Below are 56,718 nucleotides of genomic sequence, written 5' to 3' on the forward strand. Positions count from 1 at the left end.
CCCCACTCCTGGGAACACCATCCCCCACTGAGCCCCCAGACTATCCCATAATGTCCCCAGCCTGTCCCCTGCTGTGTCTCCACCCATCCCCCACCCTGCCCCTACCAAGGGCCACCTACACATGGGGGGGGAGGTGTGACCTTTCTTCCTTCCTCTTCATCCGAAGAGCCGCCACAGCAGCGAGTGACAGCCAGTGCACATGGCCGGGGACACGGGGATGGCCGGGAAGGTGGCGCTGCTCCTGTGGGGTGAGTGCCCCGGGCACGGGCCTGACACCCCGGGGATGGGCCCTGGTGGGGCAGAGACCGGTGGGGAGGGGGCACAGGGGGGCTGGGGTGTCCCCTGAGGTCCCCATGGCCCACAGAGCCAGTGTGTGGGCATGGACCCCAGTGTGAGCAGAGGAGTGGTGTGGCTGTGGGGACATGAACAGGGGGACAGGGATGCAGGAACAGGGACAAGGGCCGTGTACCATGCTGATGGGGCATGAAGACAGGCGCCATTGCAATGGGATGACGGGCACTGGGCCATGGAGATGTTGCTGATGGGACCAGGGCTGTGAGGATGGTGGTGGTGACCTGTAGGAGAATGGGGTGTCCACAGTGTCCCCATGTCCTGCCTCAGCCCAGGGTGACTGAGGTGTCCCTGTCCTCAAGATCTCTGTGCTACACCAGTGTTCCCGCTGCAGACAGTCTGGGGACAGACACCACACCATGTCCCCCAGGTGCTGCTGTCCCCACCCAGCCCTGTCCCTTCTCCCTTCCAGCCCAGACCCTCGGCCTCGCTGGTGAGTCCTCAGGGGATGCCATGTCCCCACCCCACTGTCCCCAGCCCCGCGCTGACCCTGGCAGGCTGGTGTCCCCTGTCACCTGCAGGTGCCCAGACCACCCAGCTCCTGGTGGAGCCCCCCTGGAGGCCGGCGGTGCCGTGGGACCAGGTGACACTGACCTGCCAGGGCTCGGGGACAGCCGGTGCCACCACCTGGTACAAGGACGGGCAGCGCTGGTGGCTGGAGGCGCCCGACCACTTCACTGTCACTGAGAGTGGCACCTACACGTGTGACAGACCTGGCAGCGGGCACAGCGCCTCTGTGAGAATCTTAGATGGTGAGGGGAGTTTGGGTGTCCCCAGCCTGCCCTCTGCAGGGACCCCGAGGGCTTTGGGTGGACTCCGCTCCATTGGTGTGACCAGAGCTTGTCCCCTGCACACGGGGACATCCCAGACAATCCCAGTTTGGGGGGACCCTATTTCTGGAATTGGGGACCCCTGGTATATTGTGTGCCCCAATGAGGGGTCCCCGTGAAAACGGGATCCCTCTGGTGTGACAGGACCCCCGCGTCCCCCAGACCAGCTGGTGCTGCAGGTGCCGACCCAGCCACTGCTGGAGGGGGACACGGTGACACTGCGCTGCCGGGGCTTTCGGGACATGTTGGTCACTGGGATGCGATTCTACCATGAATTCAAGGAGGTCAGGAGGTCCCTCCGTGGGATCGAGCTGTCCCTGTCCCCTCTGCATCTGAACCACGGTGGCCGCTACCGCTGCGGGGGCCGGGTGAACTCTGAGCTGTCACCGTGGGTGCAGTCGGTACCGGTGACAGTGACAGTGCACGGTGAGCACCCCACAACTGCCACCCCAGAACGCCCACAGCCCCTCCGCAGGGGCTCAGGGTCACAAATCCCCCTCCCCTCTCCTTCCCAGAGCTCTTCACGGTGCCGGTGCTGGAGGGTCCCCCCGAGCCCATCGAGGGGTCCCCCCTCAATCTCAGCTGCCTCAGCACCCCCAGCCCCCTGCGGCCCCCAACCCACCTCCTGCACCTCTTCTACCGGGACGGGCAGTTGGTTGGGGGCCCGCAGGTGTCCCCGCAGCTCCAGGTGCCTGCCGTGGGGGTCTCCAACTCGGGGAATTACAGCTGCCAGGTGCGCTCCGAGGGGGGGGCCGTGCAGAAGAGCAGCGGCCGGCTCCGCGTCACGGTGCGCAGTGAGTGCGGGGATGGGCACGGGGAGCCCCCACAGCCTCCACGGGTCCCCTACCCATCCTGGGGACCTCCATCCCTCTTTGGCATCTCACATCCCTTCTCAGGTTCCTGCTCCATCCTTTGATCTTCTTTTGTTACCTGGGTCCTTCAAACCCCATTCTCCCATGTAACCCTAATCCCTCTCTGGGGTCCCTGCACTCCTCCTTGGGTGCCCTTCTTGCTCCCTGAAGATCTCTCCATCCTCCTCCTAAGCCCCCTCTTTCCCCTCCCCATGTCCCCTACCCTTCCTTTGTCCCCAGTCCCTCCTGTGTCCCCCAGCAAGGGTCTCACTCTCGGGAGTGTCCCTGTGCGTTCAGCCGCCCCGGGGGACAGGTGGCACTGGGGGACCGCCTGGTGCTGAGCTGCAAAGTAGCCACAGGGACAGGTCCTCTGTCCTTCACCTGGCACCAGGGGGGCTCAGGAGCACTGCTTGGCACCGGCGCCCACCTGCAGCTGTGGCACATTGGGAACAATGACAGCGGCTACTACCAGTGCCGGGTCAGCGATGGGGACAGTGCAGCTGAGAGCCCCCATTGCACACCACCATCCTGGGGAACAGAACTACTTAGCTTGTGACGACCCCACCTGTGGAAACCCCCACCCCACCCATGCCAACCTCATCCAACCCTCATGTTCCCCACACCATCCCTGTCCCATCCCAGGCCACAGCCCCCGCCACTGCAAATCATGGTCCCATGTGACTGGAACCTCGGGCTCCACGTCCCCCACCCAGGACATCCCACCCGTGGCTCTCTCCTCCCACCTGTAACATCCATCCCCCACACCAGGTCACCATCACTGCCACTCCATGTCACCGTCACAGGTTAGCGGGACCCTCGTGATTGGGGTGATTCCACCCACAGCCTGCCCCAGCCTGCCCCATCCCCCTCCCACTCCATCCTCATTGCACCCATGGCATCCCTGCCTCCCACATCCACTGTTGGCCACAACCACTGCCACATTGGGACCCTCTGTCTGTTGGTGTCCCCAGGCACAACAGCCCCCATGTGACCCTCACATTCTACAAGGCAAAATTCATCCCACCCTCATCCACCCTGTCCCAGCCGCCCAACACTGGCTGCCAGCCCCTCCCCCCATCATCAGCCCTGTCTCTGTCCACACAGTTCCCGTGGCCAATGCCACCATCACCCCAGGTCTCCCGTCACACCAGGTGCACACAGGTGACCCCGTGACCCTGCGCTGCTCAGTGCAGGTGGGCTCAGCCCGTGTCACCTTCACCTGGCTGCACAACGGGCAGGAGGTGGCCGAGGGTCCTGTCCTGGAGCTCGGGAACGTCGATGTGGGACATTCAGGCACCTACCAGTGCATGGCCACCAACCAGCTGGGACAGGACGGGCACCGCGTGTTCCGGGCACTCAGCCCTGAGCTGGCCCTGGAGGTGACATCGTGGGGACATGGAGGCACAGGTGGGCTCACAGGGGGTCACCCTGGTGGTCTGACACCCCCGGCTTGTCGGTGACCTCAGTTTTCTCCCACTCTCTCTCTGGCAGTGACAGAAAGGGAACAGGAAACAGGAGGGGTCACCTAACGTCACAATGGTTGCAGGACCCCTGGGGTGATGGATGACCCCTCTGTGTTCCCCTTTGTCCCCAGCAGTGGCTGCAGGGGTCAGTGGTTCCCTGTTGTTCCTGGTCCTGCTCCTGGGTGTCATCATGGCCTGGCACTGGTGGCACCGCGTTGGTGGGTGACCATGGGGGGGACGGGGTTCCCCGAGAGGGGTGGGAAGCCCCCAGACTGAAGGGGTGATAGGGTGGTACCCACAGCTCCTGACTTGGGTTGTGCTGAGCCCCCAGTGTCCTTGGCTGAGTGTCCTGGGCGATTTGGGCAGGTGTGGGAGGGTCACACAGCAATGTTGGGTTTTCTTTTGGGGTCCTGGGGAATTTTTGAGGGTCTCCCTCCCTGCTGCGCTTGGGGTTCTGGGTGCTCAGGGCACTGGTTCAGGGGTTCTGAGGGGCTCTAGAGATGCTGAGAGGTCCTGGGGGAATTGAGGGTCTGGTGGTGATTCAGGATTCCCATGGGTGGTCAGGGCCCTGGGGATCCCACAGTCACCCCTTCCCTCTCCTTTGCAGCCACCAGGAAGAAGCAGGAAAGGTGAGTGGGGGGCTCCATTCACAACCCCTCTTCTACTCTCACACCCTGAACCCTCCATGTGCTCCCAAAACCCCTCCATCCCCACAGGGCACATCCACAGCCCCTGGCCCCCCCAGAGGAGGAGGAGGTTCTGTACACCCATGTTGTGAAAACCGAGCGGGCAGGGGGTGAGTACGAGGACAGGGAAATACAGGGACACGTCACCCGCTGGGGTCACCCCCAGCCGGGTCCCCCCAGCCAGTGTCTCTCACAGGGCTCCCCAGTGCTGCCCTCCCCAAGGACACCGCGGTGACCTATGCAGAGCTGCCAGGACCCCATGGACGACCACAGGATACCAGCAACATCTACGAGAGTGTGCCGTGACACTGAGGAAACTGGGGGGCACTGGGGGACACCGGGGATCCCCTCACCCTGGGCTTCTGTGGTTGCCATCCAGCCTGAGGTGGTGGTCAGGAGAAGGGGCTGGTGCACAGAGCACCCAGTGCTCCCCATTCCATCTCCCAGTACCACCACGGCTTCCCCATTCCCCCTCCCATTGTTCCCAGTACACCCAGGAGCTCCCCCTTTCCCTTCCCAGTACTCCCATAGTCCCAGTGGCGGCACATTCCCCCTCCCAGTGCAAGGAGGGCACACGGTCGGTTTCGATACACTTCAGCCCAAAATGCAGCTTTTTGGTTAAACTGGCACAAGTGGTGTTTGTTCAGCCTTGTTGGGCTTTAGGAATGGAATTCTCCAGTTCTGGCTTCCACTAAACAACCAGGGGCCTGGGGAGCCCCGAGGGTGGAGGGCCCGAAACGGCCGAGGGGAGACCCCGGCAGGGCGGGGGAGCAGAGACCCTGGGCTGGGCTCTGCGGAAAGGAGGGACCGGCACGGTGCTCCCAGAGCACGGGGAAGGGGCCCAGCTGCCATGGCGCTGCGAGTGCCGGGACTGTCACGGCGCGCATGAACCGACTGTGAGAGCGTGTCCCAAGCCACTGTCGCCATGTGTCGGGACAGCCCATGGCCAGGGTGACGCCCCCACAGCTTTGGGCACTCGGAATGGGCGGAGCAGGGGCGGGGCAGAGCCCTGTCCATTCCCCGTGCCCTGTGCAGGTGAGGAGGGCAGGGATGGAGCAGCTTTGGGGACACCTGGGATCGATACAAGGTCATTCCCCAGAGCCACACCATGACTGTGGGCAGAGCCCCGGCTCAACATTTCCACACTTTTCCCTCTGGTCTGGTGGCTGCAGCCAGAACCCAAATATTCTTTCCAAGAGGTTCCAAAGGGCTGCAGGTTTGAGACAGAAGGAGGAGGGTCCAGGTCAGGTTGTTGAGCAGATGGGTGTGGGATCTGCAGAACTTCTGGGGCTCTCTCAGCCCCTTGCTGAGAGGGACAAAATGATCAATTGCTGCATTTCCGGACTGCTTCCCTCACAGCTGCCCCTGCAGGGAGGTTTGCAGCCAGCCCTGCTCTGAAAACCATCCAAGGCCCTCGCAGAGCCACTGCTTGGGCTCCCATTGGCTTTTGTGCTTCTTGCAGGGCCCAGCAAACCACAGCCAGGCCTTTTCCTGCCACAGAATTGTCACCTTTGCAGCCGCTCTCAAGCTGCCAGAATCAAAGCCAAGGGGGCGGGGGGAGCCTCAGGTCGTGGCTGCCACCTGGGGCTGGCCAGAGCAGGGCTGGCCAACGCCCATCCCTGTGCACTGGGGCTGGGCCATGGCTGGGCCCCGCACTTGGATGGGCACTGGCTTCAAGGAGGAGGAGTTGGGGAGCTCCTTCCTGCCTCGGGCTCCATTCCCAAGCTGCTATTGCTGGCTGACATCCTGCAGGGGATGAGCAGGAATAGAGAAGTCCGGACCCCGCCTGGAGCTGCCATCCCCCAGGACAGGACCCCCTTGGCCAGCATGTGTCCCCCCCAGGACAGGATCCCCCCAGGACAGGACCCCCCTTGCTGTTCCCCCCAGGACAGAACGCCCCCCACCCCCCGCGTGTGACACTCAGCACGCACAGCCTCTTCCTTCTGCTGCAGGAGAGAGAAAGTGAAAGTGTTGAGGGACACAGCCCGACACCCCCATCCCCCACAGCCTCCCACCCCTCCCTGCAGACCCCTCACCCCTGCTTCCCCCACCCTGGAGTTCCCCCAACCCGTTCCATGTTCAGATGCTCCCCAGGATCATCACAGTACTAACTCAGGGGTTGTGAAATTGAGGGATAAAAGGAAGGAAATGGAAATGAAGAGAGCAAAAAGCCCCTGGATGTGGAGGGGACACAGATCCAGAGCACCTTGGAATCTGCCTGTGGTGATCACCACGCCACGAGGTCCTCACGGGGCAGCGCTGGGCTCTAGGTCACCTTAAAATCTAAGGGAAGGAGCTGTGACACCCGCGCCTGCCCATCCAGTGACTCCCCATCTCTGGAACCCCCATGCCTTATGTTTCACCTACCTGGGCTCCCAGGACTGCAATTCCCTAGAATCTGCATGGCCCAGGAGCCCCATTCCCAGGGGATCCTCTCCCAATCAATCCATCCCCTGAAATCCCCCTTTCCCCAGGGCCTTCACTCTCCCAGGACCCCCCATTCCCCTGGCACCATCATCCCTGGCACACCCATCCCATCACCCAAATCCCTGGAGCCAACGTTCCTCTGGGACTCTCATCCATGAGTCCCCTGAGGCCTGGGACCCCCATTCCCATGGGACCCCCATATCCAGTGACTCCCCCTCCTCAGGACCCCCATTCCCCAGAGACTCCATCACTGGCAACCTCCATTCCTCTGGACACCCATCCCTGGCTCCCCAAACCCCCTGAGCCCCTCACTCCTGAGAACCCCCTGGCCCACCTTGTGCCACCCAGCCTTGTCCCCAGCCTGTCCCCAGCTTGTGGCCACCCAGCCCCCACCAGGTGCCACCTACGCATGAGGGTGAGACCTCACCTCGCTTCCTGCCCCTTCCGCTGAAGATCCACCACCCAGGGGACCGGTGGCCACAGCAGCGAGTGACAGCCAGCCTGGATGGCCGGGGACACGGGGATGGCCGGGAAGGTGACGCTGCTCCTGTGGGGTGAGTGCCCCGGGCACGGGCCTGACACCCCGGGGATGGGCCCTGGTGGGGCAGAGATCAGTGGGGAGGGGGCACAGGGCGGCTGTGGGGTCCCCTGAGGTTCCCAAGGTCAGTAGAGCCAGTCTATGTGCATGGACCCCAGTGTGAGCAGAGGAGTGGGGTGGCTGTGGGGACAGGAAAAGGGGGACAAGAAGAGGGGAGCTGGGGCATGGGGAAAAGAATCCAGGAAAAGGAATCTTGGGGCTTGGGCAGCAGCGGGGACAGGGATAGGGCATGCAGGGACAGGGACAAGGGCCACGTACCATGCAGTTGGGCTATGGGGACAGATGCCATTGGAATGGGATCACGGGCACAGGGTCATGGGGATGTGGCTGTGAGGACAGGTGCTATGCAGATGGTGGAGGTGACCTGTAGGATATTGGGGTGTCCAGACTGTCCTCATGTCCTGCCTCAGCCGAGAGGTGACCGAGGTGTCCCTGTCCTCAAGATCTCAGGGCTACACCAGTGTTCCTTTGGGGGCAGTCTGGGGACAGACACCACACCTCATCCCCCAGGTGCTGTTGTCCCTGCAGTGCCACCCCCACCCAGCCCTGTCCCTTCTCCCTTCCAGCCCAGACCCTCGGCTTCGCTGGTGAGTCCTCAGGGGATGCCATGTCCCCACCCCGCTGTCCCCAGCCCCGTGGTGGCCCTGGCAGGCTGGTGTCCCCTGTCACCTGCAGGTGCCCAGACCACCCAGCTCCTGGTGAAACCCCCCTGGAGGCCGGCAGTGCTGTGGGACCGGGTGACACTGACCTGCCAGGGCTCAGGGACCGCCAGTGACACCACCTGGTACAAGGACGGGCAGCGCTGGTGGCAGAACAGGGGCGACAGCTTCACTGTCACTGAGAGTGGCAACTACACCTGTGGCACACCTGGCAGTGGTCTCAGCCCCCCCGTCACAGTCTTAAATGGTGAGGGGGGATCTTAAATCCTTATGATGGCCCCCTGATAGGTCTGGGTGGGTTCCACTCTGTGACTGGCCTCACACCCTGCCTGTGGCCGGAGCCTTTTCCCTGCACTCAGGGAAATCCCATTGCATCCCAGTGCAACCCAGAGTGATGGGACAACTGTGTTGACACCTGTGCCACATGATTGCTCCTGTGGTCCCTGGGATCCCCCTGCGCAATGGAGCCTCCACCCAGATGTCCCCGGTGCCATGGGCACGCACCTTGGAGCAATCTCGAGCCCCTTGGTGTGATGGGACCCTCCTGTCCCACAGACCGGCTGGTGCTGCAGATGCAGCCAGGGACACTGCTGGAGGGGGACACGGTGATACTGCGCTGCCGGGTCATGCAGGACATGTCGGTCCTCAGCGTGCGAGTTTATCACAACGAGAGGGATCTAGGGGGGTTCCTCAGTGGGACTGAGCTGTCCCTGTCCCCGCTGCAGCTGAACCACAGCGGCCGCTACAGCTGCGGGGGCTTGGTGAGCTTGTGGTCGTCATTGTCAGCACCAGTGACAGTGACAGTGCACGGTGAGCACCCCCACTGCTGGAACTCCAATATCCTGACACCCCCAAAGTCACTTCCCAGGGGACTCAGAGTCACAGCCCTCACCTCTCCTCTCCTTCCCAGAACTCTTCACGGTGCCGGTGCTGGAGGGTCCCCCGGAGCTCATCGAGGGGTCCCCCCTCAATCTCAGCTGCCTCAGCACCCCCAGCCCCCTGCGGCCCCGAACCCGCCTCCTGCACCTCTTCTACCGGGACGGGCAGTTGGTGGGGGGCCCGCAGGTGTCCCCGCAGCTCCTGGTGCCCGCCGTGGGGGTCTCCAACTCGGGGAATTACAGCTGCCAGGTGCGCTCCAAGGGGGGGACCGTGCGGAAGAGCAGCGCCCGACTCCGCGTCACGGTGCACAGTGAGTGCGGGGATGGGCACGGGGAGCCCCCACAGCCATCCCAGGTCTCCCATCCTTGCTCAACTCTCTGTGTGCCACCTTGCCTTCCCTGGGCTCTCCCTAGGTCCTCCCATCACCTTTCCTGCTGTCTGCATCCCTCACCAGGTCCCCTGACCCGCCCCAGATGCACCTCTCCCTCTCTGAGGTCCCTCCATTGTCCACAGGTCCCACCATCCCTGTCTGGGTCCCCAAAACCTTCCCTGTGGCTCCCTTCAACCCTCTCTATGTGTCTCCTGGCTGAATCTCTCACCCTGCCCTGGGGTCCCTTCCAGCCTTTTCCAAGCCTCTCTCCCATCTCTGGGCCCCCTTCTTCCTCACAGGGATCCCCCCATCCCTCTCTGATCCTCCCCCTCCCTACGTCCTTCACTGCTCCCTGGTGTTCCCCACTCCTCATCCCATGTCCCCAATCCCTCGTGTGTCCACCCGCAGGTGTCCCACTCTCGGGGGGAGTGCAGCCCCCTGGGGGACAGGTGGCACTGGGTGACTGCCTGGTGCTGAGCTGTGCAGTGGCCACAGGGACAGGTCCTCTGTCCTTCACCTGGCACCGGAGGGGCTCAGAGGCACTGCTGGGTGCCAGCCCCCACCTGGAGCTGTGGCACTTTGGGGACTAGGAAAACAGCCACACTGGTGCTGGGCCAGTGATGGGGACAGTGTGGCCAAGAGCCCCACATGGAACCTCACTGTCCTTGGGCTGAGGGTGATCCCACCCAGAGCATCCCCAATTCCACACATTCCCATTCCACCGCAACTCCCCACACCATCCCCAACCCACCCCAGGTCACAGCCCCCACCCCTGGCTGTCACAGCCCAGGGGAACTGGGACCGTCTGGCTCCAGGTGTCCCCACCCAGGACATCCAGGCCATGGATCCCTAATGCCACCTGTCACATGTCCCACTCCCCATCAGGTCACATTCACCCTACTGAGCGTGACTCTCCAGGGGAGTGAGTCGCTTGGCATTGGGGTGATGCCCCCGTTGATTTGCCTCATCAGACCCATCACATCCCACCCACGCCATTCCGTGCCCCCCACGAGGTGACAGCCATTACCACACTTGGACACAGCCGCCCTCATCCCGTCCTCACCTCAGCCTCATCCCATCCTCATCCCTCACCCCTCATCCATCACATGCCCTCATCCCACAGCACATGATGGCTCCACCCCATGGGGTCACTGTCCTGGCTGAAGGAGACCCTCTGTCTCCAGGTGCCACCACACAGACTCCCTCATTCCCCCAGGCCGGGTGCAGCCCCTCCTCCTGGCCTCAGCCCTGTCTGTGTCCCCACAGTGCCTGTGGCCAATGCCACCATCACCCCCGGTCCCCTGTCACACCAGGTGCAAGCAGGTGACCCCGTGACCCTGTGCTGCTCGGTGCAGGTGGGCTCAGCCCCTGTCACCTTCACCTGGCTGCGTGATGGGCAGGAGGTGGCCCAGGGTCCCATCCTGGATCTTGGGAATGTCAGTGTGGGCCATTCGGGCACCTACCAGTGCGTGGCCACCAACCAGCTGGGACAGGACGGGCACCGTGTGTTCCGGGCACTCAGCCCTGAGCTGGCCCTGGAGGTGACCCCTGGCTCACCCTGGGTCACAGGTGAGGTCACATGGGGTCACCGGGGTGTTCAGGATCGCCGAGGTTTAATGTGACCCCAATGTGTCCCCCTCTGTCCCCAGCAGTGGCTGTGAATGTCGGCAGGACCCTCCTGTTCCTGCTCCTGCTCCTGGCTGTCATTGGGGGCTGTCACTGCTGGCACCACTGGGGTGGGTGACAATGGGGGGGATGGGGGTCCTGGAGTGAGGGGAAGCCCCCAGAGTGGGGGCAGAGACAGGGCAGCACCCAGGGCCCCTGAGCTGGGGGAAACGGAGCCCACAGTGATGTCGGCTGGAGGTCCTGGGGGGTCTGGGGGGAATTTCCATGGTCTTGGTTGGGCTCCAGGGCCATCCCTGGGTAGGCTTTGAGGAACATTGGGGTGGCATTGGGAGCTCCTGGAGGGTTTGGGCAGCTCTTGGAGGGCTGTGCAGGGATTTAGGGAAATCTTTCTGGGGTCCTGTGGGAGTTTGGGGGTACTGTGGCTGGTTGGACCTGCTGGGGTCCCAGGAAGGTTCAGGGGTCTCGGGGTCTCCATGGTCACCCCCTCTCCTTTTCCTTGCAGCAACCACGAAGCCCCAGGAAAGGTGAGTGGGGGTCTCCAGCAAGGACTCCCCTTTCCCCCTTCCACAGACACCCCTCAGACCTTCCTTATCCCCACAGGACCCCCCCAGAAGAGGGGGAAGTGCTGGGACCCCACATTGATGGCACCGAGTGGGCAGGGAGTGAGTACAGGGGGGGGACAGGGACACGTCACCCACCAGTGTCACCGCTCACCCAGGCCCTCACAACCAGTGTCACTTTCAGGGCCTCCCCATGTGACCCCAGGCCCTGCCCCTCCTCGGGATCCACAAGTGACCAACATGGAGCTGCCGAGACCCTACAAGCGACAGCAGGACCCTGATGACACCTTTGAGGGTGTGCTGTGACACTGGGGACACCGGCAGCACTGGGAGGCATCGATTCCCCTCAGCAGTCCCTTCTTCCTCTTCACTGCACCCCACAGGACTCCTCGTTCCCTCGCCCAGTGCCGGGCTGGCACGCGACCCTTTTCCCTCTTATTGTACCCAAAATTCAGCTTTCTGATTAAACTGCGAGAAACAAGGCTCCTGGCTTCAGGCGGCAGCTGTTTTGCTGGAGCACGGCTGTGGCTGCCCAGCTCCGCTGTTTTCTGTGGCTGCTTTGGCTTTTCCTACACTTGAACCCAACAACCCATGTCCCACCTGAGCCTTGTAGCTCATGCTAGAGCTTGGGAGGTTTTGATAAACTTCCTTTGCCACCCTGGGTGTGCCTCCTCCCACCGTTCCAGCCGCCACTCCGAGGGTTCCTGCAGCAGCCCATTTTGCCGTCCAGAGTGGCACTGTTAACAGCTGCCCCCCAGCCCCGTCAGTGAGGGAAGGACGCTTCTCTCTCTCTCCCGCCCGCTGAGTCTCCATTAACCATGGAGAGAGAGACAGCCGAGCTGGCGTCACAGCGCCCCCTGCAGCCGCGGGGGAATCATCGCACCCGCCCTGCCCGGCCGGGAGCCACCAGCGCCCCTGCCGGCTGTGCCCGGAACTGCACCGCAGGGGAAGTGCCTGCAGCCCCGAGAGGGCTGGGACTGGGTTTGTGCTTTTGTTTGTTGTTGGTGGCGGTGTTGTTGTTTGTCTTGTTATAGATATTCTAGTGAAGAACTGTTATTCCTCTTCCCATGTCTTTGCCTGGAAGCCCCTTAACTTCAAAATGATAATACTTTGGAGGGAAGGTGGTCAAATTTTCCATTCCAAGGCAGGTTCCAGCCTGCCTTGGCAGACACCTTTACAGCAGGATACATCTTTTTGGCAGCAGAGGGCAGGTCACAGTTTGCCTTGAGCTGGAGGGATGTCCAGAGCTCTGGAACCGACTGGAAACTCAGACCCACCCTGTGCCATGGACTCACACATTCTGACAGGCTTGGAAAAGGGGGAGGCTCGGGAACACCCACAGGGCCTTTGAGACATCATCGTGTGCGGAACACAGCAGAGGACGTGTTTGGGACAGGGGAGAAGAGAATCCAGAGCCTCCTGAAAGCTGCTTTGGCCATCAGAGCAATGAAGGTCCAGGGCCCTGCCAGGTTCCTCTGGTGGAAGAAACTGTCTGGGGGAAGGATCCCGAGTTTTCCCCTTTCAGGGGCTTTCCCTGGAAATTGTTCCTTTTTTGACCCTCAGGGATTCTAAACCTTGTTGCTGTTGGTTTTGTTCTCTCATTGCTGTTTGCAGGAAATTGTTTTCTGTCAGCCCTTTGGGACATTTGCCTTTTGTGCCTCCACTGGCAGGGGGAGGGGCAGCAGCCCCTGGTTCTAGTGTCAGCCCAGAACTGGAGAATCCCATTCCTAAAGCCTGACAGAGCTCAACAAAGAAACACCATTTCTGCCAGTTGAACCAAAAGCTGCAATTTGGGCCAAATAACAGGGAAACGAGTCCATGGGTGTTCTCAGAGTGCTGAGAGGGGGATTGCAGAGCCAGTGGGAGCACAGGGGTACTGGGAGACAGAATGGAAAACACCTGGATCTACTGGGAGCAATGGAGAGGCACTGGGAGGGGAAATAGGGAGCCCCTGAGGGTACTGGGAGCACAGTGAGGAGAGAATGGGGAAGTCACTGAGGGCGCTGGGAGCACTTGGATGTGGAATGGGAAGCCAGTTGTGGTAGTGGAAGGAGGGTGGGGAAGCCCTTGGAGATTCTGGGGGCATGGGGAGTTCTGGGTGCCCTGTGCAGCCTCACACGTGACCCCCCCCCTTGTGCTCATCTACCCGTGAATGTTGAGCACCCATGGGAGCAGGAGGGGGGACACATGTGTGACTGCCCATGGGTGGGGTCCCCCACTGCCCCCCAGTTCCCCCAGAGCCCCCCAGTGCCCACTGGAGCCCCGAGTGTCACAGCACATTCCCGTAGGTGTCACTGAGTTCCCGCTGTCGCCCATGGGGTCCCCGCAGCTCCGCGTAGGTCACCTGGGGATCCTGGAGCGCGGTGGCACGGGGGGACGCTGCGAGAGACACTGGCTGTGGGATCTGGGTGGGGGTGACACTCTTGGGTGACGTGTCCCTGTGTGTGTGTCCCACCCTGTACTCACCCCCCATCTGCCTGGTGCTCACGACGTGGGTGTACAGCACCTCCCCCTCCTCTGGGGGGGCCGGGGGATCCGGGGGGGCCCTGTGGGGATAAAGGGGATGTGTGGGGGGGAATGGGAGGTCTTGGGGTTGGGGTAAAAGGGGACAGTGTGGTTTGAGCCCCCACTCACCTTTCCTGCTGCTTCCTGGAGGCTAGAAAGGAAAGAGGGGAAAGGTAACTGTGGGATCCCCAAGGCCCCCTCAGAAATCCTGGCACCCTACTGGGCCCTCAGATTCTCCCAGAACCCCTGAGCATCCCTGATGGCCCCCAGAACCCCTGAACCACCCAAGTGCTCTGGACCTCGTGAGTGCCAAGAAGCCAATGCTGGCAAGGAGGGGGATCCTCCAAATTCCCCCAGGATCCCTGAAAGAAGCCCCAACATCCCTGCAAGACCCTCCAACAACACCCAAAATCCTTGAGGACCCTGAGCACTCAGCACTGCCCAAACCAGGAGCTGTGGGTGTCACCCATCACCCCCACATTCCAGGTGGCCTCCCACCTCCCCAGGGCCCCCGTTGCCCCCATTGTCACCCACCCATGTTGTTCCACCGGTGCCAGCCCACAGCTACACCCACGAGCAGGACCAGGAACAGGAGGGACACGCCAACCCCTATGGCCACTGCTGGGGACAGAAGGGACACAGTGGGGTCACCTGTCGTTTTGGGGGTCATGCAATCCCAATGACCCTATGTGACCCCACCTCTGCTCCAGTGTCCACGTCGTGTCACCTCCAGGGCCAGCTCAGGGCTGAGTGCCCGGAACACGCGGTGCCCGTCCTGTCCCAGCTGGTTGGTGGCCACACACTGGTAGGTGCCCAAATGTCCCACACTGATGTTCCCAAGCTCCAGGATGGGACCCCGGGCCACCTCCTGCCCGTTGTGCAGCCAGGTGAAGTTGACAGGAGCTGAGCCCACCTGCACCGAGCAGCGCAGGGTCACGGGGTCACCTGCGTGCACCGGGTGTGACAGGGGACCGAGGGTGATGGTGGCATTGGCCACGGGCACTGTGGGGACACAGAGATGGGTCTGAGGATGGGGGAATGGCTGGCAGCCAGCAAGAGGGACAGGGACACGGGGATGAGAGTTTTCTGTTGGGTGCTGAGGGTGAGGCCACCCCCAACCTGAGGGTCATGCTCACCCTGGACGGTGACATTCAGGGGAACACTCTCAGCCACACTGTCTCCATCACTGACCCGGCACTGGTATTGGCCACTGACATTGTCCTCAACATGCTGCAGCTCCAGGCAGGGGCCGGTGCCCAGCGGTGTCCCCAAGTCCCCCCGGTGCCACGTGAAGGACAGGGGACCTGTCCCTGCAGCTACGGCACAGCTCAGCACCAGGCGGTCACCCAGTGCCACCTGTCCCCCGGGGGGCTGTGCTGACACGAACACTCCCGAGAGCGGGACCCCTGTGGGAGGGTGTGAAACCAGGGGACAGTGAGGGACATGGGTGGATTTTTCGAGGGGCAGGGGGACCCCAGTGAGGAAGAGAGGGCCCAGAGCTGATGGGGGGCTTGGAAAAAAAACCCAAGAAATGGTGGGGAGTTCAGGGAGGGGACAGCTGGAACGGGCTGAGGGGGCACCACAGGGAGGGTATGGTGGGACCTGGGGACCATGAGGGGAGATCAGAGGGGAGTGGGGATGAACCAGAAATGGGTGAAGGGACCCAGAGAGGGATGGAGGGACATGGAGGGGGACCTGAGCAGTGATGCAAGGACGTGGAAAAATTTCATCAGAAAGATGGGGGTACCCAGGAAGGGCTGGCGCACTTGGCGAGGGAGTTGGGAAAGGATGCATGTCCTCCGACAAGCATGGGGGGTCCAAGCAGGAATGGGGGTCCCGAGGCATGGCAGGGGACACGAAGAGGCTGTGGGGGCTCCCCGTGTCCATCCCCGCACTCACTGCGCACCATGATGCAGAGCCGGGCGCTGCTCTTCTGCACGGCCCCCCCCTCGGAGCGCACCTGGCAGCTGTAATTCCCCGAGTTGGAGACCCCCACGGCGGGCACCAGGAGCTGCGGGGACACCTGTGGGCCCCCCACCAACTGCCCGTCCCGGTAGAAGAGGTGCAGGAGGGGGGCTGGGGGCCGCAGGGGACTGGGGCTGCTGAGGCAGCTGAGATTGACGGGGGACCCCTCGATGAGCTCGGGGGGACCCTCCAGCACCGGCACCGTGAAGAGCTCTGGGAAGGAGATGAGGTAAGGACTGATTCTGAGTCCCCTGGGATGTGGCTTTGGAGGTTTCAGGATACTGGAATTCCAGCCGTGGGTGCGCTCACCGTGTACTGCCACTGTCACTGGAGATGACGATAATGGCCACAAGCTCACCAAACCCTCACAGTGGTAGCGGCCACTGTGGTTCTGCTGCAGAGGGGACAGGGACAGCTCGGTCCCCCTGAGGAACATCCCCAAATCCTTCTTGTCCTTGTAAAACTGCACCCTGCTGACCGATGTGTCTGGCCTGACCCGGCAGCGCAGTGTCACCGTGTCCCCCTCCAGCAGTGTCTGTGTTGGCACCTGCAGCACCAGCTGGTCTGTGGGACAGGAGAGTCCCATTGAACTGAGATGCACCAGACAGGTCCAAGGTGGGCACCCATGGCACCGGGGACATCTGGGAGGAGTCTCCATGGCATGGGAGGATCTCAGGGGCACCAGGAGCAACCCCACGGCACACGTGTAACCATGGGTGTCCCATCACCCTGGGATACAATGGGATGTCCCTGAGTGCAGGGGACAGGCTCTTGCCACATGACAGGTGTGAGGCAATCCTTGTAAGTGAGCCCCCCAGACCTCTCAGGGAAGAACCCATATCATTTAAGATCCCCCCTCACCATTTAAGACCATCATGGGGGAGCTGAGCCCACTGCCGGGTCTGTCACATGTGTAGGTGCCACTCTCAGTGACAACGAAGTTCTCCCAGACCTCCTGCCCCCAGCGCTGCCTGTCCTCGTACCAGGTGGTGGCACCAGCAGTCCCCGAGCCCTCGCAGGTCAGTGTCACCCGGTCCCACAGCAGCGCCGGCCTCCAGGGGGCTCCACCCGGAGCTGGGTGGTCTGGGCACCTGCAGGTGACAGGGGACACCAGCCTGCCAGGGCCACCACGGGGCTAGGGACAGCGGGGTGGGGACATGGCATCTGCCAAGGACTCACCAGCGAGGCCGAAGGTCTGGGCTGGAAGGGAGAAGGGACAGGGGCTGGGTGGTGGTGGCACTGGAGGGACAGCACCATTTGGGAGGACATGGTGTGATGTCTGTCCCCAAACTCTTCCCAAGGGTAACACTGAGGTTTTGCTGAGAGGGACACCTCAGTCACCATGGGCTGAGGCAGGACATGGGGACACTATGGACCCCCCATGCTTGCACAGCTCACCACCGCAATCCTCACAGCACCTGTCCCGACAGCCACACCCCCATGGCCCCACGTCTGTGACCCCTTTCCCCCGGCACCAGTCCCGCTGGCCCATCTGCATGGTACGTGCGTGACTCTTGTCCCTGTCCCTGCATCCTGGTTCCTTTGTCCCGGCCTTGAGGAGCTCAGGGGAGCCCACAGCCCCCCTGTGCCCCCTCCCCATCGGTCTCTGCCTCACCAGGGCCCATCCCCGGGGTGTCAGGCCCGTGCCCGGGGCACTCACCCCACAGGAGCAGCGCCACCTTCCCGGCCATCCCCGTGTCCCCGGCCATGTGCACTGGCTGTCACTCGCTGCTGTGGCCACCGGTCCCCTGGGTGGCGGCTCTTCGGATGAGGAGGAAGGAAGAAAGGTCACACCTCGTCCCCATGAGTAGGTGGCCCTTGGTGGGGGCAGGGTGGGGGATGGGTGGAGACACAGCAGGGACAGGCTGGGGACATTATGGGATGGTCTGGGGGCTCAGTGGGGGATGGTGTTCCCAGGAGTGGGGGGCTCAGGGGATGTGGGAAATTAAGGCAGAGTGTCGAAGATAATGGGGTCCAGGGGAATTGGGGTCTCCATTCCAGGGGGGATTCAGGGATGGGGGTCATCCAAAACATGGTCCCCAGAGATTTCCAGTAATGGGATGTAGGTCCCAGAGTTGGGGGTGCAGAGGGGAGAAACAGGGGACCCTCGGAAAGAGTGGTTATGGAAGAAGAAGCAGCCCATGGGATGGGATAAAGGCAATGGTGGTCCTGGGCAAAGGGAGTCCTGGGATGGGGGTCCCAGGGAGAAGAGACCAAGGGAATGGGGGTCCCATGGTTGGGTTCCCAGGGGAATGGGGGTCCCAGGGATGGGCAGTGGCTGGGTGGGCACGGGGGTCTCCGGTCCTGCCCTGGGTGCCTCAGATTTTGGGGTGACTCAGAGCCCAGCACAGCCCCCACAGTGTGCTCATGGCCAGGGGGGCACCCCAGGGTGGAGGCTCTGGGTCTGTGCCCCACACACCCCTGGGCTTTTTCCATCCCCCTATTTCCTGGCTCAATTTCCTTATTTCTTGGATGTATAGTTTCATCTCAATCAATTTGGCATCAGGGAATTGAATCAAATTTAACCTGGCATTTACCATTCTCAGGGCATAGTTGTAACACATGCCCTGTAAATTTGAGCACCCCAGAAGTCACAAGGTCCCACTGGGGACAGACGTAATGCTGACGGGCCCGCCAGGACCGAGGTGCCCAGGATATGCCACCTCTGGGACAGAAATTCCAAAGGACGTGGCACCCCCAGAACGAGGAACCCCTCGGGACAAGGGCCTGGGACAAGACCCAGGTGTCACCACAGCTTGGGAATGGAGCCCCAGGCAGGAAGGAGCTCCCCAACTCCTCCTCCTTGAAGCCAGTGGCCATCCAAGTGTGGGGCCCAGCCATGGCCCAGCCCCAGTGCACAGGGATGGGCATTGGCCAGCCCTGCTCTGGCCAGCCCCAGGTGGCAGCCACGACCTGAGACTCCCCCCGCCCCCTTGGCTTTGATTCTGGCAGCTTGAGAGCGGCTGCAAAGGTGACAATTCTGTGGCAGGAAAAGGCCTGGCTGTGGTTTGCTGGGCCCTGCAAGAAGCACAAAAGCCAATGGGAGCCCAAGCAGTGGCTCTGCGAGGGCCTTGGATGGTTTTCAGAGCAGGGCTGGCTGCAAACCCCCCTGCAGGGGCAGCTGTGAGGGAAGCAGTCCGGAAATGCAGCAATTGATCATTTTGTCCCTCTCAGCAAGGGGCTGAGAGAGCCCCAGAAGTTCTGCAGATCCCACACCCATCTGCTCAACAACGTGACCAGGACCCTCCTTCCTGAACAAAACCTCAAGCCCTTTGGAACCTCATGGAAAGAATATTTGGGTTCTGGCTGCAGCCACCAGACCGGAGGGAAAAGTGTGGAAATGTTGAGCCGGGGCTCTGCCCACAGTCATGGTGTGGCTCTGGGGAATGACCTTGTATCGATTCCAGGTGTCCCCAAAGCTGCTCCATCCCTGCCCTCCTCACCTGCACAGGGCACGGGGAATGGACAGGGCTCTGCCCCGCCCCTGCCCCGCCCATTCCGGGTGCCCAAAGCTGTGGGGGCGTCACCCTGGCCACGGGCAGTCCCGACACATGGCGACAGTGGCTTGGGACACGCTCTCACAGTCGGTTCAGACACGCCGTGACAGTCCCGGCACTCGCAGCGCCATGGCAGCTGGGCCCCTTCCCCGTGCTCTGGGAGCACCGTGCCGGTCCCTCCTTTCCGCAGAGCCCAGCCCAGGGTCTCTGCTCCCCCGCCCTGCCGGGGTCTCCCCTCGGCCGTTTCGGGCCCTCCACCCTCGGGGCTCCCCAGGTCCCTGGTTGTTTAGTGGAAGCCAGAACTGGAGAATTCCATTCCCAAAGCCCAACAGGGCTGAACAAACACCACTTGTGCCAGTTTAACCAAAAAGCTGCATTTTGGGCTGAAGTGTATCGAAACCGACCGTGTGCCCTCCTTGCACTGGGAGGGGGAATGTGCCGCCACTGGGACTATGGGAGTACTGGGAAGGGAAAGGGGGAGCTCCTGGGTGTACTGGGAACAATGGGAGGGGGAATGGGGAAGCCGTGGTGGTACTGGGAGATGGAATGGGGAGCACTGGGTGCTCTGTGCACCAGCCCCTTCTCCTGACCACCACCTCAGGCTGGATGGCAACCACAGAAGCCCAGGGTGAGGGGATCCCCGGTGTCCCCCAGTGCCCCCCAGTTTCCTCAGTGTCACGGCACACTCTCGTAGATGTTGCTGGTATCCTGTGGTCGTCCATGGGGTCCTGGCAGCTCTGCATAGGTCACCGCGGTGTCCTTGGGGAGGGCAGCACTGGGGAGCCCTGTGAGAGACACTGGCTGGGGGGACCCGGCTGGGGGTGACCCCAGCGGGTGACGTGTCCCTGTATTTCCCTGTCCCCGTACTCACCCCCTGCCCGCTCGGTTTTCACAACATGGGTGTACAGAACCTCCTCCTCCTCTGGGGGGGCCAGGGGCTGTGGATGTGCCCTGTGGGGATGGAGGGGTTTTGGGAGCACATGGAGGGTTCAGGGTGTGAGAGTAGAAGAGGGACTGTGAATGGAGCCCCCCACTCACCTTTCCTGCTTCTTCCTGGTGGCTGCAAAGGAGAGGGAAGGGGTGACTGTGGGATCCCCAGGGCCCTGACCACCCGTGGGAATCCTGAACCACCACCAGACCCTCAATTCCCACAGGACCCCTGAGCATCTCTAGAGCCCCCCAGAACCCCTGAACCGGTGCCCTGAGCACCCAGAACCCCAAGCGCAGCAGGGCGGGAGACCCTCAAAAATCCCCCAGGACCCCAAAAGAAAACCCAACATCGCTGTGTGATCCTCCCACACCTGCCCAAATCGCCCAGGACACTCAGCCAAGGACACTGGGGGCTCAGCACAACCCGAGTCAGGAGCTGTGGGTACCACCCTATCACCCCTTCAGTCTGGGGGCTTCCCACCCCTCTCGGGGAACCCCGTCCCCCCCATGGTCACCCACCAATTCGGTGCCACCAGTGCCAGGCCATGATGACACCCAGGAGCAGGAGCAAGAACAGGGAACCACTGACCCCTGCAGTCACTGTTGGGGACAAAGGGGAACACAGAGGGGTCATCCATCACCCCAGGGGTCCTGCAACCATTGTGACCTCAGGTGACCCATCCTGTTTCCTGTTCCCTGTTCCCTCTCTGTCACTGCCAGAGAGAGTGGGGGAAAACTGAGGTCACCAACAACCCGGGAGTGTCAGACCACCAGGGTGATGCCATGTGAGCCCACCTGTGACCCAGGGTGTGCCAGGGGTCACCTCCAGGGCCAGCTCAGGGCTGAGTGCCCGGAACACGCGGTGCCCGTCCTGTCCCAGCTGGTTGGTGGCCTCGCACTGGTAGGTGCCCGAATGTCCCACATTGACTTCCTCAATCACCAGGACGGGACCCTGGGCCACCTCCTGGCCATTGTGCAGCCAGGTGAAGTTGACAGGGGCTGAGCCCACCTGCACCGCGCAGCGCAGGGTCACGGAGTCACCTGCTTGCACCTGGTGTGACAGGGGACCGAGGGTGATGGTGGCATTGGCCACGGGCACTGTGGGGACACAGACAGGGTGAGGGTGGGGGGAGGGCTGGCAGCCAACAAGAGGGACAGGGACACGGGGATGAGAGTTCCCTGCAGCATGCTGTGGGTGAGGCCACCCCCAGCCTGAGGGTCACACTCACCAAGGACGGTGACATTCAGGGGGACACTCTCGGCCGTGCTGTCGCCATCACTGACCCGGCACTGGTATTGGCCGCTGTCATTGTCCCCAACATGGCGCAGCTCCAGGCGGGGGCCAATGCCCAGCTGTGTCCCAGAGCCCCCCCGGTGCCAGGTGAAGGACCGGGGACCTGTCCCCATGGCCACTGCACAGCTCAGCACCAGGCGGTCCCCCAGTGCCACCTGTCCCCCGGGGGGCCGCACTGACACGAACACCCCCGAGACGGGGACCCCTGCGGGGAGACACAGGTAAGATGATCTTGCCATGATGGGTGGAGGACACAAGACGGGAAAAAGGGGGGATTGGAGGGGAGCACAGAGGACCCCAGGGAGAAGTGGACCCTGGGAGGTGCGTTGGGATCTGGTGACCATGGAGTGACCCCATGGAAAGGTGGAGAGAGTCAGGCAGGGATGGGGGACTACACAAGAGACTGAGGAGACTCAGGGAATGATGTGGGGTTTGGAGAGGGGTGGGTGGACCCAGGGACGGAAGTGCAACCAGAGGGTTGAGCGGGGACCTTGGAAGGGGTGTGAGATGCCAGGGAGGGGTGGGGGGACAGAGAGAGAGATGAGGGATGCGGAGAGGGAACCGGGCAGTCATGGGGTAACAAGGAGGTACTTGGGAAATTTTGGGTGACGCAGGGAGGAGTGAAGGGAGGGATAAAGGATGCAGGTAGAGGGGGGAAGCCGTCGGAGGATGTCAGGGTTGCCTGTCCCCATCCCTGCACTCACTGCGCACTGTCACTGTCACCAGCTGTGACTCCATCCACTCTGGCACTACAGCCCCCACCCTGCCCCTGCAGCGGTAGCGGCCGCTGTGGTGCAGGTGCAGGGGGGACAGGGACAGCTCGGTCCTGTCATGGGGCCCTCCCAAATCCTTCCCTTCACGGAAGAAGTGCACGTTGGTGAGCGATTTGTCCTGGTAGCTCCGGCAGCGCAGTGTAACTGTGTCTCCCTCCAGCAGCGGCCGCGCCGGCACCTGCAGCACCAGCCAGTCTGGGGGACAGAGGGGTCCTGTCACACCAGGGGCATCTGAAGAGTCCAGATGACACTGGGGGGCATCAGGGGCCACCCATTGCAAGGGAAGAGTCCCCTCAGACTGGGACGCTCTGCGATGTCCCCATGTGAAGGGGACAGACTCTGGTCACACCAGGAGGTGACCCATAGAGCAGAGACCACCCAGAGCCCTCGGGGACCCTGCAGGTGCCAGGCTGGAGACCCTGAAACCCCCCTCACCATTTAAGACTCTAACGGGGAGGCTGCGCCCACTGCCGGGTCTGTCACACTCGTAGCTGCCACTGCTCGTGACAGTGAAGTGGTCAGGTCCCCTCTGCCACCAGCGCTGCCCATCCTTGTACCAGGTGGTGGCACCGGTAGTCCCTGAGCCCTGGCACGTCAGTGTCACCTGGTCCCACAGCACTGCTGGTGTCCAGGGAGGCTCCACCAGGATCTCAGTGGTCTGGGCACCTGTGGGTGACAGGGGACACCAGCCTGCCAGGGTCACCACGGGGCTGGGGACAGTGGGGTGGGGACATGGCATCTGCCGAGGACTCACCAGCGAGGCCGAGGGTCTGGGCTGGAAGGGAGAAGGGACAAGGGCTGGATGGGGGGGGCCCTGCAGGGACAGCAGCATCTGGGGAATCCGGTGCGGTGTCTCGCTGCAGACTGTCCCCAAAGGAACACTGGTGTAGCACAGAGGTGTTGAGGTAAGACACACCTCAGTCACCCTGGGCTGAGGCAGGACATGGGGACACTGTGGACACCCCATGCTCATCCAGGACACCACCACCATCCTCACAGCTCCTGTCCCGACAGCCACATCGTCATTGCCCTGTGCCCATCATCCCATTCTAATGGCACCTGTCTTCATGCCCCATCCCCATGGTATGTGACCCTTGTCCCTGTCCCTGCAACCCTGTTCCCCTGTCCCTGCCTTGGGGACCTCAGAAGACCCCGAAGCCTCCCTGTGCCCCCTCCCCACCGGTCTCTGCCCCACCAGGGCCCATCCCCGGGGTGTCAGGCCTGTGCCCGGGGCACTCACCCCACAGGAGCAGCGCCACCTTCCCGGCCATCCCCGTGTTCCCTGCCATCCAGGCTGGCTGTCACTCGCTGCTGTGGCCACCGGTCCCCTGGGTGGTGGCTCTTTGGACAAAGGGGAAGGAAACGAGTTCACATCTCGTCCCCACGTGTAGGTGGCCCTTGGTGGGGGCAGGGTGGGGGAACAGGCTGTGGGCAGGCTGGGGACACTGAGGGTCATGTGGGTGATGGTGGGACGTGGTGGGGACACGGTGGGGACCCGGTAGGGCCACGGTGTTGCCAAAATTTGAAGGATGGGAGCTGTAGGAAGCCAAGTATAGGTCTCCTGGGGGAATCAAGGTCCCCAGGCTGTGGGGTCCTCTGAGGTCCCCAGTGGAGGTCCCAGGGGCTGGAATTCCCAGGATGGGGGTCCTTGGGAATGGAGGTCCTGAGGAATGGCACTCCCGGGATGGGGGACCCAGGGAGGGGGGGCAGAAGGAATGGGGGCTCCCATGATTGGGTTGGCAGGGAAATGGGGCTCCCAGGGATGGGCAGTGGCTGGCTGGGCCTGTGGGTTGCAGCTCCTTCCCTGGCTGCCTCAAATTTTGGGGTGACCCACGGCCCAGAGCTGCCCCCCTGGTGTGCTCGTGGTTTGCTGGGGGTCACCGCAGGTGGATTCTGAGGGGCTCTGGGTCTGTGTTCCCCTGCCCCCAAGGAGCATTTTTCCTCTCCTCATTTCCATATTCTTCCTTTTATCCCTCAATTTCACAGCCCCCCAGTTCATGCCTTGATAAACCCTGGGGAGCTCCTGAGCCGGTACCAGGTGCAGGGGAACCCGTGGAGGGGAAAAGGAGGTGTGTGGGCTGGAGGGGAGGTGGGGGGTTTGGGGGCTGGGAGTGTCCGGCCGTGTCCCCCCACACTTTCACTTTCTCTCTCCCGCAGCAGAAGGAAGAGGCCGTTTGTGCAGAGTCAGGGAGGGGCGGGTTCTGTCCTCGTGGGACACATCCAGGGGGTCCTGTCCCTGTTCAGGGATGTCCCTGTTCTGTGGGTGACACATCCTGGGGGTGGCACATCCCAGCCGGTGGCGTCCTGTCCTGGGAGAAGGGCAGGGAGGGCTCAGTCCGCGAGCTCCGGCACGGCCGAAACGGACTCGACTTGGGGAAATGAATTGAATTTATCATTCCTCAGTTCAGAGCTGAAAAAGGAGAAGTGAAACACCTTCCCCTCTCGGGAACTGCTCCAGCGGGGGCTTCCCGGCCCTGGCAGCGCGATGGCAGCCGCGACGTGCGACAGTGACCCGAGGCCGGGACTCGGCTCCCGCCGTGCCGGGGGCTCCTCCCCGGGCTCCCGGGTCCCCTCGGCCCTCCCGGCACCTCCGTCCCGGCGCCCCCCGCCCGCCCCGGGGCCGCGCCCGGCGGAGGCTCCGCGGCAGCTCCGGGGCTCAGACGCCGCTCGGGGAGCGCCGGGTGCGGGGCTCTGGGCACCGGGGGGCTCCGGGGGGCACCGGGCAGGGCTGGGGCTGGGGCGGGCTTTGGGGTTGGATTTGGGGACACCTCCGGCTGCCCTCAGCTCTGTCCCGGGGCTCCAGCTCGGCCCGAGGGGTTCGGCAGCTGCGGGATCGGTGCCCGTGGCCACGGGGCGGCACCGCCGCAGGACCCCGAGCCCTTGGCCGGTGTCACCGAGAGGGGACAAACAGGGAGCGGCAGCTCCTTCCCCTGAGCGGGGCAGCTGCGAGGGAACCAGTCCGGAAATGCCCCAATTGATCATTTTGTCCCTGTCCCCAAGGGACTGAGGGAGTCCCAAAAATCCTGCAAATCCCACACGGATCTGCTCAACAACCTGACCGGGACCCTCCTCCGTCCGAGCTGACCGGGCACAGCTGAACAAACAAAAACCATTTCTCCCGGTTTAATCAAAATGCTGCGTTTTGGGTGCAATGGGAGGGACAAGGGTCCTGTGCCCGCCCGGCACTGGGGGAGGGAGTGGGGAGTCCCTGGGGGTACTGGGAGCACTGGGAGCACTGGGACGGGGAGCTCTGGGCAGCTCCACATGGGACCCCCCACTCGTGGCCCCCACCCAGGCACGGTGGGCACCCATGGGAGCCGGGTGTGGGAGGGGGCGACACACTGGGGGTGCCCTTGTGCAGGGACCGGCAATGCCCCCAGTGCCCCCAGTGTCACAGCACGTTCTCATAGATGTCACTGGGGTCCTGCTGTCCTGTGTGGGTTCCCAGCAGCTCCACATTGGTCACTGGTGGATCCAGAGGTGGGGCGGAGCGCAGGGATACCTGTGGGGGCCCTGAGAGTGACACTGCTTGTGTGAGGACCTGGGTGGAGGGTGACACCCGTGGGTGACGTTTCCTTGTGTCCCCCTGTACTCACCCCCTGCCCTCTCGGTGCTCACGATGTGGGGGTCCAGCACTGCCACCTCCACTGGGTGGGGTCCTGTGGGGATAAGGGGGATCTGAGGGGTGTCTGGGGAGGGGGAAAGGGGAGTCCTGGCTGGAGCCCTCCACTCACCTGTCCTGGGGCTTCCTGGCGGCTGCAAGGAAAAAAGGAGGGGGTGACCGTGGGGAGCTTGGGACCCCTGAACCTTCCTGGGACCTCGGCAGCCCCAACCACGCATAGGACACCCAAATCCCCACTGGAGCCCTGATTCCCACTAGCCCCCTGAGTCCCCTAGGCCACTACAAGCACCCCTGGAACCCCCCAGAACTTCTACACCACCTCAGTGCCCCCAATTCCCCCAGCGTCCCGCACCTTCTGAGCCCCAGAATCCCAAGATCAGCAGGGAGGGTCACCCCCCAAACTCCCACGGGACCCCAGAAAGATCACCCAACGTCCCTGCACGGCTCTCCAAGAGTTCTCCAAACCCACCAGAAGCTCCCAATGCCATTCCAATGTCCCTCAAAGCCCACCCAAAAATGGCCCTGGAGCCCAAACAAGACCCTCCAAATTTACCCCACAACCCTCAGCAACCCAGCCGAGGTCACTGTGGGCTCAGTTTCCCCCAGCTCAGGGGCCCTGGGTGCTGCCCTGTCTCTGCCCCCACTCTGGGGGCTTCCCCTCACTCCAGGACGCCCATCGCCCCCATTGTCACCCACCCCGGCGGTGCCAGCAGTGACAGCCCCCGATGACAGCCAGGAGCAGGAACAGGAACAGGAGGGTCCTGCCGACATTCACAGCCACTGCTGCGGACAGAGGGGGACACATTGGGGTCACCTTGAACTCAGGGGATCCTGAACACCCCAGTGACCCCTTGTGAGCCCACCTGTGACCCAGGGTGAGCCAGGGGTCACCTCCAGGGCCAGCTCAGGGCTGAGTGCCCGGAACACGCGGTGCCCGTCCTGTCCCAGCTGGTTGGTGGCCACGCACTGGTAGGTGCCCGAATGTCCCACACTGATGTTCCCAAGCTCCAGGACGGGACCCCGGGACACCTCCTGGCCATTGTGCAGCCAGGTGAAGGTGACAGGGGCTGAGCCCACCTGCACCGAGCAGCGCAGGGTCACGGGGTCACCTGCTTGCACCTGGTGTGACAGGGGACCGGGGGTGATGGTGGCATTGGCCACGGGCACTGTGGGGACACAGACAGGGCTGGCACCTCGGGAGGTGGGATGGGAGTGCTGTGGATTGGGTCAGCCCCAGCCCGAGGGTCCCACTTACCCAGGATGCACTCTTGGCCACGCTGTCCCCATCACTGACCCGGCACTGGTATTGGCCACTGTCATTGTCCCCAACATGCTGCAGGTCCAGGCGGGGGCCGGTGCCCAGTGGTGTCCCCGAGCCCCCCCGGTGCCAGGTGAAGGACAGGGGACCTGTCCCCATGGCCACGGCACAGCTCAGCACCAGGCGGTCCCCCAGTGCCACCTGTCCCCCAGGAGGCTGTGCTGACACGGACACACCCGAGAGTTGTACCCCTGTGGGAGAGGGGACACCAGAAGACACTCAGGGACCCGCGGGGGCAGGCAGAACAGAGAAGGGCAGGAGGACCCAGTGAGGAAGAAAGGGCACAGAGCTATAGGGGGCTTGGAGAGGAACCCCAATAAAGGATGAGGAGTTTAGGGAGACAACACTTAAAGAGGGATGGGGGGGACACCTGGGAGGGTATGGGGACACAGGAAAGACATGATGGGACCTGGGGACCAAGCTGGGAGATCAGAGAAGGATGTGGAGAGCCATGTAGCAGTGAAGGGACCTCCAGATGGGAGGACATGGAGGGGGACCTGAGCAGTGATGGGGAGACGTTGAAGAAGTTTAAGAGGAAGATGGGAGTACCCACGTAGCACTGGGGGACCCAGGGAGGCTGTGGGGGCTCCCCGTGCCCATCCCCGCACTCACTGCGCACCGTGACGCGGAGCCGGCCGCTGCTCTTCCGCACGGTCCCCCCCTTGGAGTGCACCTGGCAGCTGTCATTCCCCGAGTCGGAGACCCCCACGGTGGGCACCAGGAGCTGCGAGGACACCTGCGGGCCCCCCACCCACTGCCCGTCTCGGTAGAAGAGGTGCAGGAGGGGGGCTGGGGGCCGCAGGGGGCTGGGGCTGCTGAGGCAGCTGAGATGGAGGGGCGTCCCCTCGGTGAGCTTGCGGGGACCCTCCAGCACCGGAGAGAGCTCTGGGAAGGAGAGGGGAGGAGGATTTGTGACCCCGAGTCCACAGGGAGGGGCTCTGGGGGTGTCGGGCTGGGGGCTGGGGCGTGCTCACCGTGCACTGTCACTGTCACCGGCGCCGACTCCTGCCACCCCCGTGATACCACGGAGTCCATCTGGCCCCCACAGCGGTAGCGGCCGCTGTGGTGCAGGTGCAGAGGGGACAGGGACAGCTCAGTCCCACGGAGGGACTTTCTGACCTCCTCATTCACATGGTAGAATCGCACCCCAGTGACCAACATGTCCCACTGGAATCGGCAGCGCAGTGTCACCGTGTCCCCCTCCAGCAGTGGCCACGCCGGCACCTGCAGCACCAGCCAGTCTGGGGGACATGTTGGTTCCGTCACATAGCGGAGGCCCGGGAGATCCTGATGGAGCCCCCCATTGGGTCACAGCCAGAGCACCAGAGGTCCCCAATTCCATAAACAGGGTCCCCCTGCACTGGGATGCTCTGGAATGTCCCCGTGTGCAGGGGATGGGCTCTGGTCACACCAGGAGGTGACCCATGGAGTCCAGCCCATCCACAGCCCTGGGCATCCCCACAGGTGCGAGGCTGGGGACACGTACCCCCCTCACCATTTAAGACTCTCACGGGGGGGCTGAGCCCGCTGCCAGGTCTGTCACACGTGTAGATTCCTCGCTCAGTGACACAGAAGTTGTCGCGTCCCTCCTGCCCCCATCACTGCCCGTCCTTGTACCAGGTGGTGTCACCGGCTGTGCCCGAGCCCTGGCAGGTCAGTGTCACCCGGTCCCACAGCACTGCTGGACTCCAGGGCGGATCCACCAAGAGCTGGGTGGTCTGGGCACCTGCGGGTGACAGGGGACACCAGCCTGCCAGGGCCACCACGGGGCTGGGGACAGCGGGGTGGGGACATGGCATCCCCTGAGGACTCACCAGCGAGGCCGAGGGTCTGGGCTGGAAGGGAGAAGGGACAGGGCTGGGTGGGGTGGCCCCGTGGAGACAGGTGTCATGGGGACATGGAGTGTGGGGCCTAGCCACAAACTGTCCTTGTGTAGCATGGACCTCTCGGGGACAGGGACACCTCAGCCAACCCATGCTGTCACAGATAAGCCCCACCAGCCCCAAGGCCTCTGTCCCCACGGCCCATCCACATGGTGCTTGTCCCCTTGTCCCTGTCCCGTCATCCTTGTGCCCCATGCCTGTCCCCACTGCTGCCACAGCCCCATAATTCCTCTCCCCACATTCCTGTCTTTCCAGTCCCTGCCCCATCTCCTGAACCCACAGCCAACCTACAGCCCTGGTCACCATATTGCACTGGCTCTGCTGGCACTGGGGACCTCAGGGGACCCCACAGCCCCCATGTGCCCCCTCCCTACCGGTCTCTGCCTCACCAGGGCCCATCCCCGGGGTGTCAGGCTCGTGCCCGGGTCACTCACCCCACAGGAGCAGCGCCACCTTCCCGGCCATCCCCGTGTCCCTGGCCATCCAGGCTGGCGGTCGCACACTGGCAGTGGCGGCTGTCCCCTGGGTGGTGGCTCTTCAGCCAGGGTGGAAGGAAGGGAGGTCAGGTCTCATCCTCATGCGTAGGTGGCACCTGGTGGGGGCAGGGTGGCCACAAACTGGGGACAGGATGTGGGCAGGCTGGGGACAAGGCTGGGTGGCACATGGTGGGACATGGGGTTCTCAGGAGTGAGGGGCTCAGGGGTTTGCGGAGCCAGGGATGGGTGTCCAGGGGAATGGGGGGTCCCAGGGATGGGGGGACTCAGGGCTGGGAGTCCCAGAAGAATGTTGGCTCCAGGGATTTGGGGTCATAGGATGGGGGTCCCAGGGATGAGGGTGCCGGGGGAATGGGGGATTATGTGGGAATGTGAGGGTCCTGGGAGAAACAAATCCATGGGTGAAGAGGGATTGTAGGGGAAGGAATTTGGGGGAGACTGTTCCTTGGGAATGGGGGTCCTGGGCCATGGAGATATTGGAGAATGGCAGTCCTGGGATGGGGGTCCCAGGGAGGTGGAACATAAAGAATGGGGGTCTGTTGGTTGGGTTCCCAGGGGAATGGGGGCCCAGGGATGCGCACTGGCTGGTTGGGTCCATGGGTTGCAGCTCCTTTCCTGGCTACCTCAGATATTGGGGTGACCCAGAGCCACGCAGAGCCCACTCAAGGTGCTGGTGACCTGGGGATCACCACAGGCAGATTCCGAGTGGCTCTGGGTCGTTGTCCCCACAGCCCCCCAGGAGCTTTTCATCTCTTCTTTTCCATTTCCTTCTTTTCTCCCACAGTTTCACACCTCTCAGTTGCATGGCTTGATGAGTCTGGGGAGCACCTGAGCAGGGAACAGGTTGAAGTGACTCTGGGGAAGAGGAAAAGGGGGTTCTGGTCCAGCAGGAGGAGATATGGGGGCTGTGGTGGATGGGGGTATCCAGCTTTGCCCCCCCCCCAACACTTTCTCTCTCCTGCAGCAGAAGGAAGATGCCGTTTGTGCAGAGGGAAGAGTTCTATTCTGGGGTCATCCAGGAGGGTTGTGTCCTGTTCAGGGGTTCCTTGTTCTGGGAGTGAAACATCCTGCGGGGATCCTGTCCTGGGGGGGACACATGCTGGCCAAGGGGGTCCTGTCCTGGGGGATGGCAGCTCCAGGAGGGTTCCAGACTCCTCCATTCTCACTCGTCCCCTGCAGGATGTGAGCCGGCAAGAGCAGCTCGGGAATGGAGCCCCAGGCAGGAAGGAGCTCCCCAACTCCTCCTCCTTGAAGCCAGTGGCCATCCAAGTGCGGGGCCCAGCCATGGCCCAGCCCCAGTGCACAGGGATGGGCATTGGCCAGCCCTGCTCTGGCCAGCCCCAGGTGGCAGCCACGACCTGAGGCTCCCCCCGCCCCCTTGGCTTTGATTCTGGCAGCTTGAGAGCTGCTGCAAAGGTGACAATTCTGTGGCAGGAAAAGGCCTGGCTGTGGTTTGCTGGGCCCTGCAAGAAGCACAAAAGCCAATGGGAGCCCAAGCAGTGGCTCTGCGAGGGCCTTGGATGGTTTTCAGAGCAGGGCTGGCTGCAAACCCCCCTGCAGGGGCAGCTCTGAGGGAAGCAGTCCGGAAATGCAGCAATTGATCATTTTGTCCCTCTCAGCAAGGGGCTGAGAGAGCCCCAGAAGTTCTGCAGATCCCACACCCATCTGCTCAACATCCTTCACCGGGACCCTCCTTCCTGAACAAAACCTGCAGCCCTTTGGAACCTCCCAGAAAGAATGTTTGTGTTCTGGATGTGGACACCAGAAGAGAGGGAAAAGTGTGGAAATACTGAGCAGGGGCTCCAGCCGTGGATCTGGGGAACAGGGGTGTCCCAGCAGGAGCAGGAAGTGCCCAGGCAGGGGAATTCAGGGCAGGGTGGAGTGCATTTCCCAGGGAAGCAGACCCTGAGGGACACACGGGCATTTCCACAGATTCCTGTGCTCTGTTCCAAGGATGGACAGAGTTTCTCCCCTGTTGGGAGCAGAAGCCATGGGAAGTAAATCAAGTTTGAGGGTGGGAAGGAGTAAAATGGGAAGAGTTCCTAAATGTGGCCCCACCAAAGCCTTCCCTGTGGGCTGGGTTGCTGCCCAGCAGGCCGGGAACAATCCCATGGACCTGCTGGACACTCAGGGAGATTCCACACTCCATGTTATCCACAAGCAAACGCTGCTGTGGGATGCACCAATGGGCTCTTAAAGGGAACCAGAAAGTCTCATTTTTGTGGGATTTATTTGTGTTTTTATTGTCAGTGACAAGTGGGAAGGCAATGATTAAAAGGATTCTATCAACCAGACCATTTTCTATATTGTTAGTTTGATTTTGCTGAGCTTATTTTTTATTGGGAAAAAAAGTGTTTTGGGAAAATGTTTTTGCCTTTATTTCATGGTTGTATAATTTTGTCTCAGGTAATTGGGCATCAGGGAATTCGACCAAATTTAGCTGGGCATTTACCATCATCAGGGCAAGATTCTATCTGGTGGCCCCTTAAGTTTGGGCAGCGCAGAGATCACTGGGACCCACTGGGGACAGCGGGAATGCTCAGGGCCCTCCAGGATGTGCCACCTCTGGGACAGGAATCCGCAAGGACGTGGCACCCCCAGAACGAGGAACTCCCTGGGACAACACCCTGCGAGACGACCCAGGTGTCACCACAGCAGAGGAGCCCTTTTCCCTCAGGGCAGGACCCCTCTGGATGTGTCCCCCAGGACAGAACCCACGGCCTCAGCTCAGCATAAACGGCCTCTTCCTTCTGCTGCAGGAAAGAGAAAGTGAAAATCTTTCATCCCCCACAGCCCCCAAACACTGCCTGCACCCCCCAGCCCCCTTGGCCCCTTCCTGGGATCCCCCCACCGTTCCCTGCTCAGGTGTTCCCTGGGATGGCTGAGCCAGGAAATGGGGGGATGGGAAAAGCCCAGGGGTGTGTGGGGCACAGACCCAGAGCCTCCACCCTGGGGTGCCCCCCTGGCCATGAGCACACTGTGGGGGCTGTGCTGGGCTCTGAGTCACCCCAAAATCTGAGGCACGCAGGGCAGGAACTGAGACCCCCGTGCCCACCCAGCCACTGCCCATCCCTGGGAACCCCATTCCCCTGGGAACCCAACCATGGGACCCCCATTCCCTTGGTCTCTGCTCCCTGGGACCCCCATCCCAGGACTCCCATTGCCCAGGACCACCATTTCCTTGATCCCATCCCATGGGCTGCTTCTTCCCTCATAACCACTCTCCCCAAGGGTCCCCTTTTCTCCCCTGGACCCCCAACTCTGGGACCCATATTCCATGACCAAAAACCCCTGGGGAAAACTTTTCCTGCAGAACCCCCATCCCTGAATCACCGGAGACATGGAGACCCCAATTCCACTGGACCCCCATTCTCCTGGACACCCACCCCTGGTTCCCCACATCCCCTGAGGCCCCCACTCCTGGGAACACCATCCCCCACTGAGCCCCCAGACTATCCCATAATGTCCCCAGCCTGTCCCCTGCTGTGTCTCCACCCATCCCCCACCCTGCCCCTACCAAGGGCCACCTACACATGGGGGGGGGAGGTGTGACCTTTCTTCCTTCCTCTTCATCCGAAGAGCCGCCACAGCAGCGAGTGACAGCCAGTCCACATGGCCGGGGACACAGGGATGGCCGGGAAGGTGGCGCTGCTCCTGTGGGGTGAGTGCCCCGGGCACGGGCCTGACACCCCGGGGATGGGCCCTGGTGGGGCAGAGACCGGTGGGGAGGGGGCACAGGGGGACTGGGGTGTCCCCTGAGGTCCCCATGGCCCACAGAGCCAGTGTATGGGCATGGACCGCAGTGTGAGCAGAGGAGTGGGGTGGCTGTGGGGACATGAACAGGGGGACAGGGATGCAGGAACAGGGACAAGGGCCGTGTACCATGCTGATGGGGCATGAAGACAGGCGCCATTGCAATGGGATGACGGGCACTGGGCCATGGAGATGTTGCTGATGGGACCAGGGCTGTGAGGATGGTGGTGGTGACCTGTAGGAGAATGGGGTGTCCACAGTGTCCCCATGTCCTGCCTCAGCCCAGGGTGACTGAGGTGTCCCTGTCCTCAAGATCTCTGTGCTACACCAGTGTTCCCACTGCAGACAGTCTGGGGACAGACACCACACCATGTCCCCCAGGTGCTGCTGTCCCCACCCAGCCCTGTCCCTTCTCCCTTCCAGCCCAGACCCTCGGCCTCGCTGGTGAGTCCTCGGCAGATGCCATGTCCCCACCCCGCTGTCCCCAGCCCCATGATGGCCCTGGCAGGCTGGTGTCCTCTGTCACCCACAGGTGCCCAGACCACCCAGCTCCTGGTGGAGCCCCCCTGGAGGCCGGCGGTGCTGTGGGACCGGGTGACACTGACCTGCCAGGGCTCGGGGACCGCCAGTGACACCACCTGGTACAAGGATGGGCAGCGCTGGTGGCTGGAGGCGCCCGACCACTTCACTGTCACTGAGAGTGGCACCTACACGTGTAACAGACCTGGCAGTGGGCACAGCGCCTCTGTGAGAATCTTAGATGGTGAGGGGAGTTTGGGTGTCCCCAGCCTGCCCTCTGCAGGGACCCCGAGGGCTTTGGGTGGACTCCGCTCCATTGGTGTGACCAGAGCTTGTCCCCTGCACACGGGGACATCCCAGACAATCCCAGTTTGGGGGGACCCTATTTCTGGAATTGGGGACCCGTGGTATATTTTGTGCCCCAATGAGGGGTCCCCATGAAAACGGGATCCCTCTGGTGTGACAGGACCCTCGCGTCCCCCAGACCAGCTGGTGCTGCAGGTGCCGACCCAGCCACTGCTGGAGGGGGACACGGTGACACTGCGCTGCCGGGGCTTTCGGGACATGTTGGTCACTGGGATGCGATTCTACCATGAATTCAAGGAGGTCAGGAGGTCCCTCCGTGGGATCGAGCTGTCCCTGTCCCCTCTGCATCTGAACCACAGTGGCCGCTACCGCTGCGGGGGCCGGGTGAACTCTGAGCTGTCACCGTGGGTGCAGTCGGTACCGGTGACAGTGACAGTGCACGGTGAGCACCCCACAACTGCCACCCCAGAACCCCCACAGCCCCTCCGCAGGGGCTCATGGTCACAAATCCCCCTCCCCTCTCCTTCCCAGAGCTCTTCACGGTGCCGGTGCTGGAGGGTCCCCCCGAGCCCATCGAGGGGTCCCCCCTCAATCTCAGCTGCCTCAGCACCCCCAGCCCCCTGCGGCCCCCAGCCCCCCTCCTGCACCTCTTCTACCGGGACGGGCAGTCGGTGGGGGGCCCGCAGGTGTCACCGCAGCTCCTGGTACCTGCCGTGGGGGTCTCTGACTCGGGTAATTACAGCTGCCAGGTGCGCTCCGAGGGGGGGGCCGTGCAGAAGAGCAGCGCCCGGCTCCGTGTCACGGTGCGCAGTGAGTGCGGGGATGGGCGCGGGGATGGGCACGGGGAGCCCCCACAGCCTCCTCGGGTCCCCTACTCAGCCTGGGGACCTCCATCCCTCTTTGGCATCTCACATCCCTTCTCAGGTCCCTGCTCCATCCTTTGATCTTCTTTTGTTACCTGGGTCCTTCAAACCCCATTCTCCCATGTAACCCTAATCCCTCTCTGGGGTCCCTGCACTCCTCCTTGGGTGCCCTTCTTGCTCCCTGAAGATCTCTCCATCCTCCTCCTAAGCCCCCTCTTTCCCCTCCCCATGTCCCCTACCCTTCCTTTGTCCCCAGTCCCTCCTGTGTCCCCCAGCAAGGGTCTCACTCTCAGGAGTGTCCCTGTGCGTTCAGCCGCCCCGGGGGACAGGTGGCACTGGGGGACCGCCTGGTGCTGAGCTGCAAAGTAGCCACAGGGACAGGTCCTCTGTCCTTCACCTGGCACCAGGGGGGCTCAGGAGCACTGCTTGGCACCGGCGCCCACCTGCAGCTGTGGCACATTGGGAACAATGACAGCGGCTACTACCAGTGCCGGGTCAGCGATGGGGACAGTGCAGCTGAGAGCCCCCATTGCACACCACCATCCTGGGGAACAGAACTACTTAGCTTGTGATGACCCCACCTGTGGAAACCCCCACCCCACCCATGCCAACCTCATCCAACCCTCATGTTCCCCACACCATCCCTGTCCCATCCCAGGCCACAGCCCCCGCCACTGCAAATCATGGTCCCATGTGACTGGAACCTCGGGCTCCACGTCCCCCACCCAGGACATCCCACCCGTGGCTCTCTCCTCCCACCTGTAACATCCATCCCCCACACCAGGTCACCATCACTGCCACTCCATGTCACCGTCACAGGTTAGCGGGACCCTCGTGATTGGGGTGATTCCACCCACAGCCTGCCCCAGCCTGCCCCATCCCCCTCCCACTCCATCCTCATTGCACCCATGGCATCCCTGCCTCCCACATCCACTGTTGGCCACAACCACTGCCACATTGGGACCCTCTGTCTGTTGGTGTCCCCAGTCACAACAGCCCCCATGTGACCCTCACATTCTACAAGGCAAAATTCATCCCACCCTCATCCACCCTGTCCCAGCCGCCCAACACTGGCTGCCAGCCCCTCCCCCCATCATCAGCCCTGTCTCTGTCCACACAGTTCCCGTGGCCAATGCCACCATCACCCCAGGTCTCCCGTCACACCAGGTGCAAACAGGTGACCCCGTGACCCTGCACTGCTCAGTGCAGGTGGGCTCAGCCCCTGTCAACTTCACCTGGCTGCACAATGGGCAGGAGGTGGCCGAGGGTCCTGTCCTGCAGCTCGGGAACGTCGATGTGGGACATTCAGGCACCTACCAGTGCATGGCCACCAACCAGCTGGGACAGGACGGGCACCACGTGTTCCGGGCACTCAGCCCTGAGCTGGCCCTGGAGGTGACATCGTGGGGACATGGAGGCACAGGTGGGCTCACAGGGGGTCACCCTGGTGGTCTGACACCCCCGGCTTGTCGGTGACCTCAGTTTTCCCCCACTCTCTCTGGCAGTGACAGAAAGGGAACAGGGAACAGGAAACAGGATGGGTCACCTGAGGTCACAATGGTTGCAGGACCCCTGGGGTGATGGATGACCCCTCTGTGTTCCCCTTTGTCTCCAGCAGTGGCTGCAGGAGTCAGTGGTTCCCTGTTGTTCCTGGTCCTGCTCCTGGGTGTCATCATGGCCTGGCACTGGTGGCACCGCATTGGTGGGTGACCATGGGGCTGACGGGGTTCCCCGAGAGGGGTGGGAAGCCCCCAGACTGAAGGGGTGATAGGGTGGTACCCACAGCTCCTGACTTGGGTTGTGCTGAGCCCCCAGTGTCCTTGGCTGAGTGTCCTGGGCGATTTGGGCAGGTGTGGGAGGGTCACACAGCAATGTTGGGTTTTCTTTTGGGGTCCTGGGGGATTTTTGAGGGTCCCCCTCCCTGCTGCGCTTGGGGTTCTGGGTGCTCAGGGCACCGGTTCAGGGGTTCTGAGGGGCTCCAGAGATGCTCAGAGGTCCTGTGGGAATTGAGGGTCTGGTGGTGGGTTCAGGATTCCCGTGGGTGCTCAGGGCCCTGGGGATCCCACAGTCACCCCTTCCCTCTCCTTTGCAGCCACCAGGAAGAAGCAGGAAAGGTGAGTGGGGGCTCCATTCACAACCCCTCTTCTACTCTCACACCCTAAACCCTCCATGTGCTCCCAAAACCCCTCCATCCCCACAGGGCACATCCACAGCCCCTGGTCCCCCCAGAGGAGGAGGAGGAGGTTCTGTACACCCATGTTGTGAAAACCGAGCGGGCAGGGGGTGAGTACGGGGACAGGGAAATACAGGGACATGTCACCCGCTGGGGTCACCCCCAGCCGGGTCCCCCCAGCCAGTGTCTCTCACAGGGCTCCCCAGTGCTGCCCTCCCCAAGGACACCACGGTGACCTATGCAGAGCTGCCAGGACCCCATGGACGACCACAGGATACCAGCAACATCTACGAGAGTGTGCCGTGACACTGAGGAAACTGGGGGGCACTGGGGGACACCGGGGATCCCCTCACCCTGAGCTTCTGTGGTTGCCATCCAGCCTGAGGTGGTGGTCAGGAGAAGGGGCTGGTGCACAGAGCACCCAGTGCTCCCCATTCCATCTCCCAGTACCACCACGGCTTCCCCATTCCTCCTCCCATTGTTCCCAGTACACCCAGGGGCTCCCCCTTTCCCTTCCCAGTACTCCCACAGTCCCAGTGGCGGCACATTCCCCCTCCCAGTGCAAGGAGGGCACACGGTTGGTTTCGATACACTTCAGCCCAAAATGCAGCTTTTTGGTTAAACTGGCACAAGTGGTGTTTGTTCAGCCCTGTTGGGCTTTAGGAATGGAATTCTCCAGTTCTGGCTTCCACTAAACAACCAGGGGCCTGGGGAGCCCCGAGGGTGGAGGGCCCGAAATGGCCGAGGGGAGACCCCGGCAGGGCGGGGGAGCGGAGACCCTGGGCTGGGCTCTGCGGAAAGGAGGGACCAGTACGGTGGTCCCAGAGCATGGGGAAGGGGCCCAGCTGCCATAGCGCTGCGAGTGCCGGGACTGTCACGGCGCGCATGAACCGACTGTGAGAGCGTGTCCCAAGCCACTGTCGCCATGTGTCGGGACAGCCCATGGCCACGGTGACGCCCCCACAGCTTTGGGCACTCGGAATGGGCGGGGCAGGGGCGGGGCAGAGCCCTGTCCATTCCCCGTGCCCTGTGCAGGTGAGGAGGGCAGGGATGGAGCAGCTTTGGGGACACCTGGAATCGATACAAGGTCATTCCCCAGAGCCACACCATGACTGTGGGCAGAGCCCCGGCTCAACATTTCCACACTTTTCCCTCTGGTCTGGTGGCTGCAGCCAGAACCCAAATATTCTTTCCATGAGGTTCCAAAGGGCTGCAGGTTTGAGACAAGAAGGAGGAGGGTCCCGGTCAGGTTGTTGAGCAGATGGGTGTGGGATTTGCAGAACTTCTGGGGCTCTCTCAGCCTCTTGCTGAGAGGGACAAAATGATCAATTGCTGCATTTCCGGACTGCTTCCCTCACAGCTGCCCCTGCAGGGGGGTTTGCAGCCAGCCCTGCTCTGAAAACCATCCAAGGCCCTCGCAGAGCCACTGCTTGGGCTCCCATTGGCTTTTGTGCTTCTTGCAGGGCCCAGCAAACCACAGCCAGGCCTTTTCCTGCCACAGAATTGTCACCTTTGCAGCCGCTCTAAAGCTGCCAGAATCCAATGGGCACCTAAACTGAACCAGAAAGTTTCATTTCTGTGGGATTTGTTTGTGCTTTTATTATGAGTGACTTTTTGGGAGAGTAGCAAGTAAAAGGATTATATCGACCAGACAATTTTGCATGTCATCTGTTTGATTTTGGTGATTTTCTTTTTAGTGGGAAAAAAGGGTGTGGGAAAAGACGTTTGCCTTTATTTCCTGGGTGTCTAATTTTGTCTCAGCCAATTGGGCAACAGGGAATACAAGCAAATTTCGCCTGGCATTTACCATCATCAGGGCAAGATTCCACTTGATGCCCCCTTAAGTTTGGGCAGCCCAGAGGTCACAGGGCCCCACTGGGGACAGCGGGAATGCTCAGGGCCCCCCAGGATGTGCCACCTCTGGGACAGGAATCCCCAAGGCCGTGGCACCCCCAGAACGAGGAATCCCCTGGGACAAGACCCTGGGACAAGCCCCAGGTGTCACCACAGCAGAGGAGCCCTTTTCCCTCAGGGCAGGACCCCTCTGGATGTGCCCCCCAGGACAGAACCCACGGCCTCAGCTCACCATAAACGGCCTCTTCCTTCTGCTGCAGGAAAGAGAAAGTGAAAATCTTTCATCCCCCACAGCCCCTGAACACTGCCTGCACCCCCCAGCCCCCTTGGCCCCTTCCGGGGATCCCCCCACCGTTCCCTGCTCAGGTGTTCCCTGGGATGGCTGAGCCAGGAAATGGGGGGATGGGAAAAGCCCAGGGGTGTGTGGGGCACAGACCCAGAGCCTCCACCCTGGGGTGCCCCCCTGGCCATGAGCACACTGTGGGGGCTGTGCTGGGCTCTGAGTCACCCCAAAATCTGAGGCACCCAGGGCAGGAGCTGAGACCCCCGTGCCCACCCAGCCACTGCCCATCCCTGGGACCCCCATTCCCCTGGGAAGCCAACCATGGGACCCCCATTCCCTTGGTCTCTGCTCCCTGGGACCCCCCTTCCAGGACTCCCATTGCCCAGGACCACCATTGCCTTGATCCCATCCCATGGGATGCTTGTTCCCATAGAACCCAAATTTCCAAGGGTCCCCTTTTCTCCCCTGGACCCCCAACCCTGGGACCCATATTCCATAACCAAAAACCCCTGGGGAAACCTTTTCCTGCAGGACCCCCATCCCTGAATCACCGGAGACATGGAGACCCCAATTCCCCTGGACCCCCATTCTCCTGGACACCCCTCCTTGGTTCCCTGCATCCCCTGAGGCCCCCACTCCTGGGAACACCATCCCCCACTGAGCCCCCAGACTATCCCATAATGTCCCCAGCCTGTCCCCTGCTGTGTCTCCACCCATCCCCCACCCTGCCCCCACCAAGGGCCACCTACACATGGGGACGAGGTGTGACCTTTCTTCCTTCCTCTTCATCCGAAGAGCCGCCACCCAGGGGACCGGTGGCCACAGCAGCGAGTGACAGCCAGTGCACATGGCCGGGGACACGGGGATGGCTGGGAAGGTGGCGCTGCTCCTGTGGGGTGAGTGCCCCGGGCACGGGCCTGACACCCCGGGGATGGGCCCTGGTGAGGCAGAGACCGGTGGGGAGGGGGCACGGGGGGGCTGGGATGTCCCCTGAGGTCCCCAAGGCCAGCAGAGCCAGTGCATGGGCATGGACCCGGACCCCAGTGTGAGCAGAGGAGTGGGGTGGCTGTGCGGACAGGAAAAGGGGGACAAGAAGAGGGGAACTGGGATGTGAGGACAGTAACAGGGGGAGAGAAATGTGGGGACAAGGATGTGGCAAAGGAACCTTGGGGCTGTAGCAGTTGTGGGGACAGGGACAGGGGCACAGGAATGCAGGGACAGGGAGAAGGGCCATGTACCATGCAGATGGGCTGTGGGGATGAGTTCCATTAGAATGGGATGACGGGCCATGGGGATGTTGCTGATGGGACCAGGGCTGTGAGGATGGTGGTGGTGACCTGTTGGAGAATGGGGTGTCCACAGTGTCCCCATGTTCTGCCTTAGCCCAGGGTGACCGAGGTGTCCCTGTCCTCAAGACCTCTGTGCTACACCAGTGTTCCCACTGCAGGCAGTCTGGGGACAGACACCACACCATGTCCCCCAGGTGCTGCTGTCCCCACCCAACCCTGTCCCTTCTCCCTTCTAGCCCACACCCTCGGCCTCGCTGGTGAGTCCTCGGCAGATGCCATGTCCCCACCCCACTGTCCCCAGCCCCATGCAATGGCCCTGGCAGGCTGGTGTCCCCTGTCACCCGCAGGTGCCCAGACCACCCAGCTCCTGGTGGAGCCCCCCTGGAGGCCGGCAGTGCTGTGGGACCAGGTGACACTGACCTGCCAGGGCTTGGGGACCGCCGGTGCCACCACCTGGTACAAGGACGGGCAGCGTTGGGGGCAGAACAGAAGCGACCGCTTCACTGTCACCGAGAGTGGCACCTACACATGTGACAGACCTGGCAGTGGGTCCAGCCCTGCCTTGAGAGTCATGAATGGTGAGGGGGGATCTTAAATGATCAGGGTGGCCTCTTGTTGGGTCTGCGTGGGCTCCACTCCAGGTGTCGCCTTACACCGCTCGTGTGGCAAGAGCCTGTCCCCTGCACTCAGGGTCATCCCTGTGCATCCCAGTGTGATGGGACCCCCGTGGTGACACCTGTGCCACGGAGCGTCTCCTGGTGTTCCTGGGATCCTCCCGCGCAATGGAGACTCCACCCAGATGTCCGCAGTGCCATGGGCATCCAACTTGGAAAGGTCCCGTGCCACTCAGTTTGAAGGGACTCTCCTGTCCCACAGACCGGCTGGTGCTGCAGGTGCCAGCACAGACACTACTGGAGGGAGACACGGTGAAACTGCGCTGCCGGGTCAGGCAGGACATGTCGGTCAGCAGGGTGCGGTTTTACCAGGATGGGAAGGATCCTGGAGGGTTCCTCACTGGGACCGAGCTGTCCCTGTCCCCCCTGCAGCTGAAACACAGTGGCCGCTACCACTGTGTGGCCTTCATGAGCTTCGGGCTGTCACTGTCAACACCAGTGACAGTGACAGTGCACGGTGAGCACCCCCACTGCTGGAACTCCAATATCCTGACACCCCCAAAGTCACTTCCCAGGGGACTCAGAGTCACAGCCCTCACCTCTCCTCTCCTTCCTAGAGCTCTTCACGGTGCCGGTGCTGGAGGGTCCCCCAGAGCCCATCGAGGGGTCCCCCCTCAATCTCAGCTGCCTCAGCACCCCCAGCCCCCTGCGGCCCCCAGCCCCCCTCCTGCACCTCTTCTACCGGGACGGGCAGTTGGTGGGGGGCCCGCAGGTGTCCCCGCAGCTCCAGGTGCCCGCCGTGGGGGTCTCTGACTTGGGGAATTACAGCTGCCAGGTGCGCTCCGAGGAGGGGACTGTGCGGAAGAGCAGCGCCCGACTCCGCGTCACGGTGCGCAGTGAGTGTGGGGATGGGCACGGGGAGCCCCCACAGCCATCCCAGGGCTCCCATCCTTTCTCAACCCTCTGTATGTTGCCCTGCCTTCCCTGGGCTCTCCCTGCATCCTCCCATCACCTTTCCTGCTGCCTGCATCCCTCACCAGGTCCCCTCACCCCTCCCCAGCTGCACCTCTCCCTCTCTGAGGTCCTTCCATTGTCCACAGGTCCCACTATCCCTGTCTGGGTCCCCAAAACCTTCCCTGTGGCTCCCTTCAACCCTCTCTATGTGTCTCCTGGCTGAATCTCTCACCCTGCCCTGGGGTCCCTTCCAGCCTTTTCCAAGCCTCTCTCCCATCTCTGGGCCCCCTTCTTCCTCACAGGGATCCCTTCATCCCTCTCTGATCCTCCCCCTCCCTAAGTCCTTCTCTGCTCCCTGGTGTCCCCCACTCCTCATCCCATGTCCCCAATCCCTCGTGTGTCCACCCGCAGGTGTCCCACTCTCGGGGGGAGTGCAGCCCCCTGCGGGACAGGTGGCACTGGGTGACTGCCTGGTGCTGAGCTGTGCAGTGGCCACAGGGACAGGTCCTCTGTCCTTCACCTGGCACCGGAGGGGCTCAGAGGCACTGCTGGGTGCCAGCCCCCACCTGGAGCTGTGGCACTTAGGGGACTAGGAAAACAGCCACACCAGTGCTGGGCCAGTGATGGGGACAGTGTGGCCAAGAGCCCCACACTGAACCTCACTGTCCTTGGCCTGAGGGAGATCCCACCCACAGCATCCCCAATTCCACACATTCCCATTCCACCCCAACTGCCCACACCATCCCCAATCCACCCCAGGTCACAGCCCCCACCCCTGGCTGTCACAGCCCAGGGGAACTGGGACCGTCTGGCTCCAGGTGTCCCCACCCAGGACATCCAGGCCATGGATCCCTAATGCCAGCTGTCACATGTCCCACTCCCCATCAGGTCACATTCACCCTACTGAGCGTGACTCTCCAGGGGAGTGAGTCCCTTGGCACTGGGGTGATGCCCCCGTTGATTTGCCTCATCAGACCCATCACATCCCACCCACGCCATTCCGTGCCCCCCACGAGGTGACAGCCACCACCACCCTTGGACACAGCCGCCCTCATGCCATCCTCACCTCAGCCTCATCCCATCCTCAGCCCTCCCCCCTCATCCATCACATGCCCTCATCCCACAGCACATGATGGCTCCACCCCATGGGATCACTGTCCTGGCTGAAGGAGACCCTCTGTCTCCAGGTGCCACCACACAGACTCCCTCAATCCCCCAGGCTGGGTGCAGCCCCTCCTCCTGGCCTCAGCCCTGTCTCTGTCCCCACAGTGCCCGTGGCCAATGCCACCATCACCCCCAGTCCCCTGTCACACCAGGTGCACGCAGGTGACCCCGTGACCCTGCGCTGCTCGGTGCAGGTGGGCTCAGCCCGTCACCTTCACCTGGCTGCGTGATGGGCAGATGGTGGCCCAGGGTCCCGTCCTGGAGCTTGGGAATGTCAGTGTGGGCCATTCGGGCACCTACCAGTGCGTGGCCACCAACCAGCTGGGACAGGACGGGCACCGCGTGTTCCGGGCACTCAGCCCTGAGCTGGCCCTGGAGGTGATCCCTGGCTCACCCTGGGTCACAGGTGGGCTCACAAGGGGTCACTGGGTTGTTCAGGATCCCCGAGATTTAATGTGACCTTGACATGTCCTCCTCTGTCCCCAGCAGTGGCTGTGAATGTCGGCAGGACCCTCCTGTTCCTGCTCCTGCTCCTGGCTGTCATTGGGGGCTGTCACTGCTGGCACCATTGGGGTGGGTGACAATGGGGGGATGGGGGTCCTGGAGTGAGGGGAAGCCCCCAGAGTGGGGGCAGAGACAGGGCAGCACCCAGGGCCCCTGAGCTGGGGGAAACGGAGCCCACAGTGATGTCGGCTGGAGGTCCTGGGGGGTCTGGGGGGAATTTCGATGGTCTTGGTTGGGCTCCAGGGCCATCCCTGGGTAGGCTTTGAGGAACATTGGGGTGGCATTGGGAGCTCCTGGAGGGTTTGGGCAGCTCTTGGAGGGCTGTGCAGGGATTTAGGGAAATCTTTCTGGGGTCCTGTGGGAGTTTGGGGGTCCTGTGGCTGGTTGGACCTGCTGGGGTCCCAGGAAGGTTCAGGGGTCTCGGGGTCTCCATGGTCACCCCCTCTCCTTTTCCTTGCAGCAACCACGAAGCCCCAGGAAAGGTGAGTGGGGGTCTCCAGCAAGGACTACCCTTTCCCCGTTTCACAGACACCCCTCAGACCTTCCTTATCCCCACAGGACCCCCCCAGAAGAGGGGGAAGTGCTGGGACCCCACATTGATGGCACCGAGTGGGCAAGGAGTGAGTACAGGGGGGGACAGGGACACGTCACCCACCAGTGTCACCGCTCACCCAGGCCCTCACAACCAGTGTCACTCTCAGGGCCTCCCCAAGTGACCCCAGGCCCTGCCCCTCCTCGAAATCCACAAGTGACCAACATGGAGCTGCCGAGACCCTACAAGAGACAGCAGGACCCTGATGACACCTTTGAGGGTGTGCTGTGACACTGGGGACACTGGCAGCACTGGGAGGCATCGGTTCCCCTCAGCAGTCCCTTCTTCCTCTTCACTGCACCCCACAGGACTCCTCGTTCCCTCGCCCAGTGCCAGGCTGGCACGCGACCCTTTTCCCTCTTATTGTACCCAAAATTCAGCTTTCTGATTAAACTGCGAGAAACAAGGCTCCTGGCTTCAGGCGGCAGCTGTTTGTGGGAGCACGGCTGTGGCTGCCCAGCTCCGCTGTTTTCTGTGGCTGCTTTGGCTTTTCCTACACTTGAACCCAACAACCCGTGTCCCACCCGAGCCTCGTAGCTCATGCTACAGCTTGGGAGGTTTTGATAAACTTCCTTTGCCACCCTGGGTGTGCCTCCTCCCACCGTTCCAGCCGCCACTCCGAGGGTTCCTGCAGCAGCCCATTTTGCCATCCGGAGCGGCACCGTTCCCAGCTGCCCCCCAGCCCCGTCAGTGAGGGAAGGACGCTTCTCTCTCTCTCCCGCCCGCTGAGTCTCCATTAACCATGGAGAGAGAGACAGCCGAGCTGTTGCCACAGCGCCCCCTGCAGCCGCGGGGGAATCATCGCACCCGCCCTGCCTGGCCGGGAGCCACCAGCGCCCCTGCCGGCTGTGCCCGGAACTGCACCGCAGGGGAAGTGCCTGCAGCCCCGAGAGGGCTGGGACTGGGTTTGTGCTTTTGTTTGTTGTTGGTGGCGGTGTTGTTTGTTTGTCTTGTTATAGATATTCTAGTGAAGAACTGTTATTCCTCTTCCCATGTCTTTGCCTGGAAGCCCCTTAACTTCAAAATGATAATACTTTGGAGGGAAGGTGGTCAAATTTTCCATTCCAAGGCAGGTTCCAGCCTGCCTTGGCAGACACCTTTACAGCAGGATACATCTTTTTGGCAGCAGAGGGCAGGTCACAGTTTGCCTTGAGCTGGAGGGATGTCCAGAGCTCTGGAACTGACTGGAAACTCAGACCCACCCTGTGCCATGGACTCACACATTCTGACAGGCTTGGAAAAGGGGGAGGCTCGGGAACACCCACAGGGCCTTTGAGACATCATCGTGTGCGGAACACAGCAGAGGACGTGTTTGGGACAGGGGAGAAGAGAATCCAGAGCCTCCTGAAAGCTGCTTTGGCCATCAGAGCAATGAAGGTCCAGGGCCCTGCCAGGTTCCTCTGGTGGAAGAAACTATCTGGGGGAAGGATCCCGAGTTTTCCCCTTTCAGGGGCTTTCCCTGGAAATTGTTCCTTTCTTGACCCTCAGGGATTCTAAACCTTGTTGCTGTTGGTTTTGTTCTCTCATTGCTGTTTGCAGGAAATTGTTTATGTCAGCCCTTTGGGACATTTGCCTTTTGTGCCTCCACTGGCAGGGGGAGGGGCAGCAGCCCCTGGTTCTAGTGTCAGCCCAGAACTGGAGAATCCCATTCCTAAAGCCTGACAGAGCTCAACAAAGAAACACCATTTCTGCCAGTTGAACCAAAAGCTGCAATTTGGGCCAAATAACAGGGAAACGACTCCATGGGTGTTCTCAGAGTGCTGAGAGGGGGATTGCAGAGCCAGTGGGAGCACAGGGGTACTGGGAGACAGAATGGAAAACACCCGGATCTACTGGGAACAATGGAGAGGCACTGGGAGGGGAAATAGGGAGCCCCTGAGGGTACTGGGAGCACAGTGAGGAGAGAATGGGGAAGTCTCTGAGGGCGCTGGGAGCACTTGGATGTGGAATGGGAAGCCAGTTGTGGTAGTGGAAGGAGGGTGGGGAAGCCCTTGGAGATTCTGGGGGCATGGGGAGTTCTGGGTGCCCTGTGCAGCCTCACACGTGACCCCCCCCTTGTGCTCATCTACCCGTGAATGTTGAGCACCCATGGGAGCAGGAGCAGGGACACATGTGTGACTGCCCATGGGTGGGGTCCCCCACTGCCCCCCAGTTCCCCCAGAGCCCCCCAGTGCCCACTGGAGCCCCGAGTGTCACAGCACATTCCCGTAGGTGTCACTGAGTTCCCGCTGTCGCCCATGGGGTCCCCGCAGCTCCGCGTAGGTCACCTGGGGATCCTGGAGCGCGGTGGCACGGGGGGACGCTGCGAGAGACACTGGCTGTGGGATCTGGGTGGGGGTGACACTCTTGGGTGACGTGTCCCTGTGTGTGTGTCCCACCCTGTACTCACCCCCCATCTGCCTGGTGCTCACGACATGGGTGTACAGCACCTCCCCCTCCTCTGGGGGGGCCGGGGGATCCGGGGGGGCCCTGCGGGGATAAAGGGGATGTGTGGGGGGGAATGGGAGGTCTTGGAGTTAGGGTAAAAGGGGACAGTGTGGTTTGAGCCCACACTCACCTTTCCTGCTGCTTCCTGGAGGCTAGAAAGGAAAGAGGGGAAAGGTAACTGCGGTATCCCCAAGGCCCCCTCAGAAATCCTGGCACCCTACTGGGCCCTCAGAGTCTCCCAGAACCCCTGAGCATCCCTGATGCCCCCAGAACCTCTGAACCACCCAAGTGCTCTGGACCTTGTGAGTGCCAAGAAGCCAATCCTGGCAGGGAGGGGGACCCTCCAAATTCCCCCAGGATCCCTGAAAGAAGCCCCAACATCCCTGCAAGACCCTCCAACAACACCCAAAATCCTTGAGGACCCTGAGCACTCAGCACTGCCCAAACCAGGAGCTGTGGGTGTCATCCATCACCCCCACATTCCAGGTGGCCTCCCACCTCCCCAGGGCCCCCGTTGCCCCCATTGTCACCCACCCATGTTGCTCCACCGGTGCCAGCCCGCAGCTGCACCCACGAGCAGGACCAGGAACAGGAGGGACACGCCAACCCCTGTGGCCACTGCTGGGGACAGAAGGGACACAGTGGGGTCACCTGTCGTTTTGGGGGTCCTGCAATCCCAATGACCCTATGTGACCCCACCTCTGCTCCAGTGTCCACGTGGTGTCACCTCCAGGGCCAGCTCAGCGCTGAGTGCCCGGAACACGCGGTGCCCGTCCTGTCCCAGCTGGTTGGTGGCCACGCACTGGTAGGTGCCCGAATGTCCCACACTGATGTTCCCAAGCTCCAGGATGGGACCCCGGGCCACCTCCTGGCCATTGTGCAGCCAGGTGAAGTTGACAGGAGCTGAGCCCACCTGCACCGAGCAGCGCAGGGTCACGGGGTCACCTGTGTGCACATGGTGTGTCAGGGGACCGGGGGTGATGGTGGCATTGGCCACGGGCACTGCGGCGACACAGAGATGGGTCTGAGGATGGGGGAATGGCTGGCAGCCAGCAAGAGGGACAGGGACACGGGGATGAGAGTTTTCTGGAGCATGCTGTGGGTGAGGCCACCCCCAGCCTGAGGGTCACACTCACCCACGACGGTGACATTCAGGGGAACACTCTCAGCCACACTGTCTCCATCACTGACCCGGCACTGGTATTGGCCGCTGACATTGTCCTCAACATGCCGCAGCTCCAGGCAGGGGCCGGTGCCCAGCGGTGTCCCCAAGTCCCCCCGGTGCCACGTGAAGGACAGGGGACCTGTCCCTGCAGCCACCGCACAGCTCAGCACCAGGCGGTCACCCAGTGCCACCTGTCCCCCGGGGGGCTGCGCTGACACGAACACTCCTGAGAGCGGGACCCCTGCGGGAGGGAGTGAAACCAGGGGACAGTGAGGGACATGGGTGGATTTTTCGAGGGGCAGGGGGACCCCAGTGAGGAAGAGAGGGCCCAGAGCTGATGGGGGGCTTGGAAAAAAAACCCAAGAAATGGTGGGGAGTTCAGGGAGGGGACAGCTGGAACGGGCTGAGGGGGCACCACAGGGAGGGTATGGTGGGACCTGGGGACCATGAGGGGAGATCAGAGGGGAGTGGGGATGAACCAGGAATGGGTGAAGGGACCCAGACAGGGATGGAGGGACATGGAGGGGGACCTGAGCAGTGATGCAAGGATGTGGAAAAATTTCATCAGAAAGATGGGGGTACCCAGGAAGGGCTGGCGCACTTGGCGAGGGAGTTGGGAAAGGATGCATGTCCTCCGACAGGCATGGGGGGTCCAAGCAGGAATGGGGGTCCCGAGGCATGGCAGGGGACACGAGGAGGCTGTGGGGGCTCCCCGTGCCCATCCCTGCACTCACTGCGCACCGTGACGCGGAGCAGGGCGCTGCTCTTCTGCACGGCCCCCCCCTCGGAGCGCACATGGCAGCTGTAATTCCCCGTGTAGGAGACCCCCACGGTGGGCACCAGGAGCTGCGGGGACACCTGCGGGCCCCCCACCAACTGCCCGTCCCGGTAGAAGAGGTGCAGGAGGGGGGCTGGGGGCCGCAGGGGACTGGGGCTGCTGAGGCAGCTGAGATTGAGGGGGGACCCCTCGATGGGCTCGGGGGGACCCTCCAGCACCGGCACCGTGAAGAGCTCTGGGAAGGAGATGAGGGAAGGACTGATTCTGAGTCCCCTGGGATGTGGCTTTGGAGGTTTCAGGATACTGGAATTCCAGCCGTGGGTGCGCTCACCGTGTACTGCCACTGTCACTGGAGATGATGATAATGGCCACAAGCTCACCAAACCCTCACAGTGGTAGCGGCCGCTGTGGTTCTGCTGCAGAGGGGACAGGGACAGCTCGGTCCCCCTGAGGAACATCCCCAGATCCTTCTTGTCCTTGTAAAACTGCACCCTGCTGACCGATGTGTCTGGCCTGACCCGGCAGCGCAGTGTCACCGTGTCCCCCTCCAGCAGTTTTTGTGTTGGCACCTGCAGCACCAGCTGGTCTGTGGGACAGGAGAGTCCCATTGAACTGAGATGCACCAGACAGGTCCAAGGTGGGCACCCATGGCACCGGGGACATCTGGGAGGAGTCTCCATGGCATGGGAGGATCTCAGGGGCACCAGGAGCAACCCCACGGCACACGTGTAACCATGGGTGTCCCATCACCCTGGGATACAATGGGATGTCCCTGAATGCAGGGGACAGGCTCTTGCCACACGACAGGTGTGAGGCAATCCTTGTAAGTGAGCCCCCCAGACCTCTCAGGGAAGAACCCATATCATTTAAGATCCCCCCTCACCATTTAAGACCATCATGGGGGGGCTGAGCCCACTGCCGGGTCTGTCACATGTGTAGGTGCCACTCTCAGTGACAACGAACTTCTCCCGGACCTCCTGCCCCCAGCGCTGCCTGTCCTTGTACCAGGTGGTGGCACGAGCAGTCCCTGAGCCCTCGCAGGTCAGTGTCACCCGGTCCCACAGCACCGCCGGTGTCCAGGGGGGCTCCACCCGGAGCTGGGTGGTCTGGGCACCTGCAGGTGACAGGGGACCCCAGCCTGCCGGGGACACCAGCCTGCCAGGGTCACCACGGGGCTGGGGACAGTGGGGTGGGGACATGGCATCTGCCAAGGACTCACTAGCGATGCTGAAGGTCTGGACTGGAAGGGAGAAGGGACAGGGGCTGGGTGGTGGTGGCACTGGAGGGACAGCACCATTTGGGGGGACATGGTGTGATGTCTGTCCCCAAACTCTCCCCAAGGGTAACACTGGTGTAGCACAGAGGTTTTGCTGACAGAGACACCTCAGTCACCCTGGGCTGAGGCAGGACATGGGGACACTGTGGACACCCCATGCTTGCACAGGTCACCACCGTAATCCTCACAGCACCTGTCCCGACAGCCACACCCCCATGGCCCCACGTCTGTGATCCCTTTCCCATGGCACCAGTCCCGCTGGCCCATCTGCATGGTACGTGCGTGACTCTTGTCCCTGTCCCTGCATCCTGGTTCCTTTGTCCCGGCCTTGAGGAGCTCAGGGGACACCCCAGCCCCCCTGTGCCCCCTCCCCACCGGTCTCTGCCTCACCAGGGCCCATCCCCGGGGTGTCAGGCCCGTGCCTGGGCACTCACCCCACAGGAGCAGCGCCACCTTCCCGGCCATCCCCGTGTCCCCGGCCATGTGCACTGGCTGTCACTCGCTGCTGTGGCCACCGGTCCCCTGGGTGGCGGCTCTTCGGATGAGGAGGAAGGAAGAAAGGTCACACCTCGTCCCCACGAGTAGGTGGCCCTTGGTGGGGGCAGGGTGGGGGATGGGTGGAGACACAGCAGGGGACAGGCTGGGGACATTATGGGATAGTCTGGGGGCTCAGTGGGGGATGGTGTTCCCAGGAGTGGGGGCCTCAGGAGATGTGGGAAATTAAGGCCGGGTGTCCAAGATAATGGGGGTCCAGGGGAATTGGGGTCTCCATTCCAGGAGGGATTCAGGGATGGGGGTCATCCAAAACATGGTCCCCAGAGATTTCCGGTAATGGGGTGTAGGTTCCAGAGTTGGGGGTGCAGAGGGGAAAAACAGGGGACCCTCGGAAAGAGTGGTTATGGAAGAAGAAGCAGCCCATGGGATGGGATCAAGGCAATGGTGGTCCTGGGCAATGGGAGTCCTGGGATGGGGGTCCCAGGGAGCAGAGACCAAGGGAATGGGGGTCCCATGGTTGGGTTCCCAGGGGAATGGGGGTCCCAGGGATGAGCAGTGGCTGAGTGGGCACGGGGGTCTCCGGTCCTGCCCTGGGTGCCTCAGATTTTGGGGTGACTCAGAGCCCAGCACAGCCCCCACAGTGTGCTCATGTCCAGGGGGGCACCCCAGGGTGGAGGCTCTGGGTCTGTGCCCCACACACCCCTGGGCTTTTTCCATCCCCCTATTTCCTGGCTCAGTTTCCTTATTTCATGGATGTATAATTTCATCTCAATCAATTTGGCATCAGGGAATTGAATCAAATTTAGCCTGGCATTTACCATTCCCAAGGCATAGTTGTAACAGGTGCCGTGTAAATTTGGGCACCCCAGAAGTCACAAGGTCCCATTGGGGACAGAGTTAATGCTGATGGGCCCCCCAGGACCGAGGTGCACAGGATGTGCCACCTCTGGGACAGAAATCCCAAAGGACGTGGCACCCCCAGAACAAGGAACCCCTCGGGACAACGGCCTGGGACAAGACCCAGGTGTCACCACAGCTTGGGAATGGAGCCCCAGGCAGGAAGGAGCTCCCCAACTCCTCCGCCTTGAAGCCAGTGGCCATCCAAGTGTGGGGCCCAGCCATGGCCCAGCCCCAGTGCACAGGGATGGGCATTGGCCAGCCCTGCTCTGGCCAGCCCCAGGTGGCAGCCACGACCTGAGGCTCCCCCCGCCCCCTTGGCTTTGATTCTGGCAGCTTGAGAGCGGCTGCAAAGGTGACAATTCTGTGGCAGGAAAAGGCCTGGCTGTGGTTTGCTGGGCCCTGCAAGAAGCACAAAAGCCAATGGGAGCCCAAGCAGTGGCTCTGTGAGGGCCTTGGATGGTTTTCAGAGCAGGGCTGGCTGCAAACCCCCCTGCAGGGGCAGCTGTGAGGGAAGCAGTCCGGAAATGCAGCAATTGATCATTTTGTCCCTCTCAGCAAGGGGCTGAGAGAGCCCCAGAAGTTCTGCAGATCCCACACCCATCTGCTCAACAACCTGACCGGGACCCTCCTTCCTGAACAAAACCTGCAGCCCTTTGGAACCTCCCAGAAAGAATGTTTGTGTTCTGGATGTGGACACCAGAAGAGAGGGAAAAGTGTGGAAATATTGAGCAGGGGCTCCAGCCGTGGATCTGGGGAACAGGGGTGTCCCAGCAGGAGCAGGGAGTGCCCAGGCAGGGGAATTCAGGGCAGGGTGGAGTGCATTTCCCAGGGAAGCAGACCCTGAGGGACACACGGGCATTTCCACGGATTCCTGTGCGCTGTTCCAAGGATGGACAGAGTTACTCCCCTGTTGGGAGCAGAAACCATGGGAAGTAAATCAAGTTTGAGGGTGGGAAGGAGGAAAATGGGCAGAGTTCCTAAATGTGGCCCAACCAAAGCCTTCCCTGTGGGCTGGGTTGCTGCCCAGCAGGCCGGGAATAATCCTATGGACCTGCTGGAGACTCAGGGAGATTCCACACTCCGTGTTATGCACAAGGAAACGCTGCTGTGGGATGCACCACTGGGCTCCTAAAGGGAACCAGAAAGTCTCATTTCTGTGGGATGCGTTTTTATTGTGAGCGACTTGTTGGAAGAGCAATGATTTAAAGGATTCTATCGACCAGACCATTTTATACATTGTCAGTTTGATTTTTGCTGAAGTTATTTTTTATTGGGAAAAAAAGTGTTTTGGGAAAATATTTTTGCCTTTATTTCATGGTTGTATAATTTTGTCTCAGTCAAATGGGCATCAGGGGATTCAACCAAATTTGGCATTTACCATCATCAGGGCAAGGTTGTATCAAATGCCCCCTTAAGTTTGGGCACCCCAGAGGTCACAGGGTCCCACTGGGGTCAGCGAGAATGCTCAGGGCCCTGCAGAATGTGCCACCTCTGGGACAGGAATCCCCGAGGATGTGGCACCCCCAGAACGAGGAATCCCCTGGGACAAGACCCTGGGACACGACCCAGGTGTCACCACAGCAGAGGAGCCCTTTTCCCTCAGGGCAGGACCCCTCTGGATGTGCCCCCCAGGACAGAACCCACGGCCTCAGCTCAGCATAAACGGCCTCTTCCTTGTGCTGCAGGAAAGAGAAAGTGAAAATCTTTCATCCCCCACAGCCCCCCTGTCTTGGTTTAGATAGACAGGTATCTTCCAGGGAGGGTTGGAGTCTCCCTTAAAATGTAAGCCCCTCTCCCCCGTTTCCAAATTATCATAAATTTGCAACTAAAAGGCTGTCAGGCAAAGATTTTGGGAATAGGTATAGCAGTTCTTTACTAGGGATATAAAAATACAGATGTTGTAGTACAGAAGAATAAGCAAACATATAAACAAACAAGAAATCCTAGAAAACCCTGACGGAGTCAGAAATACATCCTGACACCCTGTCGGTCAGGGTGTTGGAAGCAGTTCAGAGTAAGCCCTCCTGGAGTGGCTGATGCGGTTCTGTTGGAGTAGTGATGGTCCCATTAAAGAAAAAGGGTCCAGTAATGGTGAGATGGGTCCAGTCTTCCACCAGGGATCCGGTGGAAAAACTGGATACCTAGTGGGACTGTGGCTCCTTTGTATCTAGGTTAAGATGGTTTGGCTCCTCCTCCCTCTGTGCAGCAGCTTACAATAGTGCAGTGTAACGTGTAATGTCATTGATGAGCTCTCAATGGTCCATTAGGAGAAGACATTCACATGGAAGTAGTGAAACAATGAAGAGAGATAAGTAGCACTCCACCATCTGATAAGTGACACTGACCCATTTGGGCAAAGATAAGCAATTCTGCTCCACCCAGATGGAAAAGAATAATATGGTCTTTACAAAACCCATGACAAATAGCTAATGTTGATTTCACATACTGGTAGAGTGTCTTATCTCTGTGGTAAGATATCATTGAAAAGAACCAAGTAAAGGAACATTGGAAGAAAGAATGCAAAGAGGAATCTACCACTGACTCCTAGGTCACCAAGATTTGTCAAACCACAGAACAGGGGCCTTGTGAGGAAATAAAATATATCAATTTCCTCTGCAGTATGGCATTGTAGTGGTTTCAGGTTTGCCAATTCCTGTATCCGAGTCACAGCACCAATTAGTGTAGTGGTTTGAGTGCCCACGAGAATGATTCACTTTTTGTTCTGCTGTGAGGTAAGATTAGGAGAAAAGCAAAGGAGGCTCAAAACTTAAAAGGGTATAAAGACAGGTTTAGTAACAAAACGACAAGAAAGAAAATAATAAGAATCAGAAAAAAACCTTCAAAACACTTCCTCTCTTCCCCACAAACTCTTTTCTTTCTCTCTGACAACATGCAGAGAAAACAAAACTTAGACTTCATGTCAGTCACTACCTCTAAAATAGTCTTTCTTCAGTCCTCTCAGAGAGAGAAGTCTCTTCTGGTTGGCCATGGAAACTTCCCCGCAAGAAAGAACAGTTCTCTTGTGGCTTTTTCATTCTCACAAAACCAGCCACCTCTGAACCTGCATTTGTGAAGTCCCTCCCATATCACGCAGCCTTCCCACAGCTGCGTAATGGGCCATGTAAACTCATGGGGTACCATTTTAAAGATGAACGGTTCAAAAGCAAAGGTTTTCTACATCTCTAGGAACAGAGATCTTTCCTCTTTCTGAGGGCAGATCTTCATCTCATCTCTCTCTCTGTTCAAGCATCTCATAAGATCACAACTACTTCAATATTTACTTAGCTCACCACAAAAACCTTTGCTCAGATCTACAATTTGTATACTCTCATCTCCTAGAACATCTTAGAGGGATATTCTAGTATATCACAGTCCATTCCCATGGCCTACAAAAGAGTTTCAGCCTAAAACCAAGGCATCTTCTCCTTTTCTTGCCATCTAAGATTCAACTCCTCCTTCACTGACTTTGATGTCTTCATATTGTCTCTCTACGTGGCTTCACTCCGTCCTTTTGTCTCACTTAAGAGAGGATTAGTGCTTTGTAAGTTCCATCCATGCAGAGGAAGAGTTTCCATTCTCCCAGTCTGCAGAGGCCGTGATGGTTCTCCCGGGCAGTGGCCGAAGGTGGCAAATTCAGGCCGTGCCGGGGCTGGGCCAGGATCTCCGGGGTTCTGGCTGCATTCAATTTCCAGCTGCGGGGCCGCTCCGCACGGCTGCAGAGCTGCCCCTGCTCTTGGCCGCAAGATCTCTCCAGCTGCTGGGGCCTCTCCCTCCGCAAGGGGTCTTGGTGCCGGTGTCTGGAGCTGTTCATAGTAAAGAATTCTTCCAAAGCCGCGCTGGGGGCTTCCCCCGTTCCTCTGCTCGGCAGCGCTGGGGGCCCGGCCCGGCCCTGCGAGGCCTCCCGGGGCCGCCATGGGGGCGGCTTTAGCGGCAGGATGTCAGCAGCCGCTGGAGGCCCGATCTGGCCGGGACGGGGCGTTCTCTCCTCCCCTGCCCTGCCCGGGAGCCGCCGGGCCCGGCCCTGCCAAGGCTCCAGCAGCGACCGGGCCCGGCCAGGCCGCACCAGGCCCGGGGCCACGCGGCGGAGCGGGGCCGACCCCGCCGGCACCTGGGGACCTCTGCCCAGGCGGGAAGGGAAGAGAAGAATTGTTATAGATAACCGTGTGCCTCTGGTAGTGTCCAAGGACCCAGCACACTGTTTGCTGTCCCTTTTATTCCCTATTTATCCCTTAGGACTATTTAAAAATATGAAGGATTGAGCCTTGTTTCTCACACAGTTTAATCAGACAGCCAAATTTTGAGTACAGTAAGAAGGAATAGGGTGATGTGCCCGCTCAGCACTGGGTGAGGGAAGGACGAGCCCTGTGGGGTGCAGTGAAGAGGAAGAAGGGACCGCTGAGGGGAATCGATGTCCCTGAGTGCTGCCAGTGTCCCCAGTGGCGCAGCAGACTCACAAAGGTGTCATGGTTATCCTACTGTGCATCGTAGGGTCTCAGCAGCGCCATGTTGGTCACTTGTGGATCCCAAGGTGGGGCAGGGCCAGGGGACACCCGTGGGGGCCCTCAGAGTGACACCGGTTGTGGGGACCTGGGTGGGGGGTGACACCTGTGGGTGACATGTCCCTGTCCCCCCCTGTACTCACCCCCTGCCTGCTCAGTGCCCACGATGTGGGGGTGCAGCACTGCCCCCTCCTCTGGGGGAATCCTGTGGGGATAAGGGGAGGTCTGACAGGTGTCTGGGGAGGGGGAAAGGGGAGTCCCAGCCAGAGCCCCCCACACCTGTCCTGGGGCTTCATGGTGGCTGCAACGAAAAGGAGAGGGGGTGACCATGGAGACCCCGGGACGCCTGAACCTTCCTGGCACCTCGGCAGCTCCAGCCACACACGGGACCCCCAAATCCCCACTGGAGCCCCAATTCACACCAGACCCCTGATTCTGCCATGGGACACTCCAAGAACCCCTGAACCCCCCAGAACATCTACACCACTGCAGTGTCCCCAAGCCCCCCAGTGTCCCCAAACCTCTGAGCCCCAGAACCCAAAGCCCGGCAGAGAGAGGTACTCCCCAAATTCCCCAGGACCCCAGAATGATCCCCCAACATCCCTGCACAGCTCCCCAAGAGCTCCCCAAACCCTCCAGGAGCTCAGAGAGCCACTCCAATGCTCCTCAAAGCCCACCCAAAAATGGCCCTGGAGCCCAACCAAGACCCTACAAATTCCCCCCAGACCC

The 56,718-nt window shown here is 61.4% G+C and overlaps 5 protein-coding genes, 1 long non-coding RNA gene and 2 pseudogenes across 6 annotated transcripts; 4 read left to right on the forward strand and 4 right to left on the reverse strand.

Annotated features, from left to right (window-relative positions):
• The first annotated feature begins 217 nt into the window (after window positions 1-217).
• On the forward strand, window positions 218-11,767 carry LOC136302907 (Fc receptor-like protein 4; annotated as a pseudogene).
• A 1,793-nt stretch (window positions 11,768-13,560) lies between these two features.
• LOC136303046 (Fc receptor-like protein 4) lies at window positions 13,561-17,479 on the reverse strand. Its single transcript, XM_066206635.1, is given in 11 exon segments — window positions 13,561-13,679; window positions 13,767-13,846; window positions 13,935-13,956; window positions 14,340-14,426; window positions 14,505-14,807; window positions 15,705-15,983; window positions 16,080-16,334; window positions 16,632-16,832; window positions 16,835-16,922; window positions 16,924-16,970; window positions 17,431-17,479. Coding segments are annotated over 11 exon segments (1,521 nt in total). The 3' UTR covers window positions 13,561-13,569.
• A 2,146-nt stretch (window positions 17,480-19,625) lies between these two features.
• LOC136302908 (Fc receptor-like protein 2) lies at window positions 19,626-23,469 on the reverse strand. The gene is made up of 8 exons (XM_066206491.1): window positions 23,445-23,469; window positions 22,700-22,930; window positions 22,196-22,459; window positions 21,427-21,696; window positions 20,993-21,295; window positions 20,717-20,797; window positions 20,306-20,327; window positions 19,626-20,218 (listed from the first exon to the last, which is right to left on the reverse strand). The coding sequence occupies exons 1-8, from the start codon at window positions 23,467-23,469 to the stop codon at window positions 20,014-20,016; spliced, it is 1,401 nt and encodes a 466-aa protein (XP_066062588.1). The 3' UTR covers window positions 19,626-20,013.
• A 1,126-nt stretch (window positions 23,470-24,595) lies between these two features.
• LOC136302909 (uncharacterized) lies at window positions 24,596-29,552 on the reverse strand (annotated as a pseudogene).
• Window positions 29,553-33,193: 3,641 nt separating this feature from the next.
• On the forward strand, window positions 33,194-37,501 carry LOC136302910 (Fc receptor-like protein 4). The gene is made up of 10 exons (XM_066206492.1): window positions 33,194-33,242; window positions 33,758-33,778; window positions 33,867-34,097; window positions 34,338-34,601; window positions 34,691-34,969; window positions 36,143-36,445; window positions 36,638-36,724; window positions 37,115-37,136; window positions 37,223-37,305; window positions 37,392-37,501. Exons 1-10 carry the CDS (start codon window positions 33,194-33,196, stop codon window positions 37,499-37,501), a joined length of 1,449 nt encoding a protein of 482 aa, XP_066062589.1.
• Window positions 37,502-37,932: 431 nt separating this feature from the next.
• Window positions 37,933-43,851, forward strand: LOC136302912 (Fc receptor-like protein 3). Its single transcript, XM_066206493.1, has 8 exons — window positions 37,933-38,005; window positions 40,858-40,878; window positions 41,017-41,199; window positions 41,498-41,752; window positions 41,853-42,131; window positions 43,459-43,547; window positions 43,591-43,731; window positions 43,840-43,851. The coding sequence occupies exons 1-8, from the start codon at window positions 37,933-37,935 to the stop codon at window positions 43,849-43,851; spliced, it is 1,053 nt and encodes a 350-aa protein (XP_066062590.1).
• Window positions 43,852-44,316: 465 nt separating this feature from the next.
• LOC136302959 (uncharacterized) lies at window positions 44,317-44,638 on the forward strand. The gene is made up of 3 exons (XR_010724150.1): window positions 44,317-44,339; window positions 44,416-44,477; window positions 44,559-44,638. It is a non-coding gene; the product is annotated as an uncharacterized lncRNA (long non-coding RNA).
• A 1,994-nt stretch (window positions 44,639-46,632) lies between these two features.
• LOC136303244 (Fc receptor-like protein 4) lies at window positions 46,633-50,578 on the reverse strand. Its single transcript, XM_066206942.1, has 9 exons — window positions 50,530-50,578; window positions 49,703-50,059; window positions 49,151-49,405; window positions 48,776-49,054; window positions 47,576-47,878; window positions 47,411-47,497; window positions 47,007-47,028; window positions 46,839-46,918; window positions 46,633-46,751 (listed from the first exon to the last, which is right to left on the reverse strand). Exons 1-9 carry the CDS (start codon window positions 50,576-50,578, stop codon window positions 46,642-46,644), a joined length of 1,542 nt encoding a protein of 513 aa, XP_066063039.1. The 3' UTR covers window positions 46,633-46,641.
• Window positions 50,579-56,718: the final 6,140 nt, after the last annotated feature.

The sequence above is a fragment of the Chamaea fasciata genome, unplaced genomic scaffold (assembly GCF_029207755.1).
Source record: "Chamaea fasciata isolate MVZ Bird 193981 ecotype frontalis unplaced genomic scaffold, bChaFas1.0.hap1 SCAF_31, whole genome shotgun sequence".
Taxonomy (NCBI): domain Eukaryota; kingdom Metazoa; phylum Chordata; class Aves; order Passeriformes; family Sylviidae; genus Chamaea; species Chamaea fasciata.

What these genes read in the sequence shown, in the direction of transcription:
- LOC136302908 (XM_066206491.1), bottom strand. Translation starts at nt 23,469, where the DNA reads ATGGGCCCTGGTGGGGCAGAGACCG. An exon ending in GCACTGGTGGCACCGAATTG is followed by an intron (nt 20,328 to 20,716) that starts GTGGGTGACCAT and finishes TCTCCTTTGCAG; the next exon opens with CCACCAGGAAGAAGCAGGAA. An exon ending in ACCAGGAAGAAGCAGGAAAG is followed by an intron (nt 20,219 to 20,305) that starts GTGAGTGGGGGG and finishes CCATCCCCACAG; the next exon opens with GGCACATCCACAGCCCCTGG.
- LOC136303244 (XM_066206942.1), bottom strand. Translation starts at nt 50,578, where the DNA reads ATGGCCGGGGACACGGGGATGGCCGGGAAGGTGGCGCTGCTCCTGTGG. An exon ending in CCCCATGATGGTCTTAAATG is followed by an intron (nt 49,406 to 49,702) that starts GTGAGGGGGGAT and finishes CCTGTCCCACAG; the next exon opens with ACCAGCTGGTGCTGCAGGTG. An exon ending in GCACCGGTGGAGCAACATGG is followed by an intron (nt 47,029 to 47,410) that starts GTGGGTGACAAT and finishes TTTCCTTTCTAG; the next exon opens with CCTCCAGGAAGCAGCAGGAA.
- LOC136302912 (XM_066206493.1), top strand. Translation starts at nt 37,933, where the DNA reads ATGGCCGAGGGGAGACCCCGGCAGGGCGGGGGAGCGGAGACCCTGGGC. An exon ending in AGTGACAGTGACAGTGCACG is followed by an intron (nt 41,753 to 41,852) that starts GTGAGCACCCCC and finishes TCTCCTTCCTAG; the next exon opens with AGCTCTTCACGGTGCCGGTG. An exon ending in CCCTGCGCTGCTCGGTGCAG is followed by an intron (nt 43,548 to 43,590) that starts GTGGGCTCAGCC and finishes CGTGATGGGCAG; the next exon opens with ATGGTGGCCCAGGGTCCCGT.
- LOC136302910 (XM_066206492.1), top strand. Translation starts at nt 33,194, where the DNA reads ATGGCCGGGGACACAGGGATGGCCGGGAAGGTGGCGCTGCTCCTGTGG. An exon ending in GGTGGCGCTGCTCCTGTGGG is followed by an intron (nt 33,243 to 33,757) that starts GTGAGTGCCCCG and finishes TCTCCCTTCCAG; the next exon opens with CCCAGACCCTCGGCCTCGCT. An exon ending in ACCAGGAAGAAGCAGGAAAG is followed by an intron (nt 37,137 to 37,222) that starts GTGAGTGGGGGC and finishes CCATCCCCACAG; the next exon opens with GGCACATCCACAGCCCCTGG.